The 60,948-nt window shown below is 45.1% G+C and overlaps 1 protein-coding gene across 1 annotated transcript; it reads right to left on the reverse strand.

The window, feature by feature from the left end:
- Positions 1-45,185: 45,185 nt before the first annotated feature.
- Positions 45,186-59,991, reverse strand: LOC134448249 (serine/threonine-protein kinase pim-1-like). Its single transcript, XM_063197947.1, has 10 exons — positions 59,903-59,991; positions 59,045-59,274; positions 58,388-58,616; positions 57,884-57,978; positions 57,050-57,100; positions 55,919-56,113; positions 51,268-51,454; positions 46,838-47,014; positions 46,225-46,338; positions 45,186-45,372 (listed from the first exon to the last, which is right to left on the reverse strand). Exons 1-9 carry the CDS (start codon positions 59,973-59,975, stop codon positions 46,247-46,249), a joined length of 1,329 nt encoding a protein of 442 aa, XP_063054017.1. The 5' UTR covers positions 59,976-59,991; the 3' UTR covers positions 45,186-45,372; positions 46,225-46,246.
- Positions 59,992-60,948: the final 957 nt, after the last annotated feature.

Here is a 60,948-nt window from a genome sequence, read left to right on the forward strand (position 1 = left end):
AAACAGACTGTTACAGTAATCGACTTTACTAGAAATGAAGGCATGTATTAGCTTCTCCAGATCATGTTTAGACATCAGGCCCCTAAATTTAGAGACGAGGTTCCAAAAGGTTTGGCTGTTTAGCCAAGATGTTTGTTGTTGGGGGTTTGTCCCCTGAGGAAAAATTGAAAATGTAGTAAAAAGTGCAATCTTAACTCCTTAGGGACTGTTCGTAATTTACCGGGGGGGAGGGCTGGTGCGTAGGGGGGGGAGGGCCATGATGAAAAAAAATTAGGTGGAGGGGAGGGCCATGGGGGAAAAAATCAGAGTTAGGGGGAGGGCCATGGGGAAAAAAAACGAATTTATTTTATTTTATTTTTATTTCTTTTTTAAAATAATAATAAAAAATGCTCTGAAACACATCGCTTTGCGATGCAAGGTCCCGGTGCATACTATAGCACTGAAGCGTGTATCTGTAGTCAAAAAACTATCAGGTGCAGCTACTGTAGATTGCCCGCGCTGACTCTCTTTCACTGTAGGCCTATTGCTAGTGCTACGGGAACATTGAGCATCATAGAAAATGCCCGTGAGCAAATAACTAGCTGAGGTGAACTATATGGGCTAAACAGTTTGGGAAGTTTTGACAACGAATTGGATGGGCATTTCCAGAGGAATTTTGGAGAGGTGTTGTAGTCAACTGGTGGTCACAGCTTCTGGTAAGTCATGATTTTATTTATTGGCACCGCCGTGTGCTTTACATCTGTGTTCAAAAAACTTTTAGACCCCAACCAGACCGGAATGAACAGTAGGCCTACCTAGGCCTAGACGTACTTTGGTAGAACGGTGCAGTGACGCGGGAGATTTTGTTTTGTTTAGCTTGTGGTGTCAAGGTAGTAATAACAGTGGTATTAACGGCGATGTGTTGGCCATGCATCATATACGGTCTTGAAACCATTGGAGGAGCTAACTTGTTGTGAAGAGAAGTCTCGTCACTTTGGTGAACAAAAACGGACCAACTAAGCAAGGAATTGTGTAGCCTACATTGAGTGCGTTTACATGCAGTTCAGTATCCCGAATATGAGGCTTATCCCGGTTATGATCATATTCGGGATAAGGTGTTTATATGCGCACAGAACGTTATATCCCAGTCTACATTCTTGGACGTTATAGAATTCTCTTCAAATGCGTGTAGCCTGGATACCAGCAACAGCGTTCCATGGGAAGCCCCTGTATTCGGGATAAGGTGAATACATGCGTCAGTATCCCGGCTTCTTTCGGAGAACTCCACCTAGCATATCCCGATTTCTCAGTAGGCCTATCCGGAATAAGGGCTTATTCGGGATACTGAAGTGTTTATATGCGCAAACGCAAATTCGGGATACATAATATCCCGATCATATTCGGGATACTGAACTGCATGTATAGCCTACGCACTCATTTAAAGCGTGACGGGAGAAGGGAATGTCACCAAAGTTGTGCATCGATGGTAAGAAGTGACTTTTGTTTCTTGCTGTGGAGATTGGATTCGTAGAAGCGTGTATTGGTATGCTAGGTCTTGCCTGTTGCTGGTGAAGTAGTCTAGCTTAGCCTCGGAGTTGGCTATGGGGTGAATCTGAAGGAGAGCACAGCTGGTGTGCCTGGCTTGTCTATCATCAGTTGTCAAAGTTGAATTGCCGCGGTGTGTAATGGCTGTGCTATTGTTGGATGTTTTGGAATGTTGTACTGGTTCTGTTTTGGCAATTTGTTCCATTTTGCTGATTTGACCACCATAGCACCACCTATTAATGCGTCTTAAATATGGCCTAGCCTACGTTAAATGCAAACTAAAGGTGGATTTCTCACTCTCCCTGTATCAATAGCCAGCAATGGCTCGAGCTGCTTTGGCGCTTAGCCTACTTCTTGCTCCGATCACATCCCGGACTCTTTGGCCGTCAAAGTGTAATCACATTCGGGAAGGTAGAGCTATGCCTGTGTGTGTGTGCGTGCGTGCTTTTATGCGCGGTCTGGGAGACAGGACAGGGGTCCTGATCGAGATGCACCTTGAGATCCACAGTCGCAAATGCAAGAAAATCTAAATTATTTGAAAGCCCGGTCACCTCTCACGAGTGCATCGCATAGCCTAGTCAAAGCATTTCTTCTAATTTCACACATTGCACACTGCCCATGCTGAGACAAACTGTCAAGGCAGCGCGATTTGCTCTTGAACACGCCCTCACCTCCACATCAGGTGCGCGTTTCCCTTCCGCAAGACGAACTTAAATTAAATCAATTAAATCAATGTCAAAGTGAGATGTTTAACAAAAAGGTAAATCTACCCATCCTTGTTTAGGCTACATAAAACATGAGGAAGTTATTCAGATGTGATTCGCCATTCCTCACCCTAAAATTGATTAGAACGCAGGAAATTGCATCTAAAAAACAGATTTTTTTTTCACAGCACCCCCTGGTCAAAACCAGTTCCTGCGTCCCTGGCTTCGCTACTGTGCTGAACATGTAAAACGTACTTTGTGAAAGGCGCTGCTTGTCGAGCAGGGAAATATTGAAGCTGCGGTGGGGAAACTCTCTCCACTTTGTAGTTTACAGTAGTGTAACCGGCAGCCTGTTGGCTGCTCTTGGCCACCGTAGTAGTCCCTTGCTGACACACCCCCCTGGTTAGCATGCCGGTAGCTACTCAATCAACTTTTCATTCATAAAAAGGGTCACTCACCAGCAGGTAAACACAAGCTCTGGTTCGTCTGACTTGTCATCCCCGCGCTCACTGTGCTCGCTGCCCGAGGTATGTGCTGTATTTATACTCTGTAACTGATTGTGTTAAACTTAGTGATCGGTGTAAGAACCTAATGTAATGTTTTAAAATAGGTGTTGTGCTGTGGACCTAGACCTATGTCCGGTTAGGTGCACTACTCGCGTACCGCAGGTATTTGAAGACTTTGTAAACATGCACTTAAAACAAAATGTAATGTAAATGCTGTCATCATGATCAATTTGTTCTCTGTTCCCGAGGTTTTGTCCAGAGAACGCCAGGAGCGCCCTGGCACTGGCGATCGCTGGCGACTGGAACTTGGAAGTATGTTTCATTACATTTTATGATCACATGCATTTGAAACAATGCGTTTTGAATTGTCTATTTGTTTGTGGCTGGCGTGTAACAGTGTCTTGTTTGTGAGTAGGCATTGCTGTGACGGCCGGAGACGCCGGACGCAATTGGTTAATCCTCATTCGAGGCCTAGAGGTAAAGCTTGCTGTGTGTGTGTGTGTGGTTGAACATCTGTAAATAGTGTTTACTGCTTGTAGCGTCGCATGATTTGTTTAACGGTGAAATCTTAAAATAACCTGCATGGCTTGTTTAAAGTGTGTGTGTGATTTCCTGAAATTATTGCATGATGTGTGTTATGGCGTTTCTTAACCTTTTTATTGCATGATTTGCATGATGGTGTGTATGAAATAGTATTGCATGCTTAGCATCAGTAAATATTGTTGATAGGTGAACCTTCCCATGTCCATGCAGCTTATGTTTTCCTTTTGTCTTGGCAGAGCGATTGCCACTGCTGCTCTGTTAGACCTTTTTGTACACCCAGTTGTTGCCCTTTTTGTTGTTTTAAATTTGAGTCATTCATTTTGATTTCTTTTCAGTTTTGTTTAATAATGCTCGTATTGAATCTGTTTTCTTTCTGTTTTCAATAAATAATTACCATTTGATTATTCACCTGAATTCACGTCTCTGCTCTTACTTGCTTACCTGTGTGTGGGAAACCCTCTTGCTAAAACCTGGTCTAAGAACCATTGTTCAACAAGTATATCTGGTGGTGCAAGGCCACCAGTGGCGTAGTCGTTAAAACACTTAAATACTTAAATCTCCAACCTACCCTCGGTTACAAAGTGGCGTAGTCGGCAGGATAAGTAAACAGAGACGTGGAATGCAAGTGTTTTTTTTGTTTGTTTTTTTTGAAGGGCAATAACTGTGGTTTCATTTAGAGGCAGAGCAGCAGTTGGCGCATTGAGGGACCCTGCCGCTGACCTGAAGAACCGCACCACGCCTGGAAATCTTCACCCCTGTTCCGACCTCTCCTCCTCGTTAACATCACCTGACTGTCTTCCCTTTTAGTGATGGCGGAGGAACTGGAGGAGCTAAGGGAGCTAGTGCGTCAGCTCCAGTCGGACAATGACCGACTCACCCAGGAAGCGGCTAACAGGCCAGTTGCGGCAGCCCCCGCTGCCACGCCCGAGACCTCCAATGCCTCATCAGGGCCCCCTAATGGACAGACTACACGTGCTGGTAATGCTGCTTCTACCGAGCGAGTCTTGTACCTCCCTAGGGAGCGTAAATGTCCTGTGTTTAGGGGGCGGGTGGGCATTAGCATTGATGATTGGGTGGAAGAGGTTAATGCTTGTGTTCGTGTAAGAAATATAGGTTCACGTGACAAGGCATATTTCATGTTTGATCACTTGGAGGGTGAGGCCAGAGATGAGATTAAATATAGGCCTCGAGCAGAGCGTGAAGACCCAATTAAAATTGAGACTGTGCTCAGAGAATTGTATGGGTGCTCAAAATCTTATGTTGCCCTCCAAGAGAATTTCTTTTCAAGGAAACAACGTGACGGTGAATCTCTGCAAGAATACTCTCATGCCCTTCTTTCCCTTATGGACCAGGTTAAGCAGTGCTCTCCAGATTCAGTACCCCAGTCTGACCAGTTGTTACGTGATCAATTTGCAGAACATGTTCTTGACTCCGATCTACGCAGGGAATTGAAACGACTGATTCGCCAAAAGGCAGACATGACCATGTTGGAGGTGCGGGCTGAAGCCATCCGGTGGGAGCGTGAGGGCAGGCCTAATGATGTTGCCAGAGGTAGGAGTCATTCCGTTCCTTCCGTCTGTGCGATGCAGTATGGCAGGGCCCAGCAGAGTGTCCCGTCCCCCTCGGCTAACTCGGAAATGGCAGAGTTAAGGGCCATGGTGCTGAAACAGCAAGAGCAGATAAGTCAGCTGACCAATAGTTTTAACATGATGCAGCCCCGTTCACGTCCAGCAAGGCCTAGTCGTTCTTCCCCCCTGATCTGTAGGCGGTGCCAGCAGCATGGGCATTATGCCAGGGAGTGTCGGAATGAGTATGTGCCCCCAGCGCCTAGTCCTACCCCCCAAAGCAGGCCTGATGACTCCCCCTCCGCACCGGCAGCGGGAAACTAGCTCCCTCCAATGTGCTGAGTCACACGTTGGAAGGGGGCACCACTGGCTCACTTGGCCCAAAAGCCACGCGCCATGCCGTATCATCCCTCCTCGGTCAGTGCCCCAAGGTAGCTGTCAGAGCAGGGGGTGTAGTGGTAAATTACCTGTTAGATACAGGCTCCATGGTCTCCACCATGGTAGAAAGTTTCTTCATGCAAAATTTCAAAGACCAGTTGCAAAATTGCCATTGGTTGCAGCTTCGCGCTGCAAATGGTTTGGACATACCTTATACTGGCTACGTTGAGTTAATTGTCGAAGTACTTGGTAAGGTCATCCCACAACGTGATTGGCTAGTTGTGAAGGACCCCCCAGGTCAGCCCTCTCAACCCGTGGTGCCTGGGGTGTTAGGGATGAACGTCATTCGTGATTGTTACGATGTGCTGTTTGGGCAGCATGGTCCAGCCCTCTTTGACCTCCCACCGGTGGTTCATGCCTCGTCTCCTTGGCAACAGGCCCTACAGCATTGCCATAAAGCCCAGTTGCAATATTCTAAGGCTAGATGAATAGGCGTTGCTAAAGTGAGGAGCCGGCGACCTGTTCACATTCCTGGCGGCACCCTTAAGTTGGTAGCCGCCACCTGCTCTAGCCTATTCGGGGTAGCCTCAAACCCCGTGTTGTTAGAGCCAGCAAGTGACTCCCTCCCCGAAGGCCTTCTCATCTCTCCCTCACTGGTTAAAGTGCAGCAAGGTACTGTCTTTATCCCTGTAGTCAATGTGGGTAGGACGCTTGCAACACTCCCTCCTCGTCACTCTGTAGGTCGGTTAGCACACGTCACCGTTGAAAGCCTCCCAACCGGAATCACAGAGGTGGTAGCTAAGCCAGACATGCACACACTCACAGCAACCCTCCAGACACACACTGGTCAGGTTAGCTCGGTGAAGGAGCACATTCAGAGCATTGATCTCTCAGTACTCTCACCCCCTGAACAAGAAAAAGTTAGGTCCTTGCTGTTGAAACATGAGCTTGTGTTTTCTGCTTTTGAAGGTGACCTTGGTTGCACTAATCTCCTCACCCATGACATTCCCTTGCTTGATGACAAGCCAGTTAGGCAGAGGTACAGGCGCTTGCCACCCTCCGATTATGATGCAGTCAAAACACATCTTCGGCAGCTGCTGGACAGTCAGGTCATCCGGGAAAGTAGTAGCCCCTATGCCTCTCCCATTGTTCTTGTGCGGAAGAAGGATGGAAGCCTCCGGATGTGTGTGGACTACCGAATGCTGAACAGCAAGACCCGGAAGGATGCCTTTCCGCTCCCCCGCATTGAGGAGTCCCTGGATGCCCTGTCCGGGGCGCAGTGGTTCTCAACCCTAGATCTAGCGAGTGGCTACAACCAAGTCCTGGTCACCGAGGGGGATCGCCCGAAGACTGCCTTTTGCACGCCCTTTGGGCTATTCGAGTTCAATCGAATGCCCTTTGGGTTCTGCAATGCCCCAAGCACCTTTCAGCGATTGATGGAGCGGTTGTTTGGGGATCAGCACTGTCAATCCTTATTACTGTACTTGGACGATATAATTGTTTTCTCTTCCAATGTAGACAACCATGTAAGCCGCCTGGACCTGGTCCTCAACCGTCTCCATCAAGAAGGACTGAAAGCCAAGCTGGAGAAATGCTGCTTCTTCAGGAAGGAGGTCCAATACCTGGGGCATGTTATCTCCTGTGATGGTGTCGCAACAGACCCCGGTAAGGTCTCGGCAGTGAGCAATTGGCCCCACTCCACCAATGTCTCAGACCTCAGGTCATTTCTGGGGTTCGTCAGTTACTACTGGCGATTTGTCCCAGGGTTTTCCTCCCTTGCCTCCCACCTGCATCGCCTGGTGGCTGACCTGGCTGGGACGAAGACGCGTAAGGGGCGAGGCCCAAGACTGTATGAAGCCTGGACAGAGGCCTGTGATCAGAGCTTCCAGGAGCTGAAGAACAGGTTGGTGAATGCACCCATCTTGGCCTTTGCTAACTTCAACCTTCCTTTCATTCTTGAGGTAGACGCCAGCCACATCGGGCTCGGAGCAGTGTTGTCCCAGGAACAGGAGGGGAAAGTCCGTCCCATTGCCTATGCCAGCCGAAGTCTCAGTCCTCCCGAGAAGAACTACAGCTCCATGAAACTGGAATTCCTGGCCATGAAGTGGGCAATGTCGGAGAAATTCCGGGAGTACCTGTGGGGTCAGCAGTGCACCGTCTGGACCGATAACAACCCCCTGAGCCATCTGGACACTGCGAAGTTGGGTGCCACCGAACAGCGATGGGTGGCAGAGCTCGCCGTCTTCAACTACACCATTCGATACCGCTCGGGACGCCTGAACAGGAATGCTGACTCACTCTCGCGCCAGTGCCCTGCAGCAGGTTGCGAAGCCACCAGCCCTGCCACCGCCGGTACCGTCCTCCCAGTTCCTCTTCTGCAAGCCGCTCGCCGTGAGGGGCCCCTCCAGGTGACGCAAGCAAGCACGTCGGCCCTCCCGTCTCGAACCCCAGGTGATATGAAGGCCCTGCAAACTGCAGACCCCACCATCGGTTCAATCCTCCCGTTCTGGCGTGCACAGAAGCCACCCAACTCCATAGAATGCGATGGGCTGTCGGAACGAGCTAAATTGCTATTGAAGCAGTGGGATAAGTTGGTTGATGTCCGTGAGGTCCTGCACCGCCAGATCCAGCGACCTGATGGGGGAGAAGAGATCCTTCAACTCGTGTTGCCAGAATGCCTGAAGGACGACGTGCTCGGGGAACTCCATGATAGGCATGGGCACCAGGGCACCGAACGAACCATAGAACTCATTCGACAGCGATGCTACTGGCCATGCATGAGGGAAGATATCAAGGAGTGGCGCAAAGACTGTACACGCTGCATTCTGTCGAAGCAGACCCAGCCAAAGCTGCATGCACCAATGGGACACCTACTTGCGGCCCGGCCGAACCAAGTCGTGGCAATTGACTTCACGCTGCTAGAACCCGCTCGTGATGGTAAAGAACAGGTGCTAGTCATGACGGATGTATTCTCCAAGTTTACCCAGGCAGTACCGACACGGGACCAGAAGGCGTCGACGGTGGCCAGCGTGCTGGTTCGAGAGTGGTTTGTCCGGTATGGGGTCCCAGCTCGCCTCCATTCCGACCAAGGCCGCAGCTTTGAAAGCATCATCATTCAACAGCTGTGTGACCTGTATGGCATACAGAAGACCCGTACCACACCCTACCACCCGCAGGGTAATGGCCAGTGTGAGCGGTTCAACCGAACGATGCACAACCTGCTCCGTACGCTCTCCCTTGAGCAGAAGAACCACTGGCCTGATTACCTACCTCAGCTTGTATTCAGTTACAACACCACCATTCACCAGTCAACCGGTGAGTCTCCTCATTTCTTAATGTTCGGACAAGAGCCACAATTGCCAATTGACTTTCTCCTGGGCAGGGTGCAAGAACCGGAAGCTGGCCGAGTAAGCGACTGGGTGCAGGAGCACCAGAGGCGGCTGGACGTGGCCTTCCAGGGTGCCAAAGGACGGATGGAAGCAGCAGCAGCCCAGAGGAAAGCACGACATGACCAGAAGGGCCAATGTGACCCATTGGAGGTGGGACAACTGGTCTATGTTCGAGATCACACAGTCAGAGGTCGTAACAAGATCCAGGATGCCTGGAGCCCAGCCATTCACCAGGTCCTCCGAGCACCGCCTCCGGGAGGGGTGGTGTACTCCATAGCACCCAGGCATGACCTGGACAAGACTCGACAAGTGCACCGGACCATGTTGAAACCAGTACCCCCAAGTCAGGCTGGGGAGTTGCCCATCATGCTGGCAGAACCTCAGAACCTACCTGATGAAGATGAGGAAAATGAGCTTGGACGCTGGGTCTGTGTCTCTGCATCTGGGCCCTTGCCACAGCCCGACCAAGGGAGCTCGGCTGTCCCTCGGGCAGGAGCCCCAGAAGTTCCGCCTCCACTTGTGAAGGCTGAACCCCTTCCAACCACTGCGGTCCGACCCTCTACCTCCTCAGAGGCGAACCCTGAGGTCGGCATACCCACCTTTCGGAGAACTTCACGCACCACCGCAGGAAGACACGGGAACCCACATCGCCTGCCGGAATCAACAGTGGGTAGGGCAGATGGGGCTATGAACTCCCGGGTGCTTGGCTCTAGCAGCAAAGTTGTAGTAGTCTTCAGACCCTGGTTTTAGAGTTGCTGTAGTCGCCTCAAGCCCATTTATTTCTCACTCCTAGTGTCTTTGCTGCCCAATTCTTTAGAACATCCTCCAATAGATGTCCCCTTTTATCTGCAGGACGCAGGCACAAAAAGGAGGGGTAAAATGTAACCGGCAGCCTGTTGGCTGCTCTTGGCCACCGTAGTAGTCCCTTGCTGACACACCCCCCTGGTTAGCATGCCGGTAGCTACTCAATCAACTTTTCATTCATAAAAAGGGTCACTCACCAGCAGGTAAACACAAGCTCTGGTTCGTCTGACTTGTCATCCCCGCGCTCACTGTGCTCGCTGCCCGAGGTATGTGCTGTATTTATACTCTGTAACTGATTGTGTTAAACTTAGTGATCGGTGTAAGAACCTAATGTAATGTTTTAAAATAGGTGTTGTGCTGTGGACCTAGACCTATGTCCGGTTAGGTGCACTACTCGCGTACCGCAGGTATTTGAAGACTTTGTAAACATGCACTTAAAACAAAATGTAATGTAAATGCTGTCATCATGATCAATTTGTTCTCTGTTCCCGAGGTTTTGTCCAGAGAACGCCAGGAGCGCCCTGGCACTGGCGATCGCTGGCGACTGGAACTTGGAAGTATGTTTCATTACATTTTATGATCACATGCATTTGAAAGCAATGCGTTTTGAATTGTCTATTTGTTTGTGGCTGGCGTGTAACAGTGTCTTGTTTGTGAGTAGGCATTGCTGTGACGGCCGGAGACGCCGGACGCAATTGGTTAATCCTCATTCGAGGCCTAGAGGTAAAGCTTGCTGTGTGTGTGTGTGTGGTTGAACATCTGTAAATAGTGTTTACTGCTTGTAGCGTCGCATGATTTGTTTAACGGTGAAATCTTAAAATAACCTGCATGGCTTGTTTAAAGTGTGTGTGTGATTTCCTGAAATTATTGCATGATGTGTGTTATGGCGTTTCTTAACCTTTTTATTGCATGATTTGCATGATGGTGTGTATGAAATAGTATTGCATGCTTAGCATCAGTAAATATTGTTGATAGGTGAACCTTCCCATGTCCATGCAGCTTATGTTTTCCTTTTGTCTTGGCAGAGCGATTGCCACTGCTGCTCTGTTAGACCTTTTTGTACACCCAGTTGTTGCCCTTTTTGTTGTTTTAAATTTGAGTCATTCATTTTGATTTCTTTTCAGTTTTGTTTAATAATGCTCGTATTGAATCTGTTTTCTTTCTGTTTTCAATAAATAATTACCATTTGATTATTCACCTGAATTCACGTCTCTGCTCTTACTTGCTTACCTGTGTGTGGGAAACCCTCTTGCTAAAACCTGGTCTAAGAACCATTGTTCAACAAGTATATCTGGTGGTGCAAGGCCACCAGTGGCGTAGTCGTTAAAACACTTAAATACTTAAATCTCCAACCTACCCTCGGTTACAGTAGTAACAACTCGGACATTGGTATTGAAATGGAAGTTTTTATTATTATCATTATTATTACTTAACAGGTAAAAATAATAGTGAAGGCAATTTGTCTTGGTGACAGTGGAGTTAAAAGGCATCCCATGCGGCCGCAGAGGTAGATTCTAGCGGCTTCTCGTAGGTATCCACTGATATCGATAGCACATAATAGTGCAGACAACCACCCTTAGGCTACTCTGACTGTTCTCATGGTTGTTCATCTACCAATTTTACATATTACATTTTTTTACCTGTAGGGGGAGGGCCATGGGAAAACAAAATTGAAGTGGGGGGAGGGCCATGGGGAAAAATTGAGGTGGAGGGGGGGGGGCCATGATTTTTTTTTTTGACCGGACTTCCAGCGCACCAGCCCTCCCCCCCCGGTAAATAACGTACAGTCCCTTAGGACACGGCATTATAAATGAGCTGTTACCAGAATGGCAATGACCAAGTCGTAATGTATTACTAAAGGCCCTGTGCACTGACATAGTAGTGTAGTACTATAGTAGTTAACTTTCAATGTCTATTACGTGCCACAGGAGGTACGGCGTGCGTTAAGGAGCTACCACAGCATGATAACATAAATATACAGCAGATCAATAATGAAATCTTTTTTTGTAGCATGGAGGCTTTGGGCTTCAGGGCCCTCTTGGCTCTTGGGCCCCTGTCCCTCGGCCCGGTAGGCCCGTGCATTACTCCCTCCTGGTTTACTTGCAGCTAAAACAAGTAAGTGAATAAGTAATACGGAAGCAGAAGGGCTCTGCAATCACCCTGCCCCCTTCACACATCTCCAAGGCTGCCGCCGTGCACATGGAAATGCTTTTACTGCACAGATGGAGCTTGTGACACACAATAGTGCTCTGTCTCTTAAAGCAGCACTATGTAGGATTAAAAGTTTAATTAATAATCACTGTCCCGAGTCAGCGGGTGCTTATGTGAGTCAATAGTAAGTGAACGATGACTCTCGCGACCACTTTCACAGTCTGCTGTCAGAGAACCCCAAACCCGGACTCTGAAGAAGACGCACACGGCGTCGAAACGTCAGTCATTATGTTTGCACCACAATAAAATACTAAAAAGTATCTGAGTGCTCCAGTCATCCCTGGCCTAGTCTTTCCGAAGTGGACCAGTTTACTCTACATTGTATGCCGTCCTGGACTGGACGCACCAAGAAGGTTAGAGCGCAAGTGACTTCCCTTTTACAACCCCAAATGTAACTTTTGACAGAGCGACCCAAACGAGTGCCATGGGAAACACTTTGCTTTACATGCCGCCAGATACCGGTACATACCGCCATATTAAAATTTGCATCAACTCTGGCATTCTGTGATGAAAACATTCTCACAGAGAGCTTAGTTAAACAGCATTTTTTGATGTCGTGTACATTCCCTGAGCCTCTCTCCCAAATCATTTCCTGTCTCTCCTCCACTATCCTGTCAGAAATAAAGGCAAAAAAACCCTTTTAAAAAAAGCCCTTTCTGGGAAACGCAGCCCTGGTTACAATGATCAACCTCCTGAAGTGGGGATCCAGCTCTTGCACATCTGCACCAAGAAATTGTCAGCCACCTGCGCTCTGAAGAGCTCATTTAGAAAGCTAATTTCAAACCTGTTCATTTCAGAGAGACAAAAATGGCGATAAAAAGCATGTCAATAATTACCTAAATGTCAGCTGAACCACTTCAAATTATGTATCGAGATGATCACCCACACTACAGTGCAAAGACAATACTAGTGTGTGTGTGTGTGTGTGTGTGTGTGTGTGTGTGTGTGTGTGTGTGTGTGTGTGTGTGTGTGTGTGTGTGTGTGTGTGTGTGTGTGTGTGTGTGTGTGTGTGTGTGCATATTCTGGGGGAGTCCATGAACGTGTATCCATTCTCTAGCCATCCTCCAGTCAAGTTAAATTAGTTTTTTACTTTAAAAAGTTACAGTCTAGGAACAAACATCATAATCGGTGTGCCAATTCAATGGTTTGTCACTCTGTATACATACAACGCAATGAGGGGTCCTGAGGAATTCTGTGCCCACTGCCCTATTCAACTCCACCCCACCCCCCCCCCCCCCCCCACACACACACACACTGATCCTAGTGAGACTACACATGTTTGGTATGGTATTGGCAAACTGGAATGGAGAATGATATGATAATATCCAGTTTTAGATCCAGTTTTGGTTGTGTGGTTGATGATGACAACGTCTTGCTACTGAGACAAATCTTAAAATCCTAAACATCTAAACGAAATCTCTGGCATAAAATTCAAAACCCTATTAGAAGCCTAAGGAAATGTGTCGGCCTGCCTGTAATGAAAGATTTGAATTTTAAATAAATCACACATTAGCAATGCCACCAAAAGAAATTTTAATCATCTTCACATCATTCCAGAATGATTAGCTGAGGAGCAGCTGTTTCATCTCCCCGCCCGATCTCCTGATTAGCATTAGCGCTTATCGTTAGCGCTTATCATTAGCGCACAGGGCTGGACTGGCCATCTGGCATTGCGGGCACTTCCCGGTGGGCCCCGCACACTTGTGGGCCCCTATTTTCAGAAATGTAAAAAATATATTTAGATTTCTGAAAATAGGGGCCCACAAGGGTGTGGGGCCAGTGGTGTAGTCTATGTAGAACGCGGGTATACGGAGTATACCCACTTCAAAATGTCAGAGATTTCAGTATACCCACTTAAAATAGATTGATCCATTATTTAGAATAGCACAAATATATATACAGTATACCCACTTCAAAAAATTCTCAAATATACAGTATACCCACCATAAAAAGTAGACTACACACCACGGCGCAGGGCCCACTGGTGAGTCAGTTCTGTGCCGCTAATTATGAGGGCCCCCTCTAAGCCAGTGATTCTCAAACTTTTTCAGACCGAGGACCACTTTGTATCCCCAAAAATGTTCAAGGACCACCTGTCAACTAAATTGGCAGTTGACGGCTGCTAATTTGCCACTGTTACTTTTGATGCAGATCACTTTCTTTTTATTCACATTTACAAGCCTGTCTTATTGTGGTGAAAATATGACTTCAGACATGTTTGGCTATATAATAATGTTACAAATATAGCCTTCAACTAGCTTGTCTTGGAAAAGTAGAAATCCCCTTGCGGACCACCTGAGCTCTGTCGCGGACCACCAGTGGTCCCCGGACCACACTTTGAGAATCACTGCTCTAAGCCAAAAGTGCCGGGCCCTATTTTCTCCCCCATGAGGGCCCCCTCTAAGCCAAAAGTGCCCTGGCCCTAATTTCTCCCCCATGAGGGCCCCCTCTAAGCCAAAAGTGCCCTGGCCCCTATTTCTCCCCCATGAGGGCCCCCTCTAAGCCAAAAGTGCCCGGGCCCTAATTTCTCCCCCATGAGGGCCCCCTCTAAGCCAAAAGTGCCCGGGCCCTAATTTCTCCCCCATGAGGGGCCCTCTAAGCCAAAAGTGCCCGGGCCCTAATTTCTCCCCCATGAGGGGCCCTCTAAGCCAAAAGTGCCCGGGCCCTAATTTCTCCCCCAGTCCACCCCTGTTAGCAGACACTTCCACACTCTGAGTGCATCCCAATATGTGACCTGGCCTCCTCCACTTGCCTCCTCCACTTGCTTCTCGTCATGATGACATCACTGACAACAGCATTATATTTCAATATCTTGCAAAAGCTCAATTGTAAAGTCTTTTTCTCATTTGCAATTGGGATGGTGAATGAAAAACAGTCCCTCAAAAGTTGTTGTGGCGAGGCTGACAGCTGGGAAACTTTATCGTTTTCTCCACGGAGGAGGGGCCAGGAGGCGGAACGAGGAGACAAGCACAAGTGGAGGAGGCAAGGACACATATTGGGATGCACACTCTTACTCACTCTCGTGTCCTCATGTGCCTTGTTCACCTGACAAAGCTTGAAGCAAGATCCTCATCAGTCAGAGCAAGAACACAAAGCAAGAGGGTGTACTGAAAGTCTCATCAATGGCTGTCTGTCAGTTTTATAGAGGAGACACATATTTTAGAGAGCTTTCATTAGTGTTCAAATGACTTGATGGACTCACCTGAAAGCTTGTCAGACGTGTTAATGAGAAGTGTAGCAGAAAGGTTTTTCTGGTACTACCCTGGTGTTAGTCTACACGGTAAAAACCTTCCTAAAAAAAAAAACTTTTTCTGGGGAAGCCGATTATGTGTTGTTTTTTTTTAGAAACTGTTTTGCTTTTTTTCACCCAAGTTCAGTGGATACCTCTGATGTCCACTGTGCACTGTGTGTACTGCCTTACAGCATCAGCAACAGTGGATATTTATAATGGTGGTGGTGGTGATTATAATGAGGAATGCAGCTTCACCCAAACTGCCCACGTTCACATTTCTGTCACATGCAGGCTGTGCTGGGTACACACAGAGACAGATCTTTCACCCTATACAGTAGATGTGCCACAGTGATGCACAGAAACAGCTACCTCTGAATCATGAGATCGTGACTTGAATAACTCGCTCTGAACGGTTACACAATGCACAGCAATATGAAAACGTAAAATGTCCTATACACAACAGATTTGTTTACACTTTTGACTTAGATCAGACAGACAGACAGGCAGGCAGACAGACAGACACAGAAAGACAGACAGAGAGGCAGACAGACAGACAGGCGGACATACAGACAGACAGACATGCAGGCGGACAAACACAGACAAATAAACAAACAGACAGGCAGGCAGGCAGGCAGGCAGGCAGGCAGACAGACAGGCAGGCAGGCAGGCAGGCAGGCAGGCAGGCAGGCAGGCAGACAGACAGGCAGGCAGGCAGGCAGGCAGGCAGGCAGGCAGGTAGGCAGGCAGACAGGCAGGCAGGCAGACAGGCAGGCAGGCAGACAGGCAGACAGACAGGCAGGCAGGCAGGCAGAGGCTGGTCAATAATCCCCTGTGCTGTGCTGGAGGGCTAGATCAGCACTGGTCTTATTGCTTATTACCAAGTTACCTGCCTGAACATCCTGCCTACAGACCACAGAAGTGGAGCAGCTGCCAAGAGGCATGCACCCAAAACACGCCATTACGAGCAGACATCGTTATCAGCAGGCAGGCTATTCACATCTCAAACTCCGGCTGTGATCTGGAACAAACTTTCTTTATAGGGCTAGATAGGCTATATATATATATATATTAGAGATGCACCGGATCCGGATCCGGATCCGGCAGGATAATAGGGTTTTCCACAGGATCCGGATCCGGTTCCAGGATCCAGGATCCGGTAGCCGAGGCTTTTCAGACAAAATAGTTTGAGCCAACGGGATAAAAAGGGCCCACGTGTGCGAGTAGGCTATGTGTTTCAACCATTGAGAGTAAATAGAATGGAGGCCAAAATTCTATTTCATTGTTGAAGCCAAGTTGGAGCCAAGGTTGGACCCAAAAAGACCAAAAAATGGCCAAATCCCATTCATTCCTATGAGAGACATAAAACCCTGTATCTCCCTTAAATGCCACTCCAGGGGGATCATTTTTCGCTCAACTAGTAGGTCCCCTTGCTCTCCAACTTACCAGGGTGGTGATTTTTTTGTGGTGATGTTTTATTTTAGAGAGATATTAAAAGTTAAATTGACCAATGAGCATCAGAACATGGTTTGATTGACCGTTAGAAGTCTTGTTGTTGTCCAATCAGCACCTGCGTTTGGCGTTGCTAAGGTGGAATGTAAGTTGGAATGTTCCCAAATCTGGCTTCAAAGCGTTGAATGGCAAATAGCGTTGATTTGGCGTCCATTCTATTTACTGTCAATGGTTTCAACCCTTTCGTAGGATCCGGTATCCGGTTCCGGATCCGGCAGGATCTTAAGCAGTGGATCCGGTATCCGGCAGGACCCAAAAAACAGGATCCGGTGCATCTCTAATATATATATACACTAGTGGTGTGGATTGGCACTACCATCACGATCCGATTCGATCACGATTCGGGAGGGATTCGATTCGATTCGATTCTATGCGATTCAATCCGATTCAGTTCTACAATGCATTGCAATGCATTACATTTCTACTGAAAGCAAAGCAAATGTTTCATCAGTCATGATGAGGCAATACAAGTAGTCAGATACTGAGCAACAATTTATTGGCTGTTTTCTGGATCAGTCTGGATCAGTCTGTATCAGTCTTGCAATGCTTTGAAGTACTTTTATTGTAACATTTATTTGCTCCCGAAATATCCACGGAAGTAATTGAAACTTGAAAAAATTGCCGGATCGATTCGGAAACTTTCCGCATTGAATTGGATTGTCCATGCCCCGCATTGGATTGCATCGCCGAATCGATCATTGTTGACACCACTAATATATACAGTATATAAATAAATAACAAGAACGCTACTAACAAGCGCCAAAGTCCAAAGCACCTCCACCTCTGCCCTCCTCCTCCTCCTCCACCTCTGCCCTCCTCCTCCTCCTCCATCTCTACCCTCCTCCTCCTCCTCCTCCACCTCTGCCCTCCTCCTCCTCCTCCTCCTCCATCTCTGCCCTCCTCCTCCACCTCTGCCCTCCTCCTCCTCCACCTCCTCCTCCTCCTCCTCCTCCATCTCTACCCTCCTCCTCCTCCTCCTCCTCCTCCTCCTCCTCCTCCTCCACCTCTGCCCTCCTCCTCCTCCTCCTCCTCCTCTGCCCTCCTCCTCCTCCTCCATCTCTACCCTCCTCCTCCTCCTCCTCCTCCCTCCTCCTCCTTCTCTCTCTCTCTCCCTCCTCTCCTCCTCCTCCACCTCACCCTCCTCTCCTCCTCCTCCACCTCACCNTCCTCCTCCTCCTCCACCTCTACCCTCCTCCTCCTCTGCCCTCCTCCTCTACCCTCCTCCTCCTCCTCCTCCTCCTCCCGTTCCCAACTGCTGCCCTCCTCCTCCTCCTCCTCCTCCTCCTCCTCCACCTCCTCCTCCTCCTCCTCCTCCATCTCTACCCTCCTCCTCCACCTCTCTGCCTCATCATCTCCTCCTTTCACTTCTTCTATACGTTTGGTGTATCACACTGTCTCCTGTGAGAGCAGCAATGTAATCACACTGTCTCCTGTGAGAGCAGCAATGTAATCACACTGTCTCCTGTGAGAGCAGCAATGTAATCACACTGTCTCCTGTGAGAGCAGCAATGTAATCACGCTTTCTCACCAGGGGCTGCAGAGCACCCGTCACATTAATCACGCAAAGTCTGCAATCACACCACTGACAACTAGACACAGAAATAAAGAATAGAATAAAAGAGTACAGAATAGAATAGAAGAGAATAGAATTTAATAGAATAGAATAGAACAGAATAGAATTCAATAGAATAGAATAGAACAGAATAGAATTCAATAGAATAAAATAGAATAGAATAGAATAGAATAGAATAGAATAGAATAAAATAGAATAGAATTGAATAGAATTGAATAGAATTTAATAGAATAGAATAGAACAGAATAGAATTCAATAGAATAAAATAGAATAGAATAGAATAGAATAGAATAGAATAGAATAAAATAGAATAGAATTGAATAGAATTGAATAGAATAGAAGTGAGCATCACCACTGTCTGGGAATTGTATTCAGCAACTAAGGACTGGTCCTTTCTTTCTTTCTTTCTTTCTTTCTTGCTTTCTTTGTCACAGAAGGTAATCAGACACATTTGTGTTCCGAATGCAGCCCCAAATGAGACATGCGTAGTGACTCGTGCCTCAAAACAACCGTGTACAATGGAAGGAAAAACAATAGTAGCCTAACACAAAAGGAAACACTTTGAACAGCTAAAGAAAAACATAGTCTCTTTGATGAGGAAGCCCTAACCTACAGCACCGTCACATGAATTATTAGAAACACACAAGCAGACGAGCTGTCTACTTTCATCCTCTTGCGTGCTGAAAAGAAAAAGAAAACTGAAAAAAAAGGGATCAAATGTGTGGGAGGCAGTGGTCCCCACATTAAGACAGATTCACACAAGAGCGCGGCGGAACGGCAGCGAGAGAGACGACTGAGGTCTTTCTACTTAGTTTCGGCCGGTGTGTTCTACTCCAGAGGCGCATCTTGCCACCAGGCAAGGCAGGCAGCCACTTAGGGCCCCCACTATAGCCCCTAGATAGTGAATAAAAGCCCATATTTTATTAGTGGTGATTTTGGTGCAAATGTTCATTCTTTCGCATTTTCACCTGGACCCCGAATCGCCTCTGTGCCTTTCACACCAACAGCGGCCAGTCCTGTTCAAAACCTCCCGCCCCCCCACAGCCAAAGCTAGCTCGCTACTTTGCCATTCATTTGAATAGGACACCGCCGGCTGCTGCCATCCAAACTTTTAAGAAGCGTGGAGCGGAGCCGGTGTTCGGCCAGATTTTCCTACATTGTAATATTTTCCTACGTAATATTGTTTACCGTAAAATACAAAACAGTAACACCAAACAGGGTGTTAGATTTACGAGAAGAAAGATATGAAAATAAAATCGCATGGTCATGGATGCGAGTACTACCAAAAACCTGGCTTTTTATTAAACTTTAGCAAAAGCGCTAGCAAAAGCGCTAGCATAACGAGTAAGTTAGCTAAGTTGCCAGGGTCACACTTCAATTTTTAAGACACACATACACAAACAATGATAATAAACACACACCTGTAGTGTAAATTGTAAATTAAAGTACTGTATTTATCTGTTCTCCACTAATATTGCACAGTCTTAGGATCAGCTGGTGTTGACGTTTCATGATCTGCGCATGCCCAATGGGGTATGTTGGATTAAATGGCATGTAGGAGGACTTTACAGAACACCAGCTCCCGCACCGATACCACCTGACTACCGCCGTGTGAAAGGACAGATGTGTTTCCATGAATTTTTGCCTCCGCCTGTAAAAATCACTTCCGTCCCGCCCCGCCCCGCCCCGCGTCCCCGCTCTGGTGTGAATCTGGCATTACTCTTCTGATCATACTGTAGCCTCTGCCATGAAATGAAGACCTTTTTAATGAAATGAAGACCTTTTTAATTAAATTGGTGGCTTCCATAGCTCCATCTGCCCCCCAAGTGGATTCCACCCACTTCCATGTGGATACATGAGAAAGCCTTCGGCTCTGCGGAGACACTAACTTCTGCTCCAATTTTGCTATCAGAACTTCTCCTGGAAACCTGTCCCCATTGACCTCATGTGATGCAAGTTAAAGGTGGGGTTGCAGGTTAACCATTTTAAGAAAATGTACCATTATGACATCACGTTGGGGGTTCCGCAGGCTCATAGGAGTCTATGTAGAACCTTAGAATCCTGGGGGAGTTCCCCCAACGTGATGTTATACCTGCAACCCCACCTTTAAGATGTCTTGAGAGGAGGGGGGCGCTGTGGCGCAGCGCGCTAAGCCCCCCCATTTGGGCTTGCATGCCCATGGGGACCCCGGTTCGAGTCCAGCCCGGGGCATTTCCCGATCCCATCCCGTCTCTCTGTCCCACTCGCTTCCTGTCACCATCTCAGACTGTCCTGTCAAAGGCATAAAAGCCCCTAAAATATATGTAAAAACAAAAAAAAGATGTCTTCAGGCCCAGCCAAAGCTGACAGGCCCTGACAGTAAGTGGCAGAGAAATAGATATTTTTCCCCCCAAGTATGAATTGGACACCCATCCACAACAGGATGATGTCCTGTGATGTCTTTATGATCAAGTTCGGGGATACGTTTTGTGATAACTGTTAGACTTTTCGAAATGTAGTGTTGCTCATACAGTCATCTCATTCACATGCAAATCTGTCATGTGTGGTTTGCTGTGTGTGTGTGTGTGTGTGTGTGTGTGTGTGTGTGTGTGTGTGTGTGTGTGTGTGTGTGTGTGTGTGTGTGTGTGTGTGTGTGTGTGTGTGTGTGTGTGTGTGTGTGTGTGTGTGTGTGAGCTCATTAGGATGAGTTGGTTTTAGGAGATGATGTGGTGACGTGAGATTTTGTATGTGGCAGGATTGCTTCTCTCTGGCCCTGTGTGTGTGTGTGTGTGTGTGTGTGCGTGTGTGTGTGCGTGAGAGAGAGAGAGAGAGAGAGAGAGAGAGAGAGACAGAGAGAGAGTGTGCGTACGTGCGTTTTAAATGAGTTTAATGACCTGTCATCATCAACACTTGACAGGTTCTCACTGCCGAAATAATAATAAAATATGAATTCCTCAAATAACACATCATCAGGCCAAATGACAAAGCCTGGATGGAGTGAAAACATACTTTGTAGTTTTCTCTTGTCTATTGACTTATATAAATAAAATGTACAAATAAATAAATAAATACATAATAAATATACAAATAAAATGTCACACTTCAGCGTTCTAAAATGTCACACTTCAGTGTTCTGCATTCTGTGCTGACGGACGGAACTCTGCCAAAGGCAATTCATTACTATCAGCAGGCAACAGGCTTTTGGGTCTGTCTTCACTCACTTCCTGTGTTTGTGTGTTTGTGTGTGTGAGTGTGTGTGTGTGTGTGTGTGTGTGTGTGTGTGTGTGTGTGTGTGTGTGTGTGTGTGTGTGTGTGTGTGTGTGTGTGTGTGTGTGTGTGAGCTCGTGTGCATGTGTGCGTGTGTGTGTGTGTGTGTGCGTGTGTGTGTGTGTGTGTACAGCAGGGCTTGACATTAACTTCGCTTGCCTGCCACTGTGGCTAGTGGTTTTCCCGTGTCACTAGCCATCCAGCTATTCTACTAGCCACACATTTGTTTGTTTTTTTCCTTTTCTTTATCATGACGCTGATCATCTACCCTCAGAAGATGAGGTGCAAAAGCAATAAGATGAGTGCATAGCTTTCTACATGGTAATAAGTCAAACAAATAGAAACTGAGTAACTGAGCTTTTTCTTGAACTACACATACAATTGATACACAAGGGGCAAAGTGCAGAATATAGGCTATTCTGATCATACCATAGAATAAGCTACCTGCCAAATTGGCTAGCGACACTGAAATTGTTACCTGCCATAGCCAAGTTTTACCAGCATTTGGCCGGTTTGCAGGTGCCAGTGTCAAGCCCTGGTATGTGTGTGTGTGTGTGAGTGTGCATGTGTGTGTGTGTGTGTGTGGTGTGTGTGTACTGCACCAATCTACCTTCGCCAGGCCATTGCTATTGGAGCACACTAACAAGGTGGGGCCCTCGCTCCATGTGGGGCCCAAATCCTGGACCCGATACAGTATGTTTCGAGCCCTTTTGCTGGGGTAGTTTTGTTGTTACTGGTAAAGATAAAAGTGCAAAAACATTTCCTCACTGACAGGTTAAGGTTAGGGATTGTTTTGGTTTGGGCATAGTTTAGCATTCTTTAACTATTGTTAGGGTTAATACAGTATGAATAGAATCAATGACAGGACCCCACAAAGATATTAAGCGTGTGTGTGCGTGCGTGCGTGTGTGTGTGTCTGTCTGTGTGTCTACACACGTATTACAAGAACTAAAAGAAGAAACGGTAGGAGGAGAGGAAGAGGAGAGGATGATAGGAGGAGGAGGAGAGGAGGATGAAAGTCAGTGTGAGACAGATCAACACCACCAGCTCTGAGAGCTTTTGAATTGTGTAATTCGGAAAACAAAAGAAAATGTCAGACAAGAGTGGAAATTGAGTTCAAAAATAAATCACCACTCAAGTATTGTACAACTCTAACCTATGCCCCCTGTCTGTCTGAAGCAATATTGCAACATGCCTGTGGATGTGCTACTAATAAGCTATCGCTGTACGTCCTCAGCTGTGAAAAAAACACAATAATACACATTTATATAACGCTGTTTACACCTTTTCAGAATAAACAATTTGTTCAGGAATTGAATGCCACCCAGACAATATGAAAGATCACGGCTGAACAACTTAACGTGCCCAAACAAACAACCCCCCAAGATAATTAAGATAATATATGTGTACAGTATTGACAAATAATACATAGGGCCTAATATACTGTATACCAGGGGTTCCCAACCTTTTTCAACTTGGGCCCACCTCTGACCCAATTAAGAATAAAACTCAAATAAATCAACAGTAGCACACACCAAAATGTGATTATTATTTTTGGAAAATGATTTCAAGGCCCACTTGGAATACCTTCAGGGCCCACCAGTGGGCCCCAGCCCATAGGTTGGGAACCACTGGTATATACTATAGCCTTTATTATTGTTCAACAGGACTGTACCATTATGTGGGACCTTCCCCTCAGGCAAAGCACCAATACCACCTGGCCTATCCCTTGCTATTACAGTGAAGAAGATTAATAACACATCGACAGCACAAACAAACAAAACGCAGCCAGAAAAACACCTGGAAACACTTTGAAATATATTTAGATCAACAGATTGTTATTCCTCCTCAGGCCTAGTGAGCTGATTATATGGCCATGGGATGAGTGCGGACAGTCTGCTGTTGCGAATTCAAGAGTGCCCCTTGTTATGAGGATGCGCCCCCACACTAGTGTGGTCTGGTGGTGTGACGTTCAGGAACGAATCGATTATTGTGAACGGCTCCAAGGCATGAACTATGGGAACTGAATCACAGATGGCCACTCTTTTCTGTTTCTTTTTTCGTTCGTTTTGAGCACTTGACCTTCATGTGAGTACTTCTTTTTTTTGCCAAATTGGGAAACTCCAACTCCCATTGTCATTGTGACAAAGCACACAGGTGCACGCGGCACAAAATTAAATTGCATTTATGTTTCACCCGTGCAAGGGCGCAGCCCCCAATGGCGCCCTAAAGGGAGCAGTGTGGTCGGGACGGTACCATGCTCAGGGTAACTCAGTCATGGAGGAGGATGGGGGAGAGCACTGGTTAATTACTCCCCCCACCAACCTAGCGGATCGGAAGTCGAACTGGCAACCTTTGGGCTACAAGTCTGACGCTCATAACTGCTTACCGCTTATGAGGAAGATGTCTGGCAGAAATGGTCAGGGCCGCTGACAGCCTTTCCTGGGCTCAGGCCAAAGTCATCTGAAAGGGCCCCCCATCCAATACATACAAAGTAAGGAAAAAAAAAACATTTTGGGCCCCCTGTCTCCCTGGGCACGGGAAAAATGAACAGGCTTCCCTGGGAATGGTCTTTAGGAGGACAATCAGTTGTTGTTCTGGGCAAAATGAGACAAAGGTGTGAACTCAATGCACTCAGTAGACAGCATTTGCTTTAATGCTTGAATGCTATCCTCTTAACTAAACACTGAACAAATATTTCCTAAAAACCATTCAAATGAACTGCTCTTTGAAGGGAGCGAGACACTATGATACGAATGTCATCAAAGAGCTAGAGTATAAATCCCATCTCTATAGTGTAGTGAAGTCCTGAGGAGAGGGAGATAGCAGAAATCTCCTCCTGTCCATCAGCCGCCCCCACTGTGTGCATACATATTACTGCCTGCATACATATTACTGCCTGCATACATATTACTGCCTGCATACATATTACTGCCTGCATACATATTACTGTGTGAACTCAATGCCCTCAGTATCCTCAGTAGACAGCAGCTCTGCATTTCAACATCAGTAGCCTACGCTTTGGGCGGAATTAGCAATTTAACGAGCTGGTTTAAAGAAAGTAATTAAACACGTGCATGGCTCCCATTTCTCCCATAGCTGTTTATGCACAGAGATAAAACATTAGGGGAGTAAATATGAAATGCAGATTTGCCGGACTTTGGAAATTAAACGCTTTGAGAAGTGCCTGAAAGTTAGCAGATGGCTGAAAACAAACCAGGCATGCTCCCGTTAATTAATAGAGTGGACATTGTTTTACTTTTTGAATTGTTTTTGTGTTGCCACCAGGGGCCACATATGAGCGCCCCATTTACTGTGACTATTTATCACTGGGCCTAACCCTTGTGGACCTTATGACTCTATAATCTTAAGTCTTCTTTAAACTCCTTATTTCATTTTCTCTACATCTACTTATTCATCAATCTATTTATTTTCTCTATTCTGTCTAGTTTCTTCTCTTGTCTTCTTGCTATTCTTTCTCGTTTCTGTTTCTCTTTTCTGTACTTTTTATTTTCATTTTTAACATTGATGTCTATCCATTTGTTAAGCACTTTGAGCTGCACGCCTTGTATGATATATATACAAATAGGCCTACAGTTATTATTATCATTAGTATAATTTTTCATGTAGTTGTTGTTTGTGATGTGTGAGTAAATATATTTTGCCATACTGTACTGTTTGTTTTACTGTTATTTGTTTTATCATGTTTACCTAACTTAGCACAACGGATGAAAATTAGCAACTATGTTAACTCTGGCATATTTATACTGTTTTTAGCTGATGCATTGATTAATGTATGCATTGTCCTAATCAAGTAAACGAATGAATGAATGAATGAATGAATGAATGAATGAATGAATGAATGAATGAATGAATGAATGAATGAATGAATGAATAAAGGAATGACTGAATGAATGAATGAATGAATGAATGAATGAATGAATGAATGAATGAATGAATGAACGAATGAGGATGATCATAACGGGGAATCAAATGAAATGAAATGAAATGGGGAAGAAAACAAACCAATAGATAGAAGTTGATGACAAACCATTTAGTCTTCACTTCGAAGTATAAAACTATTTTCCAAATGCTGAAATTGTCCAATCAATTTTCCCATTGTATCAACAGATGAGACTTTCACCCCATGCAATGACAATGTCTGTCTGTGTTTGTCCACCCAATTGGTTTGTCAGTAACTCTATCGTTAATTGGCTCAAATGAGTATAATTGTGCAATCAATTGTTCCACTGTATCAACAAATGGAAGAGTGTCAAAGTGAGGGAGTGTTTCAGATTCTCCTGAACTTCATGGCATTTAACTTTTGGGAGCTTTGACCAGTGTTTTGGACTTGTATTATTTCCTTTCATCATCATCCCCGTATTATTTCCTTTCATCATCATCCCCAGACTCCCACAATGACGCGGCTTTGCCTGTCGAACTTTCTGTGTGTTTGTCTGCCCAATTGATTTGTCAGTCGTGCACCGTCATTAATCACTCAATTGGCTCAAATGACTCGACATTCCATTTGCAGACTCATATGTTGAATAGAAACAACATTCTTATAAACGGTCATTAGAATCTGCCATCGGCCCTACCTACCGTGGCTTAATGGTAGGGCACTCGTCTGTGATGCGGCTGTACCAGGTCCTTTGCTGACCCTTCCCCATCTCTCTCTCCTAAACATTTCCTGTCTCTCTCTCTCAAGCTGTCCTGTCACTAATAAAGTCTAAAAGACCAAACAAAAATCTTTACACAAAAAGAATCTGACATCAATCAATGTGTCACTTCTTGTCTGCAAGTCTTGTGTGTCTGATTGTCATTGTTGTTTTGGATTCAAAGTCATATTCATGCCACATCAAGTAAGATTGTTTGTTGTGATATCTTTTGCAGGCCCCCTGCTGGGGGTAATTTGCCCCAACTGACTGAGTGCACAAGGCGGTGCCCAGTCTTGTACCTGAACTAGTTCAGTGAACTATGGTTCATGAACTAGTTCATAATTTGGGTGAGCTTGAACTGAACGATCACTGTGTACTGCATAATGAACTAGTTCATTCTGGTGCCAACGAACTGCACGTGCCTTCGTTTAATGGGGTGCCACATTTCCTTAGTGTTCAGGTGACCCCAGCCAAATACATTTACAAATACAAAAGAGTCCAAGTAATATAAAATGACAAGTAACACATATATTCTCAGTGTTCTGATGAGGAAATGAATGCCTGTCTGCGGTTTTAGGCTTTGTCAATGATATTGAACAATACAACTTACAATCTCTTACAAAAAAAAAGAACTATGTCTAGTTCATTTTTGGAAACTATGAACGAACTATTCACTATGAACAATAATGAAGTATGCATGAACTAGTTCATTTTGAAATGTGTGAACTGGACTTTGAACTAGTTCCTGTAGAAAATGAACTTTCCCAACACTGGCGTTGCCCTACGGAGAGTACTTTCTGTTTGTGTCTGCAGTGCTGGATGGGCACAGCAGGATAATGCAGTGACTTTCAACCTGTGGGCCCTGAAGGTATTCCAAGTGGGCCTTGAAATAATTTTCTAAAAATTATAATCACATTTTGGTGTGTGTTGCTGTTGATTTATTTGAGTTTTATTCTTTATTGGGTCAGAGGTGGGCCCCAAACATTTGTGACAATTTCGAGTGGGCCTCACGTTGGAAAAGGTTTGGCATCCCTGGGATAATGTATACCAGTGGTTCCCAAACTGGGGGCTGGGACCCCTAGGGGGGGGTCACAGAGGTGCTGAAGGGGGGTCGCCGACAAAAGGGACATTGCATAAAAATGGGAAATCCACAGGTTGAGATGTATTTGCTAATAGATATTTCTTGTCCTGTGGATTTCTAGCAATATTAGCGGACAAACTATTAATGGAAAATCTAGCAATGTTAATTTGACAAAAAATTGTCATTAGTATTGCTAGATTTTCCATTAATAGTTTGTCCGCTAATATTGCTAGAAATCCATTGCTAGGCTAAGGCTATGGTGGGTGGGGTGGGGGTCACAAAAATATTCAGTCCAAAAGGGGGTCTATCTAGCAATATTAATTTGATAAAAAATTGCCTAGGTCATTGATATTGCTATATTTTCCATTGATAGTTTGTCTGCTATTATTGCTAGAAATCCATTGCTAGGCTAAGGCTATACATGGGTTCTAAATTTTTGTTTTTCCTTGACTGCACAAAACTGGCTGTGCACAACTCAACCTCTGATTGTTGGAAACCACTGTCGGTCAAAAAATTAACTCACGCAGTTGGCTGTCAGTGTCTTGCCCCTCCTCATAAAATTGTGTTGACAAACACTGCAAACCCATGTATAGTGGGTGGTTGGGGGTCGTGAAAATATTCAGTCCAAAAGGGGGTCTCTGCTGGAAAAGGTTGGGAATCACTGATGTAGACAGACAATTATCACAGAAGCCATTTTCCTGTCAAAGCCATTTTTCTGACATGATATCCAAAAGCACATTTAGCCAATTAGACAGGAGACGATGCGAATGAATCTCTAATAATTATCAAATTAGCGACAACACAGACGCTTCCATCAATTAGCATTCTATTTTGTTGTCGTCCTTTGTCTAGGCTCTGAATAATGTTTTGGATAACAGATGTGTGGTGCGTCAACAGCGGTTGGCTAATTGATGCTGTGTCTATTGGGCTGTGCACAGGTGTCCCATTGACCAGGACTGCTGGGCTGGACTGGCCATCTGGCATAGCGGGCATTTCCTGGTGGGCCACTCACTGTCACACCTTTTTTTTTTAATTTCTGAAAATAGGGGCCCACAAGGTTGAAGGGCCACCCGGTGTTTTTCTGTGCCACTAATTGTGAGGGGCCCCTTTCAAGGGGTATGCCACTATTTTGGGGCTTACAGTTAAAATCGTTGGCCAGGGTTTATAGAGGTGGTAAAGTGTTATTTTTTCATGTGTATAAGCGTTGTCTTGCTTTAAGACAAGTTAAAAGAGGGAGTATGTCGCTGAGTTAGTGAAAGTCAACGGATCACTGTAGCATGTGTGATCCATTGACTCTTTCTAGCTTAAATACTACTAAGACAACGCCTAACATGAAAAATAAGACACTTTACCACCTTTAGAAACCCAGGGCGATGATTTTAACCATACTCAGCCCCACAACAGTGGAATACCTCTTTAAGCCAAAAGTGCCGGAGCCCTAATATCTCCCCCAGTGCAGCCCTGCCATTGACTGGCGTGTTTCTGTGTTGTTTGGGATGCCAAGAGAGATGGCAGACACTGGGCCCTAGGGCTGAACTGGAACCACAAACTGACCTGCGCATTTTTTTTTTTAATCTAAATAATGTTTTAGGGCTTTTTCACTTAATTTTTGACAGGAAAGTGTAGGAGAGACAGGAAATGAGTGGGGAGAGAGAGAGGAAGGATCGGCAGATGACCTGGGCTGGAACCGAACCCGGGTCGCTGGCACAGAGCGACACCATTAGGCCCAGCAGCAGGGCCCGACCTGGGTATTTTTGACATAGACCAGCACCTCAGATCTAGCCTGGTTCACACCAGACCGTGTGTGTGTAGCTTCGGCACCCCCTGGTGGAGCAGAGCTACACACACTACCGTCTGGTACACAGCCATAGAGCACGCTCCGTCTCCAACCAGAAAATAGGCTGAGAATGTATTGCTTCTGCACGGCCTCCTCACCAACAAATTCCTTCAAAAACCTTCCTGTTAATCTTTAAAGAGTCAATATAGTCTCTAATCTGTCTTGTGACTCCTCAATGTGAGTTACCGTTTATATTTAAGAAATAAATGCTCCGTCTATTTTCTGGTTGGAGACGGAGCGTGCTCTATGGCTGTGTACCAGACGGTAGTGTGTGTAGCTCTGCTCCGCCAGGGGGCGCCAAAGCTACACACACACCGTCTGGTGTGAACCAGGCTACCTCAACTCCACCCCCATACTAAAATTACGAAGGGCTTTGTCCACAGTATATTAATACACCAATGGGCTGTCTCATCTACATTGTGGGCCGGTCTCTGGGAGGAAATTGAAACAAACAAACAAAAAAACTAAAGCATCGGCCCTTGATGACTGTCGACCCTCCAGGAAAATGCCCTGTATGTCAGATTCCGGGTCCAGCCCTGCTGTGCCCTGTGACTGCAAAACCCAGACAGGCTGGCGCAGGCATGACTTTTCGATGCCATTTCACCAGGCGGCAATGTTTGACGCAGAGGGCATACCCGTCGCGTGTCATGTTGACACGGTCGTCTCAACCAAGACCCCTGAACCTTAATCGAACTGTCAGTCAAGTCATATTGCCACAAGGGGCGTGGTTTTGTGTGCAGTGGCAATTTAAGATGGCAAATGTATATTCTTGGCATCCAATATTTAGACGGCAAATGTGCACTCTTAGAATCCAATATTGCCACCTGGTTAATGAGACGAAAAGTGACGAGTTGGAATGATACCTCCGTATGTAGGACAGACAGACAGACGGACAGACAAACTACACAGACAACAGACAAAACACACTTATTCCAAGCATGAGATGTAGGTGCTGATGTAATGTCATGTAATGACATGTCATGTAATGTAATGTAATGTCATGTATTGTAATCTAAAAGATTTAGGTTGTGGTCTTGGTCTTGGAGTCTGCAGTGCCAATACTCTAGGAGAGGACAGCATTTCCCATCTCTTTAGCTCCAAATACGGTCTGTTGCCTTCTTAGTGTGCTAGCTGGTCAGTAGAAAAAAAAATTGCTGGCATAAGCTGGCATACACAGACATAACATACATTTTTTGCACGCACCTACGCACGTACGTACGCACGTACATACGCACGCAGCCTTCAAAGACAATTTTCTATCATGCAATATGGTAGACAATAAAACATTTTGAATCTCGAATCAACATATTAACTTACACTACATACCGCATGTCTTCTCTATGACAGGCAGGCCCACCAGGTGAGCAAAGGCAGGGCTGAGCTGGGGGAGAAATAGGGCCCGGGCACTATTGGCTTAAATGGGCCCCTCATAATTATAAGTGATGCAGAACTGACTCACTGGTGGGCCCCCGCACCCTCGCAAAATAGGGGCCCACCGGGAAATACCTGCTATGCCATATGTTGAAGGTGAAGATTGTGCACATCCCAGGAAAAGGTGCAGGACAAGGGCTGACTGTAGTTTCAAAGTGAGAGGTCCACACACTTAAAATCCTTTTTGTTCTCTTTTATTATTTCATGACTGGATAACGTTTCGACTTCACAGTCTTCATCCCAGCGTTATCCAGCCCCGCTATGCCAGATGGCCAGTCCATCCCTAAGCATACTGTTGGCAGAGATTCTTTAAGTATAGAGATATGCCAACATAATAGGTTTCTATGGGCACCTAACGCGACCAGGTTCCGGTCTGCCTAAAGGGGCGTGTCATAATGCTCCTACAATGAATAGAACAGTCCTTAGGTCTGCCTAGGTCTGCCTAAGGGGGGGCATAATAGAACCAGGAAACAATGGGCCAATGGAAGCTCTCTCTCTCTACTCTCTCTGCTGTAGGTGTTTGATGAGATGAAAAGGAACTCTCCAGGGAGGCTCCTGGGCCTGTTCACTTCCATTATACATGAAACTCGTGCCTCGCATTTCAAAGGTACTAACATGAATGAAAGCATCATGAACACACAGTATTTAATGGTGGGCATTCTTGTGTGGCAAATTGTAAGAATAAACTCACAGATTGTACATCAATATTCAAACAGACAATTAATTCTGTGTGATGCCTCCCCTGCACTGTGAACATCAAAAAACGTTATTTATTTACAGCATACCTCTCCGGAATAACATTAACTTGGATCTTTGTATAAAAATGCAATGAGTTAAACCAAGTCTTTGCCCTTCATATTACATGATGCAAAGGGTTTCAACATTGCATTTAGCTAATTCCCCAGGACCAGTGGGCAAATTGTGTGGCGAAATAATCAGCTTTATTGTGTTATTATTGCACATGAATTAGCATGCACAATTAAGTGAATGTATAAAAGGCCATCAGATGGGGTACCATTTCCCTAATGGACAAAACAAACTTAGTATTCATAGCTAATGCATTCATGCCACGGAGCTCAGTTGCAGACGGTGAGCCACAGGGTTGGACTGGCCATCTGGCATACCGGGCATGTCCCGCTGGGCCCTGCACCCTAATGGGCCCCTATTTTCAGCAATGGTTAAAAAAATAAATTAAAACTTTTTTTTTTTACATTTCTGAAAATAGGGGCCCACGAGGGTGCGGGGCCCACCGGTGAGTTAGTTCTGCGCCACTAATTATGAGGGGGGCCTTTAAAGCCAAAAGTGCCCGGGGCCTATTTCTCCCCCAGTCCAGCCCTGGTGAGCAGTCCTTTAGGGTTCTCGCCTGCCCTGTGCTATGCTGCCTATTATAATGTTCAGCAGTCCTGCCGACCTCACTCTCCCTATCCTATCACAAAAGAGCAGTAATGATAGCCTGGCTGCCAGCAGAGCGAGGTCTGCCCATTTCAAGAGGACAATGCACCTGCCCCTAGTCGGGTTCAATGCCTCCTGATTGCTGTCTTCGAATCTCAGCTGCCGACACAAGACAACCATATCACATTGTGTTCTGCAACCATATATCACATCGTGTTCTGCACCCGTGTGACCTGTCTGGTCACTTTGCTTTGAAATCTTTTCATTGAAATAGTCCTCAGTGGCGGGGTCATGCTATATATGATACATTTCATATAATTAATACCTTATTATTTAAACATTTTCTTTGCATGTCGTGGCTGTTCCGCTCTGCCGTTTCTCCACCTGTAACTGAAGGAAATTAAATTGTGTTGTTCAAAATGCAGTCTGAGACCAGATGGAGAGGGACAGAAGAAGAAGACAGGCTACCATTGCAAGAGGTGCAGTCAGTGCCTTGACTTTTTTCTCTCTCTCTCAAAAGCGAGCATATCCCCCATGTCCCAAAGCCAGCAATCCAGTCACTTGTGCCTCTTTTCCACTGCCGGTTTTCTGGTAAGCCTCCAGCTCGACACAGTGCGACTCGGCCGCCACTTTTTGCTTCCTAATTGAGCTGTGTCGTGCCTATTCGAAAAGCAAAAAAGTTGCAGCCAAGTCGCATTGTGTCAAGCTGTAGGCATACCAGAAAACCGGCAGCGGAAAAGGGTCATTGGAATGGTTGGAAGTCAGAGGCGTGCTCATTCCCTTTAGAAAGATGAAAAAAGTATTCTTGTGGGTGCTCTTTGGTTCAAGGTTCAATGTCAAAAAAGTTGCTTGAAAAGAGAAAAACTTTTCTTCATCAAGGCACTCCAAAAAGTGTAGTTAAAAATGTCTTTATTATTATTATGACATTATAAAATTGCCCACGCGTAGCGGCAGTTGAGCCTTCTTCAGGACATGGTCATTGGAATGGGTTGGGGGAGATGACACGTCCAAGTCCATGACAATCACCCTGAGAGGAACACTCACTCGTCATTCTGAACTATTATTTAAACATTTTCTTTGTATGTTCTGGCTGCTCCACCCTCTCATTTTTCCACCTGTAACTGGAGGAAGCTAAATTGCATTTTTCAAAACGCGGTCTGAGACCAGATGGAGAGGAGAGGGACAGGAGAAGATAGCCTTCCAACAGGTGCAGTGCCTCGACTTTTCTCTCTCTCTCTCTCAAAAACGAACACACCCAGAGCCGGTTCTGTCCTCCATGGGGCCCTAGGCAAAAATATGCCAAGGGGCCCCAATAAAGCGTGTGCAGACGACCCCCCCCCCACCCCCCCCAGCAGAACGCGAACCACAGACACAAAATTTGACTCAAATCAAGCTTAATTAAAAAGTCTTTCTTTCTGCTCTCTTGAGACAAAAACATCAATAATGTCATAACAGATTGTGAACATGTAGACAACGGTGGCTGTACTGAACATGCGACTACCTCATCAGCTGCAGGTGTACCTGGCTCATCTGTGTAGGCCCTACTACCTGAACATTGTGCTGGCCCTCCACTGGCTGACTGACTGGAGTCTGAGCTGGCCAGAAACTTAAGCATATAGCGCCTGTAAAATATAACTAAGGCTTCAATTGATGTAGCTCCATCAAATTGTTTGCATTTAAAATTACCATAGCCTGCCCCCTAGTAGCTTGCCTTTAGTAATCTGGTGGTCTAAAACGTTTTTTTTTTTTTAATTAATGAATAGGCCTATGATAAGAAACTCATATGTAAAATAAATTATTTAGCTATATAACATGTGTTATTATGAATGTTATCACACATTATTGTGATTCACCTTCGTCACAAGTTTCACTCATTCACCAAAGGTCTGGATTTATTAGTCTATCCAAGAAAGCCGCGCCCCCTTGCTATTGTTATCACCCACCCACACACACACGCACGGCACTCCTTCTCTCTCTCACTCCCTCCTCCTCCATTGCTTAGACTGCACGGACGTCTTATCACAAATCTTAAGCGCCTGTCAAAACCAAAATCAATGTCTGTGTATGTTGATATTTGTTTCTAAACAATCGAGAGGCAGCCACGCATACAACAGCGCGCGCAAACTCACACACACACACACACACACACCACACACACACAGAAAGGGCACCCCTTCTCTCTCCCACCTTCGTTGCTTCGACTGCACTGACGTTTCATCGGCTAAACGAACGGCTCGTCAGATTATGATTCAACTAGTACACCTTTCGAAACAACAGTAAAACGTTGACAACACCACCCTTTCCTCTCACGTTCTCTCTAGCCTAGGCTACCTGTTGATTCAGTTGAACTAATTGCACAAGCTAAACGAAACGCTACTCAGCTTGTGGTTCTCAACAACTTCTACCTTTTAAAACAACAGTAAAACGTTAATCCCCCTTTTTACAACATGTGACTGTATCGAAGACCTGGGCACTTTTTAGCCCGGCATTGTTGTGCAATACAAAAGCCCATTGACACTTCTGCTCCATACGAAATTAGCCACAGAAGAAGGATCACAATGAGTGGAAGCCAATGATACAGTCCTTGGTGGAAGCATAACCGTAACAACAGAGGAGTTACGTTGCCTACCTGACTGCTGTTCTTGTCGCTCATTGTCATGAATTTTCTTTTTCTTTTGTCGTTTCCGCAGGGAATATGTCGTTTCACATTGGACGTTTCACGTTTTGTGTGACGGAATCAATAATAAACAATGAAATCATTTCGCGGTTTTCTTTTTTTAAACTGTCAACGTCAGTGATGTAATGGGTCGCGCGAGGCCTTACGCTGCGAGCGTAGTGAGCGTATTGGGCGGGCCGGCTCTGAGCACACCCCACATGTCCCACGACAATCCGTATACTCATGAACGGCGTGACGTTTTCCATGTGCGTTACGCCCATTTGTGGGGGAAAACAACACATGCAAGTCAATTGGTGATGTTGGGGATTAATAAACGAAAGATACGGACCTGTAGACTAGCGTTGTTCACGCGCAACATGCCGAAAACGTGTTGCGTTGCCGGTTGTTCAAATAATATAGCCAAACAGCCGTGGCTGAAGCATGGAATGTATTCATTTAGGCTAGCCAATGTAGCATGTAAGTCAATGAGACATTCGGTTTGTTTTCACCCATAAAGGGGCGTAACGCAAATTTAAGAGCAAAGTACCCGGATGACCGTTCATGAGTATATATGGAATGCGTTGGGGGAGATGACACGTCCAAGTCCATGACAATCACCATGAGAGGAACACTCACTCCACTCATCATTCTGAACTGGTTGTTCTTCAAGGAGATTGCTCATACTGCTGCACACTTGCTCACCGTCACACACACTGTGTGTCTGTATGTGACACACATTTGACATGTTACGTAAGGGACTGTTCGTTATTTATTTTTGGGGTCGCCGGAAGATGTCCACCTTTGATCGTCAAATTTTGCATGACCCTCCCCTAACGAGCTTCAAAACTTTGATGACCCTCCCCGCGACGCCGTCAAAAAAATGCATGACCCTCCCCTATGGAGAAGTAGTAAATAGCCCTATTCTACCTTATTTTTTATTTTTTTGACAAACGTTGATTGACCAACGCTGCTGCTAGCTTACTGGATGTTATTGTAGGCGCCCTCTTGAAAACTATAGTAGTCTACTTCACGAACGCGGGGGCATTTCATTTGATTTAGCTTATGATAACTTATGATAGCTCTTCGACACAACAGAACACAACGGGGTATGAATCTGTGATCAATTTTAGCTAAATGGAGAAGCGTTTCTGAGGCTATGTTACATCAAAGCATACAAACAAGGTAGGAATGCTTTTTTCTAATAAATGTGCCAAACATTTTTGGATGACCCTCCCCTAGCCAGCTTAAAAGAAATTGATGACCCTCCCCTCAGCAATGAAAAAAATGACGTGACCCTCCCCTATTTTCTTCCGGTGACCCCGAAAATAAATAACGAACAGTCCCTAAGTGGTGGGGAGCACAAGGCTACAGCCGTCCCGTGGGATGGGGATACAGCTTGCCTGGGAGATGGGATGAGGATACAGATTGCCGGGGAGATGGCCATGAATGTATGAATATCTAAGCAGGGAGGCGGCAGACGGGTTGGACATTCATCACATCCCTGCATGTTTGATGTAAAGAGTCCTGTCCTCGCCCCTCTCCTCTGTTCTTGGCTTCAGGGGAGGTTCTAGTCAATTTGGTGCCCTAGGCCAGGACTGTATTAAGCCACCCGGGCACTATACCTCACTGGTGAAATTAACCCATTGATGCATTGCCTAAGGCAATCGCAATTAATCGCATAGCGCGCAAAACCCAAAAATAATAATAATAAATAATAAATAAAATAAGTAAGAAATTAAATAAAAATATTTTATAAATTAATAAAATAAAATAATTAATAACAATTTGCATATGTACTGTGTAGATAACCTATGAAGGTCTAATATAATAAGTTTATTCCACAATGGAAATGTAGGCTATTTGCCAACCTATCAGTCTAAATTACATAGTAGGCTATATGCCTATCCAATGTAGGCCTAGGCCTACTGATGAAACAAATGATTGCATACAATATTACACTAGGGCTATTTAATAATGTTTAAGGCTAATGAAACTGATATATTATAAATTAGAAACTCAAATTAGGGGTCTACATGGGCCTACAAGAAGAAGAAAAAAACAGGCAACAGGCAGGCGTGCATCTGTGAGATATGTCCCGCCTTCTCTCACTGTCAAAGACTCCCACCTTCTCTCTTATCTGTCGCTATTATTTAAGGTGTTTCAGCGACTAGAAACTAATTGACGGTCTGTCGGCATTGACAGCAATTACATCCTTCAAAACAATAACGTTGACATGACTAACACTATCGGCTGACGAGGTTGCCGATGTCGCGAAATCATAGCCTACCATGTTGATGCAGCCTACTATGCACGCGCAGCCCCATGTAGAAACCAAAATGTTGCGTGAGGAATGTAATATCTTGCGGTCCGCTTTTTGATCAGGGCTTTAGTAAGTCCGCGTGGCGTTATTGACAACTGATAGACGGCCAGCATATTATAACAGTAGACTACCTTTTCATGCTGACCGTACAACAGACTAACTTTGCGAGCTGCAAAGGCGAGCCACATGCTGCTCGAGAGTTGCGCAAGGAGGACTGTAGAACTGTGTACCGAAAATGTCCATTCAGAAGTTGACGTCCTTCTGTAGGCTATGCCTGTTTTGTTTTGCCTACTTTTCTAGACATTCTTCTTCTCTGTCAGCAGTCACTGGAAGCAGCAACAAGCGCGCTGACGCTTTCAAAATAAAAGCCACGAACGACGGTCATAAAAGGCAAAAAAAAAAAAAAAAAAACGAAAAAAAACCTGTTGCGTTATAGCCTTAACCAAATTTTCGGGCGATATTGACCTCAATAGTTAACGCACCGTTAACGCGTTAACGTTGCCCAGCCCTAGTTAAAACCCTCATATTTCATTCATTAGAATGTGTTCATTCATCTCAAACAAACAGAGATTTTTAATAAAGTTGTCTCAAATCTCATGAGTCTGAGTGTTGCGTAATGCAGCTCCAGGCGCCAGGGCCAATGTTGCGCAACGCAACATCAGGCATCAATGGGTTAAACAATATTTGTTAAGCTTGTGTCTTGTGGTGCCCTCTCACTGGTTAAAAATGGTTGGTGCCCCTTGGCACTGTAAGTAATGACGAAAAACGGCACAACGATGAACTCCCATTTAAGCCATTTTTAATGCGTACGAAAATGGCTTAAATGGGAGTTCATCGGTGTGCCGTTTTATACTTTTTTTGAACCTGCACCCGAAACCAGTCACTGTGCGTGTTTTTTGATTGGGGCCCCTGGGCACTGTGCGGCTGGCCCTTTATGTATAATCTGGCCCTGCCCTAGGCGAGCACCCCTTTTTTTCCTTTTTATACATTTCAAATTTGACATCTGTAAGTGTAGCGCTGCACATCTGATCCGAGCACAGCTGCCCACTCCCCTAGGCAACATGCTGTAAACTGAGTGCCCATGAATAATCATTGTCAATGTTTGTCAAAGTGTAATGTATTATTTCACTACTTGACATTCTAACTCTTGAGAGTTTCAGGAGTTGCTATAGCACGTAGCACCATCAAGACATTTGGCGCCCTCTGTGGTCAGGAGTTGCTATAGCACGTAGCACCATCAAGACATTTGGCTCCCTCGGTGGGCGGCCACCTAGTCTGCCTATGCAGGTCTTGCTTGGGTAATACTTTATAATAATGGATGAAAAAAAGCATTATAAAGACTTAGTAAATAATTAACTATTTATGAACAAAACATTAACAAATGTTTGTAAATGAGTTGTAAATGTTATGTTAATATTTGTATTTATCAAACATTTACTTTTTCGGTAAATGAATAAAAAATACTCTGTTAAAAGGTTTGTAAAATCTTGAACATATCATTTGTAAATATTTAATAGAGCATGAATATAAATTTAGTAAATAATAAAAACATTTGTCACCCTTGCTTGGCCTCCTGGCTCAACAGATTGACAGCCATGTCATGCATATAAACGCTTTCATGGAGGAGATTACTCATTGGTGTAAATAAACAAGCTCAATCTGTTGTCAAGTTCACAAGTTTTCTTGAGTTTGTTTTTTTCATTAATACAATACTCATTGTCACTGGCGTAATGCAAGTGCTTCAGGCCCCCCAGCAAGCTACCAAGAATGGGCCCCCGAATGAAAAAAAAAGAGGGCCTAATATCATGTGGAGGGGGCCCGTTTCTTCAAGTCAAGGGCCCATGTGGCCACCCTGCGTCGCGGGGGCTGCGGGGGTATACTTTACGCCCGTGCTCATTGTCATCATTCATGAAATGGATCATGACATGAATTTGATGATGATAATAATAAATTAATAACTTTTATTAGCATATCACAGTTCATACAAGACATGCTCAATGTGCTTAACCGTTAGATTAATGCCAATGATTGATGTCAAATCTTTTACTGAAGACATGTAGTACATGGAACATGTTTATCTGCTTCATGTGTGCTGTCATGAAGGCAAAAAAAAAAAAAAAACACTTGAAAATGATTCAACCCGAAATGCTCTTTAGCCTGTCCAAACCCAAGGCTTTGACATACAGAAAAATGGCTAAATAAATAAAGAGAGAAAGGTAGTCGTGCACATATCTAAGATGCAGGTGCAGGACATTAAATGAAATACTATGAAAATAAAGGTGGAATGTCCGCGGACACTGCTCCCGTTTTTCTTTTGCTTTTTTTTCCCCAGGGAAAACCTTTATTTCCACCTTGCTCCACCTTCATTTTCATAAATAAATAAATAAAGAAAGAAGTGAAATGATAATGAAATGAGCCGTCTGGCCTTGGTGTTGTTGTCCAATGAGGGCTCTGTCTGTCTCGTAGATAAATAAATAACCCACAAGCCCCCTTGATGTCTGCACCTGTGATGACCACTTCAAAAACACATCATGCCACAGTCAATTTAGCCCCTCAGGGGTGCCGCGGAAACGTGGCTGATAAGTATATTATGTAATATATAATGTGTCCAAATTCATAAATTAATGCTTTGTCAGTGGAATCTTTTATCTGCCATATACGCACAATAAAGTACATTTAGGTCGCCCCAGTCAACTGCAACTTCGAACGTAGGTTGTGTGACGTCTCCAAATGTGTTACTTTTCTAAGCTTGAGTGGTATCGGATGCGATGCCATGTTACGGCTTATTGGTTTGGGGTGCCTTGAAATTTTTCATGAAACACTGGCCTAGCCTGTCAAAACCCAAGGCTTTGACATACCAGAAAATGGCTCAATAAATAAATAAAGAAATACGTAAGTAAAATGATAATGAAATGAGCCGTCTGGCCTTGGTGTTGTTGTCCAATGAGGGCTCTGTCTGTCTGGTAGATAAATAAATAACCCACAATCCCCCTTGATGTCTACAACTGTGATGCCCACTTCAAAAACACATCACGTCACAGTCAATTTAGCCCCGGTCTGGATCCCTGACCTGTGAAAATTACAGCTACGCCTTTTAGATACGCAGAGATTCACAGCAGTACTGTCTTAAAAATACATTACATAATAGTCAGGGCTTGACGTTAACTTTTTTGCTTGCCGGCCACTGTGGCTAGTGGTTCTCGAGTTACTAGCCATCCAGCTATTCTACTAGCCACAAATTTGACTTCTTTTTTTTAATCATGATGCTGTACATCTACAGAAGATGAGGTGCGAAAGCAAGAAGATGAGTGCATAGCTTTCTACATGGAAATAAATCAAACAAATAGAGCTTTTTCTTGAACTTAAATACAAACAGTTGATACACAATGGGCAAAGTGCAGAACACAGGCTATTTTGATATGCCATACCATAAGCTACCTGACAAATTGGCTAGTGACACTGACATTGTTACCAGCCACAGCCAGGTTTTACCAGCATTTGGCCGGTTGGCTAGTGCCAGTGTCAAGCCCTGATAATAGTACCATAGAGTCCAATTTAGTCCAAAATGTCCCTGAACATATTCTGACCATTGACCTCTTAAAGTCGCACATAGAAAAAAAGGCACTCTACTTCCTTCTTCTGCAGCAAAATCGCCCATGTCACCATCACCCGCCGTTGCATCACAACAGAGTAGAACGAACCCCATTAGTACTGTATTGTAGGTACTCTTGCAATTAATGGGCGTGAGGAATATTCTTCCTCACCAAGGGGCAACGTTAAATGTAGGGTCTACTACAATACAGGCCTATGGGTATGAGGAGTATTCTTCATACACGCGGGGACCATTAAATGTAGGTTCAATTGCAGTTATGCAATCGAAATTACATTAGGCTATTGGGTGTGGATAACTTCCTCGCACGGCTTGCACTTTATCATTGATTCTGACGCATCTCTGAACTCTGGCCACTTCTGTCATTGCTCACCATATAGCCATACAGCACACCAACTTATTTCACTTATTTCACTAGGATCTGTATTCCGGGGACATCCATGGTCCCATCTTCAAAGGGAATACGTCAAAGTAGACAATACATCAATACCATACATCCACTACATCAGTGATTCCCAACCTGTGGTCCGGAGCCCACTGTTGGGCCGCAAAAGTATTTCAAGTGGGCCATGAAATAATTTTCTAAAAACCTAAATAACATTTCCCTCTGTGTGTGTGTGTGTGTGTTAAAATAAAACGTTCTCTCCTGAATGATATGTTTTGCTGAGTGGTGGTTTATTATTTGTTTGAGTTGTATCGTTTATTCACTTTATTGGGTCAGAGTTGGGTCATGGATATGTGTGACTCTTTCAAGAGGGCACTAAGTTGGAAAAGGTTGGGAACACCTGCACTACATCATATTTCAGTCAATGCACTCACATTTGTGTGTGTGTGTGTGTGTGTGTGTGTGTGTGTGTGTGTGTGTGTGTGTGTGTGTGTGTGTGTGTGTGTGTGTGTGTGTGTGTGTGTGTGTGTGTGTGTGTGTGTGTGTGTAAGGGGGGGGGGTGCTATTGTACATGTTTTATCAAATTGATTAATTAGTGGATGAATGAACGAGTGACTGTACATTAATATAGGATTAGGTATGTGTATGTATATTGCCTGTCTTCTTAGATTGAATGAATGCTTGGATGAATGGATAGGTTGTATTTTAAAACAACATTAAAACAGTTTTTTATATTTTACTTTAAAAGCCCTCCTAGGGACGGGCATTGGAAATTAGCCTATGGCTACAAATGCTATGATACTTATCTGTTAGGTTGTTGTACAGCCTACATGATGTGTATTTGTCCCTACTCAAATAAACCATAACTGAACTGAACTGAACTGAACTGTGTGTGTGTGTGTGTGTGTGTGTGTGTATGTGTGCGTGCGTGCGTGCGTGCGTGCGTGCGTGTGTGTGTGTTTGTATTTGCGTCTATGGGAACTCAATTTTGAATTATGGGCACAAATAAAGAAGTAAACTGTGTGTGTGTGCGTGTGCGTGTGTGTGTGTGTGTGTGTGTGTGTGTGATTATTGTCAGTGTCTTATTTTTATAGCCTAGAAATCTAGACGCCCCTAGTGGCCGCAAAAACGGCACAGCTTTGCTGTATGGGTTTTTGGCGCGGACAGGCTATTATTTTTATGCTTAGATTGGAGACTGGTCAAACGCAATTTCAAGCTCCTGTGCTAACCCTGTTACATAGATTTTTGACAAGGAAGTTCACTTGACTTGACCTGACTCTAAGTTTGTGCAGACTTCTGACTTCTGCCCACCAGGACATCAAACTGCTTGTATTTGTATGTTTATTTTATTTTTTATTTTATTATTATTATTATTTTTTACCTTGTGTTTTATCTTAATGTTTTAAATGTTCTTTGAGTCTAATTTATTTCCTTCTTTCTTCCCTGTTTCATTTCTTTTTGCATTTGTTAATTTTGTGAAGCACATTGAGTTGCACCTGTGTATGAAATGCGTTATACAAATAAACTTGCCTTGCCTTGCCTTGCCTTGCCGTGCCTTGCCGTGCCTTGCCTTGCCTTGCCTTGCCCCCTCTTTCTGGATACAATTCAAACGGCTTGGTCTGCTCTCTCTTTCTGGATGCACAGCAACTCCTACCTGGCTCCAGATTGACTTTGTCTTTAATTAAACAGGTTCCCTTCAGCCGGTTCCCTTTGGCTGTTATACATGTGAGTAGTTAAAAATAAAAGAAAGGTGATAGTGCCGGGGAAACCCTATGATCTATGTTGCTAGGCAACAGCCTAATTGGCTCCAACTTCAGAGATTTCTAAGGTTTTTTTTTGGATGGTCATTAAACTGCCAATCGTAGCCCTCCTGATAAAAAAAAAAAAAATGTTCCCAAAGTGAGTGATAGAGTGGCGAGGTGACATCTGTTGGTGTTGGTGTCCAGCAATACTCAGTCTCAATAGTCTCAATTCCTTTTAAGTCAATCTAGACAAAGCTCAGAGTCAATCTTGTAAATGAGTAGCTCAATTTACTCCCTTTCCACAGTACAGTAAGTAAGTAAGTAATTAATAAATGAATGAATGAAGTGCAAATGATAAGCTCAAATAACTCCAGAGTTTCAGGTACATAATAATAATAATAATAATACTTTCGTTTTATATAGCGCCTTTCAAAACACCCAAGGACGCTTCACAGAGTGTTGTGTTGGAGAGTGTGAGTGTGTGTGCGCGTCAGTGTGTGAGCATGTGTGTGAATGCGTGAAAGTGCTTGTGGAACTAGCAGCCATAAGCCTCCAGGAAGAGATGTGTCTTAAGGTGTTGCTTAAACATGGCCAGTGAAGGGGCATTTTGGATGTGGTCGGGCAGATTGTTCCAAAGAATGGGAGCAGCAACATGGAAGGCTCTGTCACTGGTGGCCTTGAGCCTGGCACGAGGGACGATCAGCTGGCCCTTGGAAGAGGACCGCAGGGATCTTGAGGGGTCATAGGGGTGAAGGAGGTCACTGAGGTAGTGGGGTGCCAGACCATGGAGGGACTTGAAGGTTAGGAGGAGGACTTTGTAGGTAATCCGTGACTTGATGGGGAGCCAGTGAAGCTGCTTGAGTATGGGGGTGATGTGCTGCCAGGGTCTAGTGCCTGTTATGATCCTGGCAGCAGAGTTCTGGACATATTGCAGTCTGTCTAGGGCCTTGTTGGGTAGACCAAGCAGGATGAACATGAACATGGACTACAATAATGGCCAGAGCTACGAAAGGCAGGAAGACCCAAGACATCTCTTAGGATGATATTCCTCAGCGGTTCCCAAACTTTTCCCCCTGCGCACCCCCTTGTACATTTCAATGTGGTCCGTGCACCCCCATAGCAAATATTTTGGTGTGCTAATGACCACGCAACTATGATTCACTGCACATTATGCACAGTTGTATTGGTGAATCCTCTTTTCCAATTGTCTAGGAGTTAAACTTCACTGCAGATGGACCCTTCCAGCATGTAATTCACCATACAATTAAAAACTACTTCATGTTCATTAATGCTGGATAAAAACTGACATATCCACCATTGCTCTATTCAGCTCGCGCACCCCCTTATGGCAGGCCGCACCCCAGTTTGGGACACCCTGCTCTACCATATCTGCAATATATGTAGGGACTAGGCCATTGAGTCACTTTAGAGTTTTAAACTCAATATTAAACCTCAGTGGCTATGTCAGATGGGCGGATACGCCACGGCATAGATGGATGGTTCTCAAACTTTTTCCATCATTCCCCCCTTCAGAGGGTCTGAATGCTCCCGAGCCCCCCCCAAGCAACAGCAGTACTCGCGCAGACTGATTTTGCGATTGCTGCGCAGAATCAAAGGAAAGGTGATGACTGGTAAAATTAAACATAGAGGGACTGCAGTCGAATGCAGATGTGTGTTCATTTCCTATGGTATTCAAATTAATGACAATTAATAATATGCATAATGTTGGTGAGGGCTTTAAACTTATTGACTTCTTGGTGAGACAGGAAATCATTTCCTTGGGCAAAAAACCCAAAATCAGATGTCACAAGCCCCCCCTGAGATGCCTCTGCGCCCCCCCAGGGGGGCTTACGCCCCAATTTGAGAAACACTGGCATAGTAGATGGATGGATGTGCCAGTGTGCGAGCAGCAGAGCGGTTCCTTCCGAGAGGAGCCAATCCTGGATATAATAGCGTTCGCGTTCCGAACATTGAGTGTATTAAAATCATTATCTCGATTGTTCAGAATAGAACAGTGCCTGTCCCCCTGGAAACCTCGGCGATCGCTATCCCATAATGCCCGGTGCCAAATGTGTAATAGAGAGGGAGTGAGGAGTCTTCTCGAGGCAATCTACTGGCACAAAAGAACCATTTGAAGGTAAAAAGCCTGGCATACCCCTCTCTTTTTGTCTGGAGCAATTTAACGTTATCACTGTCAAGAATAGAATCGGCAATGCATCAGGAATTATGTCAATGCACACAATCTACACAGATGTAGTATTAATTATTGGGCAGTCATGGGTGAGCGGTTAGGGCGTCAGACTTGCATCCCAGAGTTTGCCGGTTCGACTCCCGACCCGCCAGGTTGGTGGGGGGAGTAATCAACCAGTGCTCTCCCCCATCCTCCTCCATGACTGAGGTACCCTGAGCATGGTACCGTCCCACCGCACTGCTCCCCATGGGGCGCCACTGAGGGCTGCCCCCTTGCACGGGTGAGGCATAAATGCAATTTCGTTGTGTGCAGTGTTCACTTGTGTGCTGTGGAGTGCTGTGTCACAATGACAATGGGAGTTGGAGTTTCCCAATGGGCTTTCACTTTTCACTTTCACTTATTTCTCTTACCTATGATTGAGCTTGGGATATGATTCACAATATATCTCATCGAAGGGGTTAAAAAAACACACACAGAAAACGAGACACTGTCTGATGTGGACTTTCAAACCATGACATCATTAAAGGGAACAGAGCCACTGTCAAATTCAAAGCGATTTCAGGGAGGACTACCTATCGAGATGAAAGGACACTGTGTTCAACTCACTTCTTGTTACTAGAAAGGAAATGGCCTTGCAGTGCTGTCAGTAGCCTATTCTCTTTGAAATTACACCTCTTCACAAGTTCCTTTCTGTGTTTTTTTTACTTCTTTATTTTATTTTTTTGTTATTCATACCTTAATATTAGCTTATATCAGTGCCATAATGTTCCTGGGGAGTTAGCTCCCAATCTGCTTGTCGTTAACTTCTTCAATGTAAAATCTTCTCTTCGTAATAAAAGTCCCCAAATGGAGTTTGACCCAAACTGGACATTCCATGGTTCCAATCTACAGGCAGAGGAAGATATGTGTGAGGACTGTATATAAATGGAAATAGGACTAGGAGTATGCTATCCAGAATCATATCATAAGGACAATAGCAGTCTGACCTGGGGGGGTGCTGGTTCTCTACTGACATGGAGAGGGCCTGGTTCTCTAATGTAATCTAATGTAATAGCACTCTGACATGGAGAGGGCCTGGTTCTCTACTGACCTGGGGGGGGGGGGGGGGGGGGGGGGGGGGGGGGGGGGGGGGGGGGGGGGGGGGGGTGGGGGGGGGGGGGGGCTGGTTCTCTATAGTAATATAATGCAATAATAGCAGTCTGACCTGGGGGGGGGGGGCTCTCTACTGACCTGGGGAGGGCCTGGTGTTCTAATGTAATGTAATGTAATGCTATGTAGTGCAATGTAATGTAAAGTAATGTGATGTTGCACTCTGACCTGGGGGGGGTGTGTGCTCTGGTTCTCTACTGTAACGTAATGTAATAGCAGTCTGACCTGGGGGGAGAGCCTGGTTCTCTACTGACCTGGGGGGAGAGCCTGGTTCTCTACTGACCTGGGGAGGGCCTGGTTCTCTAATATAATGTAATGTAATAATAGCAGTCTGACCTGGGGGGTCTGGTTCTCTACTGACCTGGCGGGGGGAGGGCCTCATTCTCTACTGTAATATAGTGTAATGTAATGTAATGCAATAATGTAATAATATTATTATGACCTGGGTTCTGCCTGGTTCTCTACTGACCTGGGGGGGCCTGGTTCTCTACTCTAATGTAATGTAATAACAGCACTCTGACCTGGGTTCTGCCTGGTTCTCTACTGTAATATAGTGTAATGTAGTGTAATGTAATGTAATGCTCTGACCTGGGGGGTTCTGCCTGGTTCTTTACTGCATCCAGGGGTGGCATTCGATCTGCTCCAGCGTCGGCCGGTCAGACGGCTTTGGACTCAGGCACCAGCGGATCAGGTCACGGCACTCTACACACACACACACACACACACACACACACACACACACACACACACACACACACACACACACACACACACACACACACACACACACACACACACACACACACACACACACACAGACACACGCAGAGACACACACAGTCGTGCGCATGCACACAAGTGCGCATACACACACACACACACACACACGCACACGCACGCACGTACGTACGCGGCAGATGTGATAAAAGAGTTCTAAGTGTGTATGTGTGTGTGTCTTCCGTGCCTGCGTGAGTGCGTGAGTGCGTGTGTGTGTGTGTGTGTGTGTGTGTGTGTGTGTGTGTGTGTGTGTGTGTGTGTGTGCCTGTGTGTGTGTGTCTTCCGTGCCTCACCTTGCGATATGAAGGTGTCCAGCATCAGTGTGTGTGTGTGTGCATGCGTGTGTGTGCGTGTCTCCCGTGCCTCACCTTGCGATATGAAGGTGTGTGTGCGTGTGTGTGTGTGCATGTCTCCCGTGCCTCACCTTGCGATATGAAGGTGTCCAGCATCAGTTTGCCTTTAATGATCTGGCGTGGGCTGCCGAAGGGCAGGAATCCGGACACGATGGCGTACAGCGTGACGCCTACTGACCAGACGGTGGCCGGCCCTGCGTGGTACTTCCCCTTCAGAAACCACTCAGGAGGCGTGTAGTCAAGAGTTCCTGAAGGCACGGAAAACGAAACGTTTCATAGCAAGACAGTGTACACTACCCTCCATATATGACTGTTGCATTTTATTATTGGAAATGAGTGTCCAGAAGTTGTTTCACCTATGTGTAAATTCTTGCCATTCAAATATTCCTGAAGGCACAGACAACGAAATGTTTCATTGCAAAACAGGGGTGCATTTCTCGAAACCAAAGTTGCTTACTACATTAGCTACTTTGTTGTTTTCAATGCATTTTCCCATTGGCTACTACCGAAGCTGCTAACAGGCTAACAACTTCTCTTTTGAGAAATGCACCCCAGTGTACCCACCATTTATGACTTTTGCATTTTATTATTGGAAGTGACTGTTCAGAAGTTGTTTCACATATGTGTAAATTCTGGCCATTCAAATATTTTGAGAACATGCTTTTTACACCCAGGCCTATATAAAACTATATTTGCTATTCAGTGCAATGGAATACCCAATTCAAAAATGTACATTTCCCAACATTCTGCATTCTTCAAATGTACGGTCGAGCTCTTTTTACATTACATTCATTTATATTACATTACACTTAGCTGATGCTTTTATCCAAAGCAAACTTGCAGTTATTTTCACAGGGTATCGACGATTACATCCCCTGGAGCAATGTGGGGTTATAGGTGTCTAGCTCAAGAGCCCTTCAGCCATGAATGGAGGTGTAGATGGGGGAAAAGAGGGAGATTTGAACCTGAAACCCTCTGATCTCAAGACCACTTCCCAAGCCATTAGGCCACAGCTGCCCCTTTCAAAATGTTATTCATGTATTTTCCACCAAAAAAATAAAAAATAAATTCAAAAATATATAGTATGTTCTTTTTCTTTTTCGGTTACTATTGTTGAGGGAGCCAAACCCAGCTGCAGATAACAACAGCAGATAGTCAGGCAGCACAGAGATAGAGGACAGATTCTCTGCATGAAACAGTTTGGGTTGTCAGAGCTGAAGGCATGCAATTTGGCTTATCTTATAATACCCCCTGATGTCCAAAACAAGAAAAAAGATGAGAAAAGAGAAACCAAAACTAGCTCACTCACACACACATACACTGTATGCACGCACGCATGCACGCACAAGCAGTATGCACGCACGCACGCACGCACGCACACACACACACACACACACACACACACGCACGCACGCACGCACGCACGCACGCACACACACACTTCGGCCATGGATGGAGGTGTATGGAGGGGTAAGGGTGGGATTCAAACCTGCCACCCACCCACTAATCTTAAGACCACCTCCCTAACCATTAACCTTAACCGTTGAAAACGATATACATTATTACATGCTTATTTTTTAATTTTCTGTTTGCAGTATATTGTTGAAATCAGTGTTTTAATGTTTGATATTTGTTAAGAAAATATTAGGTAACATTAACACAGTCCAATTTTTCCCAATGCTGTCTAAAAATCAGATTCAGGAAGTAAATATATTGTTGCACTAAAGATGTACTGTATAGGCCGGTGGATGGACTGAAATAAAACAGGTCAAAGGTGAGAGCAGGTTCACACACAGAAAAAGACATTATAGGGTCAAGCACAGAGAGTATTGTTTGTTATACAGTTTTTTATATTTCACTTTAAAAGCCCTTCTAGGGACGGGCATTGGAAATTAGCCTATGGCTACAAATGCTATGATGCTTATCTACTAGGCTGTTGTATAGCCTACATAATGTGTATTTTTTCCTATTCAAATAAACCATAACTGAACTGAACTGAACTGAACTTGTTTCTGAGAGCAGAGCAGAGCAGACATTTCAGTATTCTGTCTTCATCATTGCTCTCTCCCAGTGATCACAGGGTGCTCTCTGCATTGAACATCAGATTTAATTTCAGATTCAGATTTAATTGCATTTAAATTGCTTTTATACGTTTTTTTTTTGGGGGGGGGGGCGCTCTTCAAATATAGAAAAACAAGAATGAACAAAAGCAGGGGTGCATTTCCCGAAACCATAGTTGCTAACTAGTTTAGCTACTTTGTTGTTTCCAATGCGATTTCCCATTGACAGATACCAACAGTAAGTTGCTAACTGGCAAACAAGTACGCTTTTGAGCATTGAAACACACCTAAGTTTTGTATTGTTGGGTTGTAATTGTTGAGTTTTAGATAATAAGTGTGTGCCAAGCGCATAACAGACATGGTGATAACAGACAGCCAGAACAGATGAGAGATGACAGATTCTCGGCAGGAAACCCCGTTGGGTCGTCAGAGATGAAGGCTTGCAATTTGGGCTTGTCTGATCAGATTCGTATATCAATGCCCCCTGATATCCACAACAACAAGGCAGAAAAAATATTTTTGACAGACCCAAAAAATAAGAAAAGAGAAATCATAACCATCACACACAGACGCACACACACACACACACACACACACACACACACACACACACACACACACACACACACACACACACACACACACACACACACACACACACACAAATGTACATGAAAAAAGTCCAATTCAAAACATCACAACGACCATGACTCACACTCTCCCATTACTGGCCTGTCTCTCTCTCACATTACTGTCCTGTCTCTCTCTTCCTCCTGTCTCTCTCTCACATTACTGTCCTGTCTCTCTCTCCCTCCTTGTTCTCTCTCCCTCCTCCCTCTCTCTCCCTCTTGTCTTTCTCCCATTACGGTCCTGTCTCTCTCTCTCCCATTACTGTCTCTCTCTCACACACACACAATACTGTCCTGTCTCACTCTCCCTCTACTGTCCTGTCGGTAACACTTTACTTTACGGATCGCTAATAAGGTGTTAAGTAAGGGTTAACGTTCGGCGAGAAGGTCGCTACCGTGGAATAGCAGCACGACAGAGAGAATCTTTAGACCCCGACGCGGAGCGGAGGGGTCTTGTTCTCTCTGAAGTGCTGCTATTCCACAAAGCGACCGACTCGCCGAAAGTTAACCCGCTTATTATATGGATATACTTAAATGATTCACACATGGCGGGGACATTTCTTTAGGCCTATTTAATGTTAATATTGTTGCTGCGCAAAACAAAACAGTGCCGTTGTGGAACACTGCTAGGCAACAGCTAGGTAGCCAGGACAACAGGTGTTGTCTATCACAGCAGCTGATTAGAGTCTTGTTGAAAAGTCGCTTTAGCAGTGAAAAGTCGTGTTGCCATTGACAGCGGTCTGTTATAGACCAACCCGTCCGTTATCGAAAAATAACAGACGTGCGAACGTTGGGGAGCCCCGTTGAAATGAATGGAGCATTCGACCGATGACGTCACACCATATAATAATGTTGTGTTAATTTCATAGTTTTTTCATAGTTATTTCAGGATAATAACTGTTTGTTTTTAGTAACAACAGCAAAATAACCATACAGTTTCCAGTGCATTGTGTGTGTGTGTGTGTGTGTGTGTGTGTGTGTGTGTGTGTGTGTGTGTGTGTGTGTGTGTGTGTGTGTGTGTGTGTGTGTGTGTGTGTGTCAACAAAGTGTCACCGTGCTGCGAGTCATCAGGGTGTCACCACAATGCACTGGAAACTGTATGGTTATTTTGCTGTTGTTACTAAAAACAAACAGTTATTACCCTGAAATAACTATGAAATTAACATGAAATTACCACCTTATTAGCGATCCGTAAAGTAAAGTGCAACCGTCCTGTCTCTCTTTCACATTACTGTCCTGTCTCTCTCTCTCTCCTGTCTCTCTCTCCCTCCTGTCTCTCCCTCCCTCTACTATCCTGTCTCTCTCTCCATATACTGTCCTGTCTCTCTCTCTCTCTACTGTCCTGTCTCTCCCTCCTGTCTCTCTCTCCCTCCTGTCTCTCCCTCTCCCAATACTCTCCTGTCTCTCCCTCTCCCAATACTCTCCTGTCTCTCTCTCTCTCCCTCCTGTCTCTCTCTCACATTACTGTCTCTCTCCCATTTTTATCCTGTCTCTCTCCCTCCTATAAGTAAGTATGTTGTCCTGGGGCCCTGTGTACAATGCTCCTAGACAGGCCGTGCCCTCCTAGTGACGCAACACCTTCAGCATTGCTTCTAGTCAGGCCAAGAGCAATACAATATCATTTCTGAGCTCCCAAAAAATCGGGAACTCCTCTCACTTTGTCAGGAAGCATACAACCATTAGCGTGGGAGCCAAGTCAACTATGCCGTTTGGGAAATGTTAATCGTTATGCTCTTGGTCAGACCAAGTCTCGAAGAGATTTGAAAGTCGATGATAATCAGGCTACAATGCTCCCCACACACACACACCAACCTGCAAAGTCCTTGTAGGCCCCGCTGGTTTTCCAGGGTTCTCCGCAGCCGAAGTCGAAGAGCTTGATGTCGAAGGTGTCGAGGCACACCAGGATGTTCTCGGGCTTGACGTCGCGATGCAGGACGCCGCGCCTGGTGCAGTGGAGCAGAGCCTCCACCAGCTGAACCAGAACCCTCTTGGCCATCAGCTGCAAAGACAACACACACCATTATGGATAAGGAACCATCACCTACGCAGAGAGACAACACACACTCAGGATTACAGCACCCTCTACGCCATCAGCTGCAAAGACAACACACACTCAGGGTTATGGGTAATCACCAGCACCCTCTTGGCCATCAGCTGTGAACATAACACACACTCAGGGTTATGGGTAATCAGCTATAAAGACAACACAACACACACCATTATGGGTAAGGAACCAGCACCCTCTTGGCCATCAGCTAGAAAGACAACACACACTCAGGGTTATGGGTAATCAGCTATAAAGACAACACACACTCAGGGTTATGGATAAGGAACCAGCACCTTCAGTAACGACAACACACACTATTATGGGTAATCACCATCAAACTCTTCGCCATCACCTATAAAGACAACACACACTCAGGGTTATGGATAAGAAACAATCACCCTCTTGGCCATCACCTACAAGTAGGGGTTAAAATCACAGCTTCCATGACGACATGATTTGATATCGATTTGTTAGCCTGTTAGTTTAGATCATGGAATTTACACAATATGATAGCAAAGATTGTCTTAGTTCTAACAGTTCCCAATAGAGCAGTGGTTCTCAAACGTTTTGTGTGAAGTACCACCAGAGGAAATATTGAGCTCTCCGAGTACCACCTTGACAACCATCATTAGAATATCGCAGCAAAGGCCTTCCCTATTCACTTTTGCCAGTCAATACAAGAAAGGTTCATAATGGCATCAACAGCTACGGTCACATTCAGTGCAAGTTTGTTTTTAAATTTCTTGCTTGCCTAGCATTATTCTGCATTATGTTTTCAGATTCATACAGTTCAATATTACAAAATGTGAGACCAAAGAGACATTTCTGACAGCAACAACGTGATCAGCCTTCCATTCAATTCACAAAAAATGAATTCTTCCAAGTACCACCAGAGATGTCTCAAGTACCACCAGTGGTACGCGTACCACGGTTTGAGCACCACTGTTCTACCATCTCTGAATTTGTCCCTCAGTGGTGGAATTGAACTACCTGCTGCTCCAGGAGCAGGGTCATCCCTCTCAGTCTTCAAGACTCATCTCTTCCAAGAGAGCTTCCCAGCATAACAAAACGAACACTAATCACCCATAACCATCTCCAGGACCCTGTGCACTTACTTTGTCCTGTATAAACAATCAGATGCCCCACAATTCATAGGTCCTGGCATGGCTATAAGGTTATATTGGAGGATCTGCATGAAAGGAATAACTAACTAACTAACTAACTAACTAGCTAACAAACAAAAACACACAAACAATAGCCATCACCTCAGGCACAGAGCCTCCGCTGTCTCTGCTTGAAAGGAATAACTAAACTAACTAACTAAATAGCTAGCTAACAAACAAACAAATGAACTAGGCCGAACAAACAAACTAGTTCTCATCTCACAGAGCCTCTGGTGTCCAGGCAGAAGCCGAGCAGGTCTTGGCAGGGCTATACTGCCTTCCTTTCCTCAGCAAAATCTTGGAAAGGGCAGTGGCGGCCCAACTCCAGCAGCATATGTCCCACCATGAGCTCTTTGAACCCCTGCAATCTGGTTTCAGAGCCCACCACAGCACAGAGACTGCACTTGTCAAAATCACCAACGACCTCCTCACTGCTGCTGACAAAGGCCACCTTACCATCCTCATCCTCCTGGACCTCTCAGCAGCATTTGACACAGTCTCTCATTCCATCCTGCTTGAACGGCTCTCAGAGTTCACTGGACTAACTGGCACAGCACTTAACTGGTTTCATTCATATCTATCCAACCGCCAACAATATGTCACTCTCAAAGACTCACGCTCCACCACAGTTACCATCAGCCACGGCGTTCCGCAAGGTTCGGTGCTTGGCCCCCTTCTTTTCACCATCTACATGCTCCCCCTTGGTCGTATCATCCGCTCCCATGGTCTCAGTTTCCACTGCTACGCCGACGACACACAGATATACATCAGCACCAAACCCTCTCCTCTGTCCCCCCCCACCCCTCTATCCCCCCCCCACCCCTCTCGTCCACTGCCTGCAGGACATCAAAACCTGGATGACACACAATCTCCTCAAACTGAACAGCAATAAAACTGAGCTCATGGTGGTGGCACCAGCAATGCTGCAAAGGAAGGTTGGAGATCTCCACCTGGACATCGATGGATGCACCATCACCCCATCCCCCGAAGTACGTAACCTGGGTGTCATCTTGGATTCATCACTTTCACTTCACTCCCACATCAAAAAAGTCACCAAATCGGCATTCTATCATCTCCGAAACATCTCCAGACTCCGGCCTTCACTCTCTAAGACAGTTACGGAGACGCTCACTCACTCCTTCATCTCCTCCCGTCTGGACTATTGCAATGCCATCCTGCTTGGTCTACCCAACAAGGCCCTAGACAGAGTGCAATATGTCCAGAACTCTGCTGCCAGGATCATAACAGGCACTAGACCCTGGCAGCACATCACCCCCATACTCAAGCAGCTTCACTGGCTCCCCATCAAGTCACGGATTACCTACAAAGTCCTCCTCCTAACCTTCAAGTCCCTCCATGGTCTGGCACCCCACTACCTCAGTGACCTCCTTCACCCCTATGACCCCTCAAGATCCCTGCGGTCCTCTTCCAAGGGCCAGCTGATCGTCCCTCGTGCCAGGCTCAAGGCCACCAGTGATAAAAAAAAGCCTTCCATGTTGCTGCTCCCATTCTTTGGAACAATCTGCCCGACCACATCCAAAATGCCCCTTCACGGCCATGTTTAAGCAACACCTTAAGACACATCTCTTCCTGGAGGCTTATGGCTGCTAGTTCCACAAGCACTTTCACGCATTCACACACATGCTCACACACTGACGCGCACACACACTCACACTCTCCAACACAACACTCTGTGAAGCGTCCTTGGGTGTTTTGAAAGGCGCTATATAAAACGAAAGTATTATTATTATTATTATACTGCCCTACAATTTCAGAACGCAGTATAATTCAAAATGGCAAACTGAGAAAAAAGCCTTTAGAGTTTCCTTTTCCTTTCCTGTGTTGGAGGTAAAGTGGTCATGCACTTCCATATAATTCTTTTTTATAGTGGAAATTTATACACACAAGAAAGAAACGTAAAAAACAACATTCTCATTACTTTTTAGCTGAAAAATCATTATACTGCGTTCTGTTGTGGTATTACTGTCTATACCAAAACCACGGTGTCAATGGAGAAGTGCAGTATAATGCGCCTTATACTGCGCTCTTGGCTAGTACGACGTAACCTCCTAAAACCAAAAAGCGCAGTATAATCAGTTTTTATCGTTTTTTTCCGAAACGGGACCAAGTTGGACCAAAAAATTTTAACACAAGAAAAAGAAGGCATTTTAAGCCAATTTCCGGTCTAAAACCATTTTCGACCATTTTCAAGATACTGCGTTCTGATATTGAAGGGCAGTATACAGTAAGGTTATGATGGAGGATCTGCATGAAAAGGTCTAACTACCGTAACTAACTAACTGTGACGGAGGTCATCTTGCACCTGTTCACCTAGCCTGGGCGAATAGCCGACTGTTGACTCCGTCAATCAGTCTGGCAAAAGCCATGAGGAATCCGTCTCCGTGGACGATGGGAGATGGTCTGATTTTACTCTATTGTTTAAATTAATTGAAGTTCCAAACTCAAATTAAAACCCATGTTGTGCTTTATTAACATGCCTGTTATGTTATAGCATCGCAAAAGCATACAAATAACAAAACGAAAGTGTGAATATAGTTACCTTAACCAATCAGTAACGGAGCTCGCGAATGAGTTCTACGTCACCACTCTCAACTGTTTTCTGATTGGCAAAACACTGAGAGAACCGAGCTCGAGGCTTTTGCCAGACGATGTGCGGAGCCAAAAAATCTTTGGGTGGAGTACATGGATGGCGTCGCCAGGCTACTGTTCACCCCCCTCGGGGATCGAACGTGCGACCTCGTCAACTACAACGGTCTGGCAATGGGAGACACAGTACGATACCGCTGGGCCAAGAGACTAGTCTCTCGGCCCAACGGCACGAGACTGTATGAGGCTATCGGAGGGAGGTTTTACCAACGTTCCACACCAACTCTGCTAGTTAGCCTCCGTTACATAACTAACTACAGTAAAGAGCCTCTGTTGTCCAGGCAGAAGCTGAGCAGTTCTTGGCAGGGCTATGAGGTTATATTATTATAAAGAATATTGAAGAGTTCAGATGCAAAACCCCCTAAGTGCCATTTCAGAAAATAATCTTAATTAATTTTTATTTAACAGAAAGCTATCAAAATTGCATATTTTTTATTTTATTCATGTAATATAACCATTTATATGTATTATCAAGTACATGAATGTAAACCAAACCAACAACGGGGTTCTCTAAAAATATAGAAGTGCAGGTCTTCAGAAATGGAGTTAGGGAGTTTTGCATCTGAACTCTTCAAATAGTCTTCACCTCAGGTACAGAGCCTCCGTTGTCCAGGCAGAAGCTGAGCAGGTCTTGGCAAGGTTCGGGTCGCTCCAGCACCAGGGCGTACTGGGTCTGCAGGCTGAACCAGTCCAGCATGTGGATGATGTAGGGACACGGGGTCTCGCAACACACACGCTTCATCATCGCCACCTCCACGGGCAGAGGACCCTCAAACTCAGGCTGATGTGGAGACCACAGGGGAGAGAGAGAGATGGAGAGAGAGGGATGGGGGGAGAGAGAGAGAGAGAGAGAAAGAGAGAGAGATGGAGAGAGAGAGAGTGGTATGAAAATGAAAATGAGTAATAGTAAAGAGTAAAGGAGGAGAAGAAGAAGAAGAAGAAGAAGAAGAAGAAGAAGAAGAAGAAGAACAACAAGAAGAAGAAGAACAAGGACAAGAAGAAGAAGAAGAAGAAGGAGAAGAAGAAGAAGAAGAAGAAGAACAAGAAGAACAAGAAGAACAAGAAGAAGAAGAACAAGAAGAAGAAGAAGAAGAAGAAGAATGTGATTATACAGTGTACTTGTACAATTGGTGCCTTACATGGCAGCCTCTAGAGCCGGTGAGTGAATGTGAAGCACTTTACGGTGACTATGCAGTTGGAATTTAGTGATATAAAAATACACTTTGATATGATTTGATATTTGATATATGGCATAAGAAGGGGAGGGAAGCAAAAAAACTACTTTCAAATTCTACATTTCAACTATACTCCAAAGAATAGAAGCCCAGATAGGCCTATTACTGGTATGAGCTAGTAAGAGAGAGAGAGAGGGGGGGTGGGGTGGGGGGGGGGTGGGGGGGTGGGGGGGGGGGGGGGGGTTGGGTGGGGGGGGGGAGGAGGGGGTGGGGGGGGGGGGGGGTGGGGGGGGGGGGGGGGGGGGGGTGGGTGGGGGGGGGGGGGGGGGGGGCCGGGGGGGGGGGGGGGGGTGGGGGGGAGGGGGGGTGGGGGGGGGGGGCGGGGGGTGGTGGGGGGGGGGAGGGGCGGGGGGGGGGGGGGGGGGGGGGGGGGGGGGGGGGGGGGGGGGGGGGGGGGGGGGGGAAGAGAGAGAGAGAGAGAGAGAGAGAGAGAGAGAGAGAGAGAGAGAGAGAGAGAGCAGTGTAATAGAGGAATGACTCACTAGTGTGATCTCCTCCTCAGCGTGGAGTTTAGACACATATTTAATAGCCACCTGGTAGAAGAGAGCCGTCAGATTACATGTGAAATGTGGCAAAACATAACTGAATGAATGAAAAAACCCACCGGTGAATTTTCAAAGATATTTCAAGTATATTTCAAAGACTACCCACCATTAAATTGTCAAAGACATTTCACACATTTCTGTCGCAAAGAACACAGTGACAACACAGACACAGCTCTAAAAAAACTCACAAGTCAAAATCACAAAGCCTACTGCTCAGGTAATGTGAAACTACGTAGACTAGTCAATTACAAGAGTAAGAAAATGAACTGGTGGTTCCAATGCTCAAAGTAGGCCTATATCTCTCAACAGAGTAACCGGGCAAATACACCTAGCGCGACAAGAGCGAGGCGAGCGACGGAAGTAATTGACTTTGTATTGAGTCGCGCGACAAAAGCGATTCTGGAGACTAGAAGCGGTTCGCACGCCGAGAGCGACAGTTTGAAGTTGAAAACCTGGCTACTTCCTATGACGCGGTTCGGCGACCAGCCGCGACATCCAATGACTGTATAGAGGTCAGTGACCACAGCCAATGGGAATGTTTGAATGCTTTGCCTTCTGCCTGTAACGGACATACGCTAGTCGCTTCAATCGCTTGTATCGCTCTAGCGATTCTCTATCACTTCAATCGCGTCGCGCTAGGTGTATTTGCCCGGTAATACAGTAGGTGCCGTCACGGTCTGCTGCACGCTTTGAGTCTGCTGCCAAGAGAAGGGTTGTATCTATTAAGTGTGTGAAGGGGTTGTGTGAGCATTTACTGTGAACATCTCTTACCGGTAATCCATCGGACTTGCGCACTCCTGCAAAAACAGACCCATACCCACCTTTCCCCAGTAGCTGCTGCTTTTGGTACAGCCGTTCCAATCGTGCTGTAAAAAATGAAATCACATAAACCACATTGTTCCATGACAAAAATAAATACAGTGGCGTCATTCTTTTTTAATAACAAAAAACATTCATTGCAACATTATCTTGCTATGTTTTTGTTCTGATTTAAATAGACTTCTTAAAATAAAGAGATAGGCTACATTTCAAATCAGTCCAATGAACTCAGTAATCAGTAATCATTATAAACAGCAGAGATATATACTTTATATTGCATCCATATTCAATAATGCAAATTACATTTCCATTAAAACTACAGTAAACCACTTACAGGGCTTTTATAGATTTTACTATACAGTCAATATGTGTTTTTTACATTACAGCCAGCCAGTCAGTTTATGTGCTGTGTGTATTTCTGGTGAGCAGAGCGACAACAATGTTTTGCATCAGCACCTTTGCGCACAGGTCTGGCTGCTGCCTCTACAATCATTGGAGTCTCTGAAGGCGGCTGATTGGAGGACTGATGGGATGGCCCCGCCTTCCTCTTCCTCATTGGCTCTTCCTCTGTCTGGAGGACCAATAACCTCTGCCCTGGGTCAGTAGCCTCGTCACCGTGGGCGACGGCCAGTGTCTTGGCCAGGTCGGCAGGCGGGCACTGGAGGCAATGCATCTTACCCAGCACCTTTAATTAAGCAACCAATCCAAATTACTTATACAGCACATTACCATAGTCATTCAATTTGCTTAAGATTAGAGAATGAGAAAAGAGAAGAAAAAGAAACTATATTTGTTATAGATAGTAGATAATTAACTATAACCAAATGAGAATAAAGCCAATTTTAATTTATTTTTAGAGCAAGATACTGTTGGGGCAGTTCTAATTTGAACAGGAAGCTGGTTCCAGCATTTTGCAGCATAATGATTGAATGCCATTTCACCCTGTCTAGATATGGCCGTAGGTGTCACAACCTAAGACATCAATTAGGATGATATTGCCCAAGCATATTTACAATACATTTAGGGCCTAAGTTATTTAGTGACTAATAAACTATCGGAAGAGTTTTCAACTCAATTCTACATCTCACTGCATGGTATCCAGTGTGTAGTGACCTTGGAGGGCAGGGCTGGGCATCGCTGCATTCTCCTCAGAGTGCCGCCGCAGATGCTCGGCCGCTCGTCTGCAGCCTTCTTCTTGGCCAGCTGGGAGTGGGCGGAGGACGACCCACAGCTGGAGGCGGAGCTGCACCTCATGGCCAGTCTCCTCACGGACCGGTCGGACGTCGTCCTTTTCCTCTTGCCCGGACCACTCTTCTCCTGGCCGTTGCCGGATGCTTCATTTTCTGATTTCAATCAATCAATCAATCAATCAGTCAAGCAATCAATCGATATTATTTATATAGGACATTATCAAACAGAACTGTCATTCCATGTGCTAAAGAGTAGAGAAAGAGAAGAAAGAAGAAAAACTAAATTGTATTATAGACAGGGCCAAGTAGATAACTATCACCAAAGGCTAATGAAAATAAAACTGTTTTTATTTATTTTTTTCAAACAAAATATTGTTGGGGCAGTTCTAATTTGTACAGTAAGTTGGTTCCAGCATTTCGCAGGACAATGACTAGAACTAAATGCCATTTCACCCTGTCTGGATTTGACCCTAGGCACAACCAATAGAGGAGACTCTGAAGATCTAGGACATAGGATGATATTTCTCTGGCATATCTACAATTTATTTAGGGCCTAAGCCATAGTGACTTATAAACTATGAGAATTTTTTTTAAACGAAATTCTATAGTAAATCTCACTAGTAGCCAGTGTAGTGACCTAAGCACTGGAGTGATGTGGTCTCTTCTCTTTGTTATAGTAAGGATTCAGAGTAACCAATAGGCAGTATTGATTAGGCCTATCAAGTGCAGCGTTTATACTGTAGCCTACAATAAATATATCACACAATCACAGTATAGTTACCTGAAGGCATATTCCCCGAGGACAAAGAATGAACACCTAGCTGTTCAAGCCCCAACGGGTTTTGAAATGTCATTTTAGGTGACGCGTAAAAGCGCACGGACCAGATGATGTCACAATCATTTTGGATTCTTTTTTTTTTTAATCGACGAGGAGAACTTGTTGCGCTCCAGAGGTCATGGCATTGAGAGTAAATAGAATGGAGGCCAAAATTCTATTTACTGTCAATGGGTCATGGTCCTTATAAACTCGGTTTGCTATGCTGTCGTTGTCAATCTCATTTGGTTAGACTTTCATTTGAAAGTTTCTGCGGATAAGAGACTGCCGTGGTAATGCGAGACTATCTGAATAGCACTAGCTGACTATCAGGCAAGCTACTGCTACCTGGGTTGTGTTTGGCGATGGCAGCAACGCGAAAACTACCAAAACAAAAACACACGCGTGTTGGTTGATTTAACAGCAGTTATTTAAGCCAAGTGAATTAAACAGTGGTTTAACAGCAGTGTTTATTTCTCATGTAAAACTAACACAACACAAAAGGCGATGCAAATTGGCCTATAGGCTAGGTGGTGATGATGGCTGTTTTAGCGCCTGATGTCAACCAGAAGAAATGTGGACCAGTTCAAAAAGTTGATAGGCCTACTACCCGTGGTCATTTTGTGTCACAACTCTCAACCATAGCCTACCTGTCAAAGAAGATGAGGTGCCATGTGGCTACCAGAAAAACGTGTCCAGGTCGTCTTCATGTCGTGTGGAAAGGTTGGATATCCACGGGGGCTATGCTCTCCTCTCTCTTGCTTGCCATCTGACAGCCCCATGTTCTTCTGAGGCTAGTGAGCTGCTGTTCCATAGCTGTTCCATGTGTTGTTTGTGGGGTTACTGATGATTGCACATCCATCTGATGCTGTTTGAAACACAACGCTCAGACAATTCCCCCTGTAGGCGTAATCTCTTCCAAGGGGGAAAAAACTCGGCTGGCTAGTTTTGATGAAAATGGTACATGCTATTATAGCAATTGGGAACATCTCTTAAAACAAACAAACGAAATA

Source organism: Engraulis encrasicolus, chromosome 5, assembly GCF_034702125.1.
Source record: "Engraulis encrasicolus isolate BLACKSEA-1 chromosome 5, IST_EnEncr_1.0, whole genome shotgun sequence".
Taxonomy (NCBI): Eukaryota; Metazoa; Chordata; class Actinopteri; order Clupeiformes; family Engraulidae; genus Engraulis; species Engraulis encrasicolus.

Coding starts and splice junctions, on each gene's coding strand:
- LOC134448249 (XM_063197947.1), bottom strand. CDS start 59,975: ATGACATTTCAAAACCCGTTGGGGCTTGAACAGCTAGGTGTTCATTCT. Junction 57,979..58,387: donor AGCCAGACCTGTGCGCAAAG/GTGCTGATGCAA, acceptor CATTTTTTACAG/CACGATTGGAACGGCTGTAC. Junction 57,101..57,883: donor GCAAGTCCGATGGATTACCG/GTAAGAGATGTT, acceptor CTCTTCTACCAG/GTGGCTATTAAATATGTGTC.